This window comes from Pholcus phalangioides, unplaced genomic scaffold (assembly GCF_987345545.1).
Source record: "Pholcus phalangioides strain wild (caught in Gottingen) unplaced genomic scaffold, Ppha-v1.0 ptg000012l_1, whole genome shotgun sequence".
NCBI lineage: Eukaryota > Metazoa > Arthropoda > Arachnida > Araneae > Pholcidae > Pholcus > Pholcus phalangioides.
Window position 1 is genome coordinate 5,098,098 of NW_028301605.1, and position 54,403 is coordinate 5,152,500.

The 54,403-nt window shown below is 38.7% G+C and overlaps 2 protein-coding genes across 2 annotated transcripts; one reads left to right on the forward strand and one right to left on the reverse strand.

Annotated features, from left to right (window-relative positions):
* The first annotated feature begins 2,914 nt into the window (after positions 1–2,914).
* On the forward strand, positions 2,915–3,676 carry LOC149079202 (uncharacterized). The gene has a single exon (XM_089240417.1). The coding sequence runs from the start codon at positions 2,915–2,917 to the stop codon at positions 3,674–3,676; it is 762 nt and encodes a 253-aa protein (XP_089096543.1).
* Positions 3,677–30,918: 27,242 nt separating this feature from the next.
* Positions 30,919–31,548, reverse strand: LOC149079203 (uncharacterized). Its single transcript, XM_089240418.1, has one exon. It carries the CDS (start codon positions 31,546–31,548, stop codon positions 30,919–30,921), a length of 630 nt encoding a protein of 209 aa, XP_089096544.1.
* Positions 31,549–54,403: the final 22,855 nt, after the last annotated feature.

Genomic DNA, 54,403 nt, shown 5'->3' on the forward strand with positions numbered 1-54,403 from the left:
TATCGTGAAAGAATGGAAAGATAATGGTATAGTCACAGAAAAACTAGGTCACCGTATGCTAGTCCAGTATTATTAGTGAAGAAATAGACAGGTGAAAACCGATTGGTTGTGGACTACCGTCGATTGAATAATCAGACAGTGAAAGACAAATTCCTATTGACACGAATCGATGATTTACTGGAAAATTTGGCTGGGTGTTAAATGTTTACGACGTTGGATCTAGCTCATGGATACTTGCAGATACCGCTAACGGAGAAAGCGAAATTGAAAACAGCATTCATCACTCCAGATGAAACAGGACAGTTTGAACGTAAATATCACTCGAGTAAATTGGAATTGATGGCGATTTTTTGGACGTTGGACAGATTGCGACAATTCCTAATTGGAATCAAGTTCACTATTGTCACTGACTGCCAAGCTTTGGTCTACATGAATACAAAGAAATGCATGAATCCCCAGATAACCAGGTGGTTTGATCTGTATTTTAGGAATATGCCTTCGAGGTGAAACACCAATCAGGATAAAAAATGGCACATATAGACGCACTTAGTAGAGCACGTGTAGCAGAGTCAAAAGATACTCTAGACGCATTTATCGATCAGAAATTAGAGATATACTTAACTCTCACTCAGGAAGATCAAATCCTAATGATTCAGCATACAGATGACGAACTGAAGAAAAATATAGAAATATTACAGAAAAACGATACGGACAGAACCAAGGAGGAGGAACAAGTAGTTCTTGGGTACGAGCTGAAGAATAACCGACTTTTCAGTAAGCTGGACGATAAAGGAAAATTGAAACTATTGTATGTAATTCCGAAATGCATGCGAAAAGGTACTGTAATCAAATTCCATGATCTTATGGGGCATTTCGCCACAGACAGAACAGTTGGGAAGATCAAGGAAATGTACTGGTTCCCATATATGAAACGCTATGTAAAACTTAATATAGCAATGCGTCTGGAATGTTTGGTTAACCAGCTGAGGGGCCGCGACGCACATGTGAGTCACAACTCTGGTGTACCAAAAGGGGCAACAACTCACGTATGCGTTCACCAAAAATGGTTTCGAAAGTGCCAAGAAGCACATCTGCGTCGGAGAAAACCAGTTCTTTCCCCCATATCTTTTGTATTGCACCGGACACTAATATTGCCATGCCATACGCCCGTTTCCTTTCTCCATTTTTGATCTTTCAGACTGCCCCTCACTTGAAGATCTCTAAAATAAAAGGACACGGGAAAAGAAGAGTTGAGGGGCACATGTACCTTCCTACGTATTGATAGCACAAATACTCATACATAGAAGAACACAAATGAACAATTGAATGTTGTTTGACATCGGTTTTTTTTGAGGATTACCACGAAGACTACTTTGGGTTGGGGAGGTATTAGGAACTCAGCAGTGAAATAGAAGCATTCTTGGATATCAGATAATTTCCGTCAACAAAGGGAAACAGATTTTCTTGTAAAAGGCCTTGATAGATTGTAGCATATTTCATTCTGTCAATTTATCAATGTCGCTAATTTTTATTAAACGTAGTGTTTATCATAGAAATTTTATGCAACCTTTCAATAATTGTGTGTTGCAATTGAAAATTAAATACCTGTATCAGAGCAATAAAATCATGAGTGGAAACGAGGGGACTGGTCGCCTCTACCGAGTGGCGTATGCAGGAACAACTTTCGGGACAGGCATAAAAGATTTGGGGGGGGGGCACAAAAATGTTCTTCCTGAGAAATTCTGAGTTCCTTTCAAAAAGCATTTATATTAACAGAAATTGGTAAATATAACATATAAAGAGTATTTTCTTTTGATATTTCATTTTTTTTTACATAAATCTAGTGAAACTTTCTTCGGTGCACGGTCCCCAGCCTCCCTGCCCCTTCCGCTCTCAGTTTCCCCAAAAATATATCTGTATTATCATAGGCGGAGAGTGAAGGTGGGAAATCCGCCCCCACCCCCTCGTTCGAAACACCTGAATCCACTTATGTATGAAATACAGTGTGAATCCCCTCTCTTGCGGACACCCTGCTGAAGAAAACAACTTGTCCTTAAAAGAGGAGTGACCCTAAAGAAGGAGTTTTTCGTTTATAGTTAATAGTATATTATTTTTCGTTATTACATAGTCATGAGCAGAGATACGGAAGTTCACGGGGGGGAGGGGGGTCGACATAACTTTTAGGAATTTATTCAGCTTTATTAAAGCTTTGCGTTGAGATAAGTAGACAATTCTTCAAATACAGATAAATACCCCGTATTACATGTACAAAATACATTCCTATTCATTGTACTAGCAAGTTTGAAAGAAATGTCAGTACCAGCAAGTGAAAGAGATAAAGATTTTCTTTTCCCCTCTAAATCCTCTTCCACGGTAAATGAATCGGAAAATGAATCTCAAGCTCAGAAAATGAATCATCTAAATCATCTGTTTCTGAGTCGGATGAGGAAGACATAAATTATGTAATATGGACTGGTGCAAACTTAATGCAAGAAATCCTCGAGAAATATGCGAGAATATTATTAAAAACAACCATCGGCGTATGCGTCCCCCCTGCTATATCTAATGGTTGCGGCAAACAACCAAACATAGAAACGCAGTAACCGGTATTATGGCTGTAGTGCTGTCCACACGATGGCGCTGGCGTATCTTCCCAGCTTGTATAATTATTAGTCTATTTTCTGCTGGTGGCATCACAACAGAAATCGGGAGTCAAAGGCGTCTGGCTCGTTTTTGTTGATGGTTGACGTTGTCTCACTCACCGACGCGCGTGTCTGCGTCTCATCATGCACGGGCCACATTTTCCTCTACCAGCATCCCCGTTTGTATTGTGTAAATATTATCCGTTGTAAATAAAGTGTAAATATATCAACTAAAGATTGGCGACATCGGACGTGAAGCAAAAGAAACCACCATGGCAGAGGTGAGTGCCGTAGTTATACCGCCATTCAACGTGCGTGATGTATCGTTATGGTTCGTGATGTGTGAAAGCACTTTCGAGTTAGCCGCTCCGAAACCGATAACAGAGTCAAAAACAAAATACAACTACATCGTTGCAAATCTTCCTCCAGATAACGCATCTCTAGTACGAGACATTCTCATGAACCCGCCAACTTCGGAGCCATACGAAAAATTAAAGCACGAACTAGTCGCACGTTGCAGTGAATCCTCGTCTACACAGCTTAAGAAACTTCTCGCTTGTGAGCCATTAGGAGATCAGAAACCTGACATTCTCCGTGAATTGAAACGAAGAGCGGAATCTCTCAGCGTTTCGGACGAACTATTGACAGAACTCTTCCTGCAACAACTACCCAAATCTACTCGATCTATACTCGCTGTCGTGAGCCCACTAACCCTTGACAAAACGGCTGAGCTGGCCGACAAGATCCAAGAAGCAAGCCCACCTCATGTAGACGCCGTGAACAAAAGTCAACAGTCGAACACGATCGCAGAACTCCAAGAAGAAATTGCCCAACTACGCCGCGAACTGAAAACAGTTTTGCGTGTGCGTTCCCGTAGTGTTTCGCGCTCGCGTTTCTCCCGTTCAAAGAGATCAACATCACCACCTACGTTGCCGGATAGGCAATTTTGTTGGTACCATAAGACATTTGGCAATCAAGCCAGAAGGTGCACTTCACCATGCAAGTTTACAAAAAACGACGAAGGCGGAGAGTAGTAGCGACATGCTCCCTGCCAACGACATCTCGTCGCTTATTCGTAGCCGATCGAAGCACCAACATTTCATTCCTTGTAGACACTGCATCTGACGTTTCAATACTCCCAGCATGCAGCACTGACAAACGTCAACCACTTCTCCAACTTTTCGCTGCAAATTCGTCTCCAATAAACGTCTATGGTGAGCGAACAGTCGCTTTAGATTTTCAACTCAGCAGAGTCTTCCGGTGGACTTTCCTCTTGGCCGCGGTACCGAAACCGATTCTTGGAGCCGATTTCTTGTATAACTTCAATTTGCTTCCGGACTTACGACGACGATGCCTCCTCGACATGAGGACGAAACTTACTGCAAACAAAAGCAACGCGAAGATTGAGTGGACGGAAACATCAAATCAAGCTTTCGTAGATTGCAAGAAAAAACTCATTTCTGCAACCCTTCTTGCTTTTCCACATCCATCGGACGAACTCTCTATCATGGTAGATGCATCCAATACAGCAATCGGTGCTTGCCTACAACAGCTTGTGAACTCGCACTGGCAACCTCTCGCTTTCTACTCCAGGAAGCTTATCAAAGCTGAGATGAATTATAGCGCTTACGACAGAGAGCTATTAGCAGCATATGCGGCAGTGAAGCAGTTTCAACACATGATCGAAGGGAAACATTTCATCCTCTACACCGACCATAAATCCTTGACATTTGCATTTCGTCAAAAGCCTCACAAGACATCTCCCAGACAAACACGACATCTTGACTTCATCGGACAGCATACCACCGACATACGTCACGTATCAGGCGTACAGAACCTAGTCTCTGATGCTCTTTCTAGAATACAAGCCATTGCATGCCCTCCATCAATAGACTATTCCAAGATCGCAGCAGCTCAAGCGACCGACAGTGAACTTGACTCTCTCAAGCATTCCTCCTCTTGCAAACTGTCAACTAAAGAAGTCAGAAGTGCACTCAATCAAACTTTTCGACGGTGACTCAACTTATCAAAGCCTGCTCAGCAAATCTTCGCTGAACTCCAAACCATGCTGTGAGCATATCATCGAGACAACAGGTAGGCCAATTTTTGCTAAAGCTCGCCGTCTCTCTCCAGAAAAGTTATCTTGCGCCAAAAAGCAATTTCTGGACATGCAAAAACAAGGATTATGTCGGCCATCAAACAGTGCATGGGCCAGTCCAATTCATATGGTCAAGAAACCTAATGGTGCGTGGCGTATCTGCGGTGATTACCGTCAGCTAAATAAGATCACCACACCAGACAGATATCCCATTCCTCATATCCATGACCTAACCCACATGCTTCATGGGACTGCAATATACTCGACCATCGACCTCGTCTCGGCGTATCAACAAATTCCAGTGGCGGAAGCTGACGTGCCCAAGACTGCCGTCATCACGCCTTTCGGGCTTTATGAATTTCCTTTCATGCCCTACGGACTTTGCAATGCCGTCCAGACATTTCAGAGGTACATCGACCAAGTGTTGGCTGGTCTCAGTTTTTCAGCGGGATACATAGATGACATCCTCATCGCATCAGCGAACTCTGAACAGCATAAACAGCACCTGGACATAGTTTTCAAACGACTGGCCGAACATGGTCTAAAGATCAACTCTCTGAAGTGCAAATTCTTCCAAGATGAAGTCACATTTCTCGGACACAGGATATCATCAAAAGGAATTTCTCCTCTTCATGATAAAGTGAAGGCGATAAAAGATTTCCCAAGACCGGCAACCATCCAAGAACTTCGACGTTTTCTAGGAATGTTGAATTTTTATCGGAGATTCCTTCCTGGGTTAGCAGAAACACAAGTTCCACTATGTTTATATCTTCAAGAAAAAGCCAAAAGCAACGCGAAGATTGAGTGGACGGAAACATCAAATCAAGCTTTCGTAGATTGCAAGAAAAAACTCATTTCTGCAACCCTTCTTGCTTTTCCACATCCATCGGACGAACTCTCTATCATGGTAGATGCATCCAATACAGCAATCGGTGCTTGCCTACAACAGCTTGTGAACTCGCACTGGCAACCTCTCGCTTTCTACTCCAGGAAGCTTATCAAAGCTGAGATGAATTATAGCGCTTACGACAGAGAGCTATTAGCAGCATATGCGGCAGTGAAGCAGTTTCAACACATGATCGAAGGGAAACATTTCATCCTCTACACCGACCATAAATCCTTGACATTTGCATTTCGTCAAAAGCCTCACAAGACATCTCCCAGACAAACACGACATCTTGACTTCATCGGACAGCATACCACCGACATACGTCACGTATCAGGCGTACAGAACCTAGTCTCTGATGCTCTTTCTAGAATACAAGCCATTGCATGCCCTCCATCAATAGACTATTCCAAGATCGCAGCAGCTCAAGCGACCGACAGTGAACTTGACTCTCTCAAGCATTCCTCCTCTTTAAAACTCAACATCTGCAATTTAGTTGGTATAGACAAACCACTCTGGTGTGACACATCCTGCAATCGAGTACGCCCATATATACCGAATACTCTTCGAAGACACGTTTTCGATGTTCTTCACAATCTATGCCACCCAGGCATCAAAGCAACAACACGTCTTGTCTGCGATCGCTTTGTATGGCCTTCAATTCGGAAAGACTGCACCACCTGGACTCGATGTTGTGTGCCTTGCCAAAAGTCAAAGGTGCACAAACATACTGTTTCCGCTCCAGGAAAAATAGAAATGCCAGACGCTCGTTTCAAGCACGTTCACATCGATATCATTGGTCCACTTCCGTCATCCCAAGATTACACATATTGCCTCACCTGCATCGATCGATTCAGCCGTTGGATCGAAGTTTTACCGATGAAGGACATGACTGCAGCCACTGTTGCTTCAACATTCTATTCTGGTTGGATCAGTCGTTTCGGAACCCCAGAGAAAATAACAACAGACCAAGGTCGACAGTTCGAAAGCTTCATCTTTCACGAACTCACCAAACTCCTTGGCATTCAGCACATCAGGACGACACCTTACCATCCTCAAGCTAACGGGATGATAGAAAGAGTTCATCGACAACTGAAAGCAGCTCTGATAGCTTGGTCAAACATGAACTGGGTGAACACACTTCCAACAGTCCTGTTAGGGCTACGATCCTGCTACAAAGAAGACCTCAAAGCCACACCAGCACAACTCGTATACGGCACAGAGCTCAGACTGCCTGGCGATCTAATCACCAACAGTAGTAACAGCATACCGTGTCCCACAGAATTTGTCTCCATTCTAAGGGACCAGATGCAGCAGCTACAACCAACTCCTGCAACGGCGCATGGTGAAAAGAGACTGTACATACATTCGGAACTGAAGAACACCACCCACGTCTTCCTGCGGTCAGACACAGTAAAACGAGCTCTCGTCCCCACTTACAACGGACCGTACGAAGTGCTGAAACGTGGTGAGAAGACATTTTGCCTTCTCATAAAAGGAAAACCTTCCATGGTATCGGTCGACAGGTTAAAACCTGCCTTTCTGCTCACCGGCAGTGTGCCTCAGCCAACCAACAAAAACACAGATGTATCCGTGCCAAAAACTTGCTCCGTCGTTCCGAAAAGCATCCTAAAAAAGACAACGACCTGCAAAAATATTTGGAAAAACCGTCTACGTTCATCGAAGCACGTGACTTTTAAACTTTAATTCTTTCTCTTCTGTCCTCGTCCTTCGGACTGCGAGGGGGGTACTGTAGTGCTGTCCACACGATGGCGCTGGCGTATCTTCCCAGCTTGTATAATTATTAGTCTATTTTCTGCTGGTGGCATCACAACAGAAATCGGGAGTCAAAGGCGTCTGGCTCGTTTTTGTTGATGGTTGACGTTGTCTCACTCACCGACGCGCGTGTCTGCGTCTCATCATGCACGGGCCACATTTTCCTCTACCAGCATCCCCGTTTGTATTGTGTAAATATTATCCGTTGTAAATAAAGTGTAAATATATCAACTAAATGGCGCATAAAATTGACGCCGTTGTGCAGCATGAAAATCGAACAATTCATGATATATTCACATAACACCATGCTAAGTTCCTTTTCATGCTACGCACCAGTTTAAAACAAACCCGTTTTACATTTCGATTTGTAACAGAAAGTTTCATTTTTATTCCATAGGTGGTAGCAGGAGCGTATTCTCAGTGGTGTTTTTTCTGGTATATATAATAATAGAATATAAATATATAAAGAAAGGTAGAAAAATTTTTTAACGAATTTTCCTCCTGTTTTCAGATTAAACATGGCCTCCGCCCCCCCCCCCCTCTTCTTACATATTTAAGTCATTTCAACGTTGAAAAATAATTAATTGAAATTTTTATCAAAACTTTTATTTTTTAGTGCGAAAAAATCCCGATCTCTACTGACTACGGAAATTTCAAAAGCAGGAAAAATCCCTTTATAAATGAATCTGGGAGTATATATGATCAACATGAAAGAGAGGGAAGAAGAAAAATTAATCAAAGAAATTGGACGGAGTTTCCCAGAAACTAATCACCATCTCCGTCTTCCATGATGAATATGAAATAAAGTTAATAATTGAGCGGTCAATATCTAAAAAAAAAAGACAAATATATGACGCTTTTTACCAGAAAAAAAAGTCCTAAACAAAATTTTCCCGCACAAAATGGTGAAAAATTCCCTTATTTTATGAGTAAAATTCATCGCAAATACCTTTTCTAAGGGAAAAAAACGCGATTTCTTAAGGAATACGTTCCGTAGAAAATTCTCTTTCTGAAATATAAATGTTCTTTTCTCTCTAAAATGTATTCGTTGGTAACGAAAGATCATTTCCAATGTTCTCTTGGAATGTTAATTAACTGAAAATAACGAGGATATTTTTACTGTAAAGGATATTTTCCACATTCGTAGAAATATATATGTAAATATATTTTCCCCTTATCCGTTTCCAGGGATTATTATTTTGTCGTTGGAAGTAGTAGAAAGATTGTTTCCCTGCTTTTGACATGTTGATTTATCACAAGAGGGAAGCCTTGGAGGGAAAAGTCGAACCAACGTCGTCGTTTTAACGTTTCTGGGGATCGTTGGGGGAATTTCAGACCCAAAAAATCAAATTGATTCCGATCGTTCCTAATTATCTTTAATATTCCATTCACACACTCAATTGAATAAGAATGTAATTTATATTTATTTTTAAAACTATGGATCATTTGTATATTCATTCATCGGTAATTATGTACGAGCGTGATAGATGCTCATTAACTATAAAGTCCGATCGAATGAGTTCCCTTTCCAATGCAGTTATTAAAACACGGATGAATATATTGTTCCGGATAATGCCCCTCACAAGTAGCCTACTCGAAATGGCAAAGCACGAAGCAATTCCAAGGGCAATACGGATTTGTTTCGCAGAACAGCTATTCACGCGTATTTACAAGCAGAGGTTTTGACTAAACACGCTAAAAGGAGAGATCCCGTGACTTAAGTTTCTACGGACTTTTTGCTCACCCTGTATATATATACGTGGATTTTCTTTTCTTTCGTTATCATTTGTACTGACACGCATGTATCAATTGTTGTTTTGCGAGCTCATAAGCTCGCTCAGCTTCTAAATGCTTCAACTGACTAAATAAAATTATCATAATATAAAAAACCGTGAATAAAATAACGAAACAATCTAAAAAAAACGTTTCTCCTGAAATCATGATTACGAATGTTTTTCCATATGAAGCGTATTATGTGACTTTTTCGTTAGTTTATGCTGTTCATTCCCCCCCGTTTTTCTCAGATTTTTAAATTCAAATATCTCAGCAAACTATGAAACATGGATTTTTTTTTTCTGTTCCCCGAAGGAGAGACGAGGTAATAACTTTCGGCAATTACTTGATGAGTGAAGGGAGAGTTCATTTTTTAAGGAGGGAAAACGGGGCAGGGGGAAACTCGCTAAAATAACGGAAAAGACGCCAACGGAAAATACCAACGTGCTCCTTTTTGCCTGCACCCCTTTTGACCGGAAGAAGATCAATGGAATCGCCCATCGTGATGTCTCATGACGTAGCCAGATGCCAACTCAGCGTGGGTGTACAATATATTTTGAGAATTTCTTTAGATTTGAACCATATCTCTACGACTCGTTTGATGAGATTGTGGCGCTGCTTATTTACGAGAACCGATATTATATTTTTGCAGAAATTTATTTTTGGTGGCAACGCTAATTTTTTCGAATTCGTATAAAAACTCTTGCTGTGATTCCACGATTTCTTTTCTTACCCATACCTGCAATATCAGTTATCTAGTCAGTCGTTTTGCTGGCAGCGCTATATCACCACTTACTTGACTCCAACCGATGCATTATTTCCAAATATACATTTTTAAATCCTAAGGTGTTTAAAAAATTGAAGAGGCCTATTCAAAGCTCCTTCAAACTTAGTATTTATTACTCGATTAAAATCATCAACTATTAGAAATTCTATGTATTTAATTAGAAACAAAAATTAACATTACTGAAAATTCTTTCAATTAGAATATATAATTTTTTGTATTCTGTGAATTTTTTTGCTAAAAACAACAATTTGGTTTTATAAAAGGACAAGGTGCTGAAAATGCCCTTTTGGCCTTTTTGAAATTTATTTATAATGGCATTGACAAGAACAAATTTACTGTTGCAACATTTTTAGATATTTCAAAAGCTTTTGACAATGTGAACCATTATATTCTCATGATTTGAAGTGACATAGCGACGCCAGCAGCGCGACCGACTAGATAACAGATAATATGGCAAAAAAAGGAATCGTGGAATCACATCACAAGTAATTGTGTGGTGTTTGGTCAGAACATGATATCAACAAAAAATGGCTTTTTGAACTAAAAGTAAGTCTTGCTAATTATAACTAATCAGAAGTGAGATAAATGCACAAATACGTGCGTACGGCTAAACAACATTCTGATGTATGATATTTTCATTTGCATTTATGTGTATGCTTTATTTTTAAATGACAATGTAAATGCTTATATCTCAAAAATGTGATTTTTGAGTTATCATGTTCTGACCACAGAATTATACACATTCGAAAACTGTACTGTTACCACCAAAAAGAAACTTCTCTAAAAATATAATATTGGTTCGAGGTAAATAAGCAGCGCCACAAGATAAAGGCCGAATTCGGAATTACACAGAACACCTTGTATAATAAATGCTTTCGAGCGGTTTAATGAATAATTTAATTCCATATTACCGTATATACTCGTGTATAAGCCGACACCCCGACTTGAGGACCACCAAAATCGCAATAAATTGAGAACCCGTGTATAAGCCGGCCCGAAAAAATTCTAGAATTTTAAAGAAAAAAAATTCTTATATTTTCATGCAAAATAAATAGCTTACGGAAATTTACAATAGAAAATTATTCAAACTTTTTAATCCATTTCTTCTGAGTCTCCAAGCTCATCGTAATCCATCATAATATCATAGGGGGGTGCAGCATCTTCGTTTTTATCCTTATCTGGGCTGTCATCGCCATTGTCACTTTCACAGAGGATATCATCTTCAGTTCCGTCCATCGCATTGCTGATGCAACACTTTTTGAAGGATCGGATGATAATTTCGGCGGAAATAGAATTCCAGGCCTCATGTAAACCCATTATCACACTAGGCCAATGTCAGGTTTCTTCAAGGCACCACTTTTGTAGTTTCTTTATCATCGGAACTCATCCATTCGATCCACAAATGCCTCAAATGGTCTTCAAATAAAGGCTTGTTGATGCTCACATCTAAAGGCTGTACAATAGACGTTAGCCCACCTGGTATCAACGCCAATGATGTTTTCGATTTCTTTGCCTCGGCTTTGACATTATCGATTCTGTGGGGTTGGAACATATCCCATACCAATAACGCCAGCTACAGTCTCGAACACTGCCACAAAAATGACTACTGATTGAGGGGGTCGATATTTTCTCATCAAAAATTGACCCGAGTATAAGCCGACCCCCCAACTTGAGGAACGAATTTTTCCACAAAAAATTTCGGCTTATTCACGAGTATATATGGTATTTAAAATATTTCTATTGCAAGTCGAACGCAGTTAGGTGCAGAAAATTTCAGAGTTCTTAAAAGATTGGGAAACGTGCTATCTAGCAAATTCGAATTACGTGGCGAAATTATGCCGCAAAAATATTCAACTAGCATTTTTAACTTAAATCACCATAATTACATTCACAGATGACTTCCACGGATGATCCAAAACATTCACATTGAAGAAAACACTGTGGGGAAAAATTTCTTTTCCGAATAACCTAATATCACTCTATTCAATTCAAAAGCCATTTCTCAATATAACCTTATTCACGTGGGGGGAAAAACATTATCTTCATTTCAATACGCATTTAAAGTGGGGGAAAAAAAATGTTATAATCCCTTTAAAAATTTAACACGAACGTGATTCACGCGAAATGAAGGTAATGAAGGTTCGTAACACTTTACGAACACTTAAACCGACAAAAAAAAAAAAAAGGGACTTTCTAGAGAGAAAAAAAAGAACCAAATTTTCATAAAAGCGTTAAAAGACTTTTCATAAAAAATTCAAGTTCATAATTTATTCCGGTAAAAATACGTTTCGCGGTTTAAAAAACCGTGAATAAATAACGAAACAAACGAAAAACAACGTTTTCTCCTGAAATCATAATTACGAACGTTTTTCCCCCTTTTGAAAGTACGTTTCATATTTCATGACGTTTAATGGAGGAAACAAAAGAGAAAAACGATCATTTCCATGAGAGTTATTCACAGATAATAATAACAACCGTGTCCGTGATCATTATTCCCATGTTAAAAATAAAAGCAACAAGAGACTACGGAAGCCCCCCGTTAATTTAGAAATCTATATATAGGGAAAAGGAATGGTGTCCTGCAATTTGGTTTTGTTTTTCTATTTTTCGGCATTGGAAACGGAAACTAATTTACCGGAGAGTGCATATGGCAATTAGGTCTGGCAAATGGAAGTTTCGTTTTTGCTTTGGCATTAATTATTAGTATTTGTAGTTGGAACGTTTTCTCTCGTGCAGGAGTCAATATTCTCATAGTGTTTTTGTAATTGTTAATACGATTGTATTTTTTAGATTTTGTATGAATAGCTGGGGATTCTTTCATCCGGAGTGCACGAACGCATTAACGCGTTTGCGTGTCCCGCTGGAAAAAAACATACGAATATGATCCTCGACGTGTTGAAACGTTGACTTTGGATCGTTGAAGAATAAACAAGGAAAAGTTTACGTGCTACCCTGGAATTGTGATTTCTACATCTTTTGGGAAATTTGTAAATTTTCGCAACATAAATAAATTTGAAAATGTTGGCGTGAAGAAATAATGTCACACTTTATTGTGATGTTGATGATGAATATTTCCATTTTTTTAAATTGAGTGATTGATAAACTAAATTTTGTATATGTCAGGAGCTCAGCCCGCTCCTCCTGACAGTTCGTGAATACAGTCAAATTCGGTTATAACGGAATTAATATCCGAATTTTAAAATGACATATTTCTGCACTCTGTATAAGTAGAACGTCCCGTTAACGGACACTTTTCGGATCCTCGGTCCCGTGCAATAGGGCTTTAATGTATTTTACTCCCCGTTAGCGGACACTCTCGATAGCGGGCAGTAAAATCAGACAAACTTTTTTGTGGGAATTGTTGAATTTGTGAATTTTGGTTCAGAAATCGAGAATTTATCATACTCAACGAACGGTGATTATACGTATAATCCAAAGCTTGTATTGGTAAATATGACAATTCGTGAATTAATTACTTGATTAACTTAAAATAACTATGGTCCGGGATGCTGATTCTGAATGGTAATGCTGGTTTTGTTTGCACATTGCAGATACGTGTGAAGAGAAGAAACGTAATTGATAATGTTATGAACGTTTATTTTTGCTTCACACTTATTTTAATTTAATTTTTATTGCCAAATATGTGTATTGCACTTACCGTGTACGGGTAAAAATAATTAATGGGTTTAATGAAGACAAGAAAGGTTATAATTTTTTTCTATATTTATCAGACTTTATTTGGGAATTATGCATAATCACCGGTAAAAGTGATAATCGAAGTGAAATTTAATCAAACTTTCTTTATCGAGACGATTGATGTTTATGCATAACTACCGGTGTATGACTTACACACAGTAACGTATAGGAACCAATCACTTTCTTTAACTCTAATAAGGACGATAATACTTAGAAAATTCAGCCAACCAATTAAATACAAATATCATTTAGATATAACTTCCTTCCCCTCTCGTAAACATTAATAATGATCTCACGAATCACATTAAAACGTCAAAATAAGATCTTGAAGTCTAATAATAATAAAATAATAACTATTTTAATTATTATCTAAAATCAACGGAATATAAATTGAATAGATCACTCCAAACCAATTAAAATCGAACTCTCATTACGTAATAATTTTGCTAATAATGCAACCGATCTCTCTAGTGTATTCATCCCCCCCCCATGCATTAATTTTAACTTAATTAATTTTCTTACATTATATATCAGAGATATCTATCTCGTTAGTTATATGCAAATTGAAAAAGAATTTCTCGTAATTGGAATTTCTTTCTCAGCAATCTTGGTGATATTCCCCTTAATGAAAGAAAACTGACTTTGTTTTTTTTTATATAATTAGATAATTATAGATAATTAAAGTTAAATAAGCTTAATTAAATCTCATTAATAGTTGCAAATATGGCGGAATATTCTTCTTCTACGGTGAAGACAATTTCACAGCGGAGAGAATTCATTAGAAGGATATTTTGTTTCGTGGAATGGAAATTGGAGATTTGAATGTTATTTGTATTATGTGTTTTTTTAAATTAATTTTTATAATTGATATTTTCATTCATTCATGACGTTGGTGGGAAAAATAATTTAGTCTCTATTTGAGTTTGTTAATTTTTGTAAAGCTTCTTTTTCATTTCGTGAATTGCATCTGCGCTAAAGCCAGGTAGTCTGAATGCGGTGTTTTGTTTTGTTACAGCAAATAATCAAAATTGATAGAAGTTTAGAGAATTTTTTTCATAATCATGTTGTGATTATTGTAATTAGTAGGGCTAGGATTTTGATGACCTAAAACTCGACAGAATATGTCCATATAAAAATGCATCTATACCCCTAAAAAAACTTAAAATATGCCGTAAAAACTCTCTGAAAATATGACTTTATAAATAGATTGATAATACATATTTCTTCGAGGAAATTACGGGCAATCGCCGAATGATGCCGCACTAATGAAAAAGAGCCCAGTTGTTGCTAATATCGCCGAAATATCACCGGTCATTGCCAAAAACGATGCCAAAGGTGAGAAAAATTGGTAATTATTGCTAATAACTTGGAAAAATTTGCCCATTGTGGGAAATGAAGCTAGTGAAGAGTGAGTTGGGGGGGGACGCCTATTAATTGTTCTGCTGAAATATGCAAAATAATGCTCTGTAATATGAAACCATGCCTTAAATTCTGAAAATCATGGAAAATGCCTTAAAATTACTGAAAATTATGGAGAAAATGCTCTGCGTTTTAAAAATAGTGAAATATGCAAAATTATAAAAAAATATGCAATTTCATAGAAATTCGAGCCCTAGTATTTAATCATATCCCCGAAGTTATTGTCACCCACGAAAATATTAAGATAACCAAGTTTTTACTAGTAAATATTCTGTCTTAGCTTGCAGGCGCTACCGACACTTGCGGACAAATATGAGTTATCCTATATAATCCTCCTATCTATCGTAAATGAGAAACACCCTTTTCGTTTTAAAACATATGGTGTTATCGTCACTTGCAAGTAAATAAGTTACTCTGTTCTCTTTAAACCGATGGTGTTATCATCACATGCGGACGACTAGGGGTCATCCTGTTCGTTTTGAACCGTGTTATCGTCACTTGCGGATGAATAAAAGTCGTCCCGTTCTTTTTAAATCCCGTCACCCTGTTCTTTTATATGTTATGTAAGTTATAATACCACTCAAAGTCAAGTTGGATAACATTTGATGCTATAAAAATTATAATACCGCTTGTTATACCACCTATAATATCGCTCGAAGTCGAGTTGTATCCTTTTGGCTGTTATGCGAATGATAATAACGCTCAAGTCATTCCAGAAGATTTATCTGAATTATTCATCTCTATAAACAACGTATTTTGCTATCGTACGATATCAAAATCGCATTCTTTTAACCCCGAATTCAGTTGAATGAAGTATCCGAAGGGATTCCGGAACGCAATCAATAACAATTGTCCCGGAAAAACCTTTTCCTGTCTCCTAACTATTCCCTCGCCAACAAAAAAGAAAAAAGTTATTTTGATTGGATAAAGGTGAACAATTCACATTCGTACGCTCTTTTAACCTTCTCCCCCGATATCTCCACCTATTCCATTAAATGAGATGAGGAGCCAGAAAACAGTACATTAATTTCAATTACACCAAAGACAACGAACAATCGGCGGGATCAATAAAAAAAAAAAAAACGATAGGGAGAAATATATTTTTGGCGACGATAAACGTCTCGATAATTCTCCCCACGTGGTTATCTTGGCTTCGATTCTCTCTAAGCGTTAGTGAGATTGATTGTTGAGGAAAAAGGAAAAACCGGGATGAAGGAACTCCTGTTGCACGGAAATAGGAATTTGATCGAGGAATCATTAACCTGTGCCGCCAGTACCCTTAACTCCTCCGCGTTGCGGGCTTGAGCAATTTTGAAGTGATTACGGCGGAGACTTCAGTTATTTTCAGACCAAACGAGTCTCGTCACCTATAATTAAATATACAAGTATAAATGTTCGTGTTATAGTCATTCAAAATCTCTGAAAATCTTCAAATCTCTGAAAGTCTTCAAAATCTCAAAGTTCCTCTACGGAATGCGTACAACGTGTACAGTGTCGCACCTTCTGAAGGAAGTCTTACTTTGTCTAAATCAGGAATTTTCAACCTTTCAGACGTCTTGGGCCAAAAAGAAACATAAGTCATACGTCATTATACAGTAAAATGTCGATTAACCGTCACCGTCCGGACCAGCGCAGTGACGGAAAACCGAATCAACGGATATAACAGAAATTTCTTATTACATATCTATGTACAGTGACGGGATTTCATCGCGGGCTTGGGACGAAAATGAAAATAAAGTCCTTTAAAAGTGAATAATACATACATATTGTATTTTATTTTAGGCCGGTGTTACACTATAAAAGTTTGATAAAATCCCTTGTATAAAACTCAAAAAATTCAACCAATAAAGTTCATAGGTTACATTCGAGCAAATGAAACTGATAATCTTATTGGTGGCATTTTACAAGTTTTATAAAATTACTTTTATCAAACTTTTATAGTGTAATCCCGGCCTAACACAAAACGATCGATATAAACTTCAATATAAGGTCAGTCTAGGCAGTGGTGACTTGAAAATATTGCCCTTTATGTTGTGTCTCTTCCAAAACTGTTTTGGCAGTCACGCCATCATTAGATCAAGAGCAAGTCTTCACTAAAAGCTTTTCTGTAAACGTCGCTTCATATTTTCAATTATGCCCTGGTCTATAGGCTGGGAGAAAGAGGCTTGTTATTTGCCATCATCTGATGATGGTGATCATCACTTTTGACTTCAGAAGAGGATTGTGTCCGGGCATTGTCCAAGGTTCGAACCCCGTTAACGCCACAGCGGTGGTAGGCTGAAGTTGGTTTTCTCCGGTTTTCCAGCTTCCAGGCGCAAATGTGAGCCGGTCTGCCACTTGATAAAGTCTCTCCGCAGAAAGCAGGCAGACCTACAACACGATACTGACATAACATGAAAAATTCAAGCATTTTCATGTTTAGAGAGATATAGATGTTTCCTTGATTTTCATGTTTACTTCAGAAAATGGAAGACAGATGGCACAATGAACGCGAAACAAGCGCAACTCGACAACGTAAATACGTTAGGGCCGCACATAAACTCAGAACACACATTCCGACATGTACCGATTCGTTAGAAATTCCGTGGAAGAATGTGTACGAGTTGCCTGTACGATTAAGTAGTAGTAGCAGCACTTCCAGCGCCAACTGCTTTTCGGCCATACGAGCGCTAACTTGAAGCACGAAAACTTTGCTGAACCATTCCGAAGAAATTATTTGCACTAAAACAGAAGCAGCAGTCAAAATGACTGCCAGCGGCGCTTCTGTGCATTCCGTCCTGCCCTTCCAGTATTAAAAATCACAAATCTCGCCCCTTAAAATTCATATGGGCCCCCCCACTCCTGTGGAGCGTAGGCCCCCACGTATGGAATCACGGAATCAGATTCACCCCATGGCCACTATAGATCATTCACCGATAATATCCCGTAATCGATTTCATACGATATTAAAATTGTTCTTGATGATTTCCCAGTTGTGTGTAATTTTTTGGTTTTTTTTTTCCTTTTACGCTCCATTACAAAAATTTATGGAGTAACGATATTTTTCTCCGATATAATACCCACCATTAAACTTTTCTCCCTCACTTCCAGCTGAACTGTAATCGGATTACCGTAGGATTTAACGAGGACTTTTACATAGGTGATTTAATCGAACTTCACTGGAAAGTTAAGACTAGGGAAGAAGAAAAAAACGGGTAATCCTTTGATTCCAGTATCGAGGGAACCGGAAAGCAGACATCCATGTTTCCATGGCAAAAAAATAATAATAATAATATCTCTACCGGAAAATATCCGTTACCCGTAGAAAAATATTATCCCAATTCGATCGAACGATTTCCACTTAAAGGTAGAAATAAATCCCGTTTTTTTTCCCCCTCGGAAAAACAGTTGTATTCCTTGATCCCAAAACAAGAATTGAATTAGTGAGAACGTGCCGCTATCATTGCATGTTCCATGTTATAACCACGGGAAATCATATTTTACGTCTTTAATTCGTCCGAAGTGGTTCTGAGCTATAATATTACAAGAACGGACGTGACTCGAACCATTTATCTTGCGTTTCGTCTTGGTTTCGGCTCAAATTATGACGGTTTTTATTGACTCTATTTTCTCAGGGAATGAGGTTATATCATATATGGCTCCGCTTCCATCTCTTGGATTTAGTCTTAGATCGTAGTTTTCGATAGGGATGCGTTCGAACCTGGAAACTATACGAGGAATTACTTGCTGGAATCCAATTTCTAGACGACACGGTTGAGAAGCTAAACCGAGAATTGAGGGCTCAACTGAGAGCTCGCAATACAAAGTCCATTGGTCGGAAACTCCGAAATACCGCAGCAAAAACAAATCGATCGCGGGGGGGGGGGGTGAACTGAACTCAACAAACAGAGCACAACCAGGCTCTGTCGTTAATCAATTTTTGTCGCACCACGGTCATTTTCTGCACACGGGGGCTAATTACACCGGGACCTACAATTTTTTGCCGGTTCCGAACGGCAGGCTTGTTTTTATGCTCATGGAGAGGTTGGTGTGCTATCCCCTCGATCGGGGACTCCCCCCGATTTTTCCTGTGGTCATGTCGCCGTTTTTGTTGTACCCCTGTGTCAGGAAAGTCTTCTGACAAGAACGAGCCGGGTATCGAACTCGCGGCACCTCTAAATATCCTTTGGTACTTTAGGCGTGTATCTTATCCACCTGGGCTACCGCGCCCCTTCTAAATCATTAGTATACAGTCGAATCCCGTTATAACGAACTCCAAGATACCGGAGAAATTTCGTTATAACGAAATTGAAAAAAAGTGTTCGTTAAAACAAGATTTTCGCTATAATGGTATTCGTTAAAACGAGATTTTTACTATAACGGTATTCGTTAAAACGGGATTCGACTGTATATATAATTTCCTCTACTTCTTCACCTAATTATGACAACGTTGATTAATACATTTTTTGGCTGTTTCCGCATAAACCTATTAATAATAATTGCATATAGACCATTGGCCCGTTACAATGGTTGACAACAGATTGACAACACCGTGATTACACAAAAATGAATAATAATTCAAGATATTGTAATAATCATACATATTTGTATAAAATTTCTAATCGATGAGTTAGTATATATTTAATAATTTTAAAAATACATTTTCATTACAATTAATCAATTCACGGTGTGGAAAAAATATATCTATTATGGTAAACATGGAAAAGGGAACAATGAAATAAGATATGTTCGATATTTAGAGATAAACGATGTCACTGTCCGCTGTACATACGAAGTACGAAAGCCTGGATAACCAAGCGGAGATCGAGACGTAGTTCGGAAAGAAAATTCACATTCCTGTGTGGGGAATCGGGCCACTAATCTTTCACTGTCAGGTCGTCCATATGTCACCATCTGTGGGCTAACGTCGTAAGAGCTAGTAGGCCATCCATGCGCAGTCCCGTTCACTATTCATACATATGCTCTAAGGAAGGAAAATGTCTGTCTTCTGTAGTTCAATGATTAGAACACTGACTCGGAAAGTGAGAGGTTGGTGGTTCGATTTCCCCACAGAGAAATGTGACTTTTCTTTCCGATCTACATCTCGATCTCCGCTTGGTTATCCAGGATTTCGTACTTCGTATGAACAGCGGAGAGTGACATCGTTTCTCTATATGTCGTCATCTGGGGGGCTAACGTTGTAAGAGCTATTAACTGAGCTAGGAGGCAGTCCCGCTCAGCATTCATACATATGGAAGGAAAATGTCTGTCCTCGGTAGTTCAATGGTTAGAACACTAATGGTGAGAACGGAGATTGGAGGTTCGATTCCCCACAGAGGAATGTGAATTTCCTTTCCCTCGAACTCTCGATCTCCGCTTGGTTATTCAGGCTTTCATACTTCATATACATACGATATAGCCATTTAGTCCAGAATTACAAAGCGTACAGATCTCTTCGCAATTATGACAATCACTCAGAAAGGACAAACTAGATCTCAATCGGAAAAATGTTCCGCATAAAGCTATTGCAATACAAGTTAATCGACAGCCCCGTTGTGAAATTACATTTTTTTTCTTCCGTTTTCTCATCAAGCTCAAGTTCTTTCACCAATTTCTCTTCAATTCTTATCTAAATTTTTTTTCAATGTGATTCACACCTTAGGCTAAGAAATTCCATTTTCTTTGGCAATTTGGGAACTAAACTGCGTAACTGAGAACAAAACTTTTAATTTGTCGCTAAAACTCAAATCTTTTCGTGATCAGCTTTTTTTTTAATTTCAAAGCATCACATGAAGCCTAGCTATTGTGTAAATTTTTTTTATTTTTTTCAACTTTCACCAAAATAGTTAGCGCTCTCTAGTGGCTCACAAAAAACAAAATTAAAATTAAATAATTCAATGTACTTAAAACAATTCAGACACTTCTAAGACTTCAAGTCTAGATTTTTCATAAATCTCAACTACAAACATATTTTCACATTTCTTTAATATTATATCTGATAAAAATGTTATTTATATAGTGGTTAATTTATATTTACAGATTTTATGTTCATGTTTCTATTCCTTTAAGTATTTTTACGCAATTTACTCTCGTTGTACATCACTAATATCACAATTGACGATCACGTTATCTTCGTGATCCGTTGACAGGTGACAGCAAACTGATCTTGATTTTATAATTCTGTGGTCAGATGGCAAAATGTTTCAAATCACTTTTCCCAAAAAATTTAGTTGCTCGCATTCTGGAGTGTCATTCGTCAAAATTTTGGGAGGCGATAAAATTTCGTTCATCTCTTTTCGGTTTCTGAGGAACCAACGGAGGCACATTGCAATAAGTCAAAAAGCCACTGTATCAGGTTTTGGCAAAGTATTGTTTACAAATTTGCCCTCGTGAAATTTTGAAAAAGTGACTTGTAACATTCTGCCTCTGAGCACAGTCTATAAGACTGCATCTGGCAGAGAAATAGAGAATTGTGAGTCCACTATTCATTGACCATATGGCATACAAAAACCTTCCGGGTTCCACGGCTATATGTGGGTGGTCCATGCCACACACCAAGATTTCCAGGGATCCACAACTAAAAGTACAAGGCCCATGGCAGACAACAATATTTCTGGGGCGTCCATGACTAAAATCGAGGGATCCATTTCTGGGGGGATCCCATTCGAACCCTTATGTTACCCGATTACGGAGGCCGTATTCCAGAAGCTTCGGAGGGGAAAAATAACCAAATAAACAGCAAAGTTTCCCGGAATACTAATCATTCGAAAATCCGCATAGAAATCAACTCCATACATATTAATTACTGTAATTTCATGAATAAATCACGAATTCCTTGAGGGGGAAAAAAAGGGGGGGGGGTATCCCGATTTCCCTGATAATGGCGGGACATCATCCGCCTTGACAGTAATAACGAAATAATAGCCCTTCTCCTTTTGCCAAAGATTGCAGAAGAAACTTTCCGTTTTGACATCTTCAAGGAGAGGAAAAAAAAAAATCAGATTAATGATCTCGCGAAAATCTCTTCTCGAAAACTCTTATGATTGATGCCTCATAGTGTATATATATGTTACGGCCCATGTCCGAAGTCTAGGCACTTCGCGAAGTGGCCGACAAGTTCTCTCTCTCTCTCTCTCTTTGGAATCCAAACGTAGCTTTTCACTGCAAGATAATTACTTTTTTTTTTTTTGTGCGGCTTTTCTTTCTTTCTTTCTTCCAGCGTCTGAACAAATATACAGATGTAATTACAGAACATCCCTTCTTTTCCTAAATACTTTTCCCGGCTAAAAACTCATCTTCCGAGAATGTGTGCGAGTTTGTTGAACTCATTAATCATCAGTTTTAAACTCTGAAACTTTCGATCCTCAAAGCCAATCGTTGGAGATGAAATATCTAGAAATATTGGGGTAAAATCCAAGGGTCTACAGATAGAATTGAAGGATTAGCGAGGCATAAACGTGCCAAGGATTCAATCATAAAGCACTTGATACTGGATACTTCATTTTGTATTCCTATAACATTCTGATTGATCCGGTTAGCGAGAATAAAGCTTTCATGGCGATCGAATGGAGGTTCTAAATTGGAATGTGCCTGAAGAGAAGCCTTTATTGCCTCTGAGATTTTGGCTTGGCTTATCAAATCTTGTCAGGTCGATCAACTTACAACGTCATGAGAGTCCCCGAACTCAGCACCTCCTAGAGATAGAAGGCATCCGCAGTCTGCTTGTGACGTCAGTAAGTAGTCCATTTTCCCCCGGAATATTCAGGGAAAAGAAATTCCCTGCTCGTGCCAGTGTCATCGTTGTGAGGAAAAAAAAATGATCGGGCTCAGATTTGGCGATTCCTATGCCCCACATCCATTCATTATTTGTGAGCCAATTAGGAAAATTCTATGCCAAAATAAGAAGAAACGAAATAGGATGCTGTGTCTGGCATTCAAATGTGGCAAACTTGCTAAGTTGTCTGGATGACGTTTATGGCAAACAGTGCAGAGGTATTCTATCTCTAGGAGGTGCTGCCGAACCACGGGTAACTGCCCGGAGAGAGAGAGAGCGCTAGCTGAAAGTTAGTGACAAACAAAATGTTTTCTATGATGGGATTATATAATTTGACGGGGTTAGAGAATTTGCTTCATTATGTCTCGCGGTTTCTCCAGTTCTCCATTTTGAGACATAAAAATTGGCAACGTAACGTATCATACCTATCGTTTATTTTCATGAAGAAAACCGGTTGAAAAACCAACAATCAATTTCACTTAAAGAGAATTATAGCAGATTGTTTCGTTTTTATTTGAATTATGTGGCAACAGGGGTCTCGGTTCTCCAGACTTTCACACATGTGTGATAATACAGCAGCCTCTTGTTATTATACTACTGCTTTATACCATACACCAGCGGTTCTCAACCTATGCTGCGCAGAGCCCTTGGGGCTCCGTACGCTGTTCCCAGGGTCTCCGCAGCAGCTCGAGGAAAGTAATATAAATCAGTAAATTTGATTAATAAATAAAAAAAAAAAAGAGATCTGAAGGGTTCCACCCGATATAAGTTATATACTAAAAAGGGCCGCCATAGAAATTATACGTTAAAAAGGGCTCCGCGCGTCAGAAAAGATTGAGAACTGCTGCCGTACACCAATCCCGGTCGTATCGCCATACGGCAATTTCGAACCGATGGAATCGGGTCGAAAATGAAAGTGCCATCTGTCGGTGGTTGCCCCAGGCTGAATAGCTAAAGAAATTGTTTTCTATGTTTATTCCCCTGGATCAATCCCGTGGACCTTGACAGTAACCTTCATAGTGGAACACGACAATCTTACCACTAGAGCATCACCACTCGCGCGGTTTATTGTTAAACTTGAACACACTCTTGCTGCCATCTACAAAAAATGCAAAAAGAATTCGACATCGTATATACAGGGTGCATAGGAAACAAGGCGTATAACATTTTATTGGCAAATCGTTGGTCCTAAAAGCATACTTCCAATTAGAAGTCGAGTTCTAGCAACTATTTAATAATATGTTGATATGTATTACCATACCAGAACTCCTGCCGACATGTACAAAAAACGGAGAAAAAACTGCATATCGATTGGGTTGTCTCAGCACCTCCTAGAGATAGAAGACCTCCGCACGCTGCTCGTGACGTCCATCCTCACTCAAAATATTCAGATCAGAGAAAAAAATTCCGCTGCACGCGCTAGTATCATCGATGTGAGGAAAAGAAACGATCGCGCACGGAGTTGGCGATTTCTATGTCCCACATCCAATCACCGTGCGGTATTTGTGAGCCAACCCGGAAGATTCTACGCCAAAATAAGAAGAAACGAAATAGGATGTTGTGGTATAAAATGTGACAAACTTGTTAAATAATCTTACCGGACTACTCTCATGACGTTCAGGTGAACTTGGCAACCCGTGCGGAGGCCTTCTATCTTCTCCTATTTTTAGGAAGTGCTGGTTGTCTGCCGCAGAATATTCTCACGCCTGTCAGCTTTTAATTTTAATTGTATTTTCAAGCTCATATTCGGCGCACTTGGAAGAAATTGCTGAATTTCTGCAGCTAAACACAAAAACCATACCAACCACTATCATTGATATACATATATATACGTATATATATACGCACACACCATATATTATTCATTTCCATGCGTGAACTTGGTTGAAGACCAACACCTTTCTTTCCTTGGAGTATTATAACAAACAGTTTTATTTTTATCTGATAGGCGGTGGCGAAGGGTTTAGCTCAGCCGAAAATTCGATTGCTGAAACTCTGCGGCAAACATAGAAGTAGCTTGTTAGTAACGCACAGAATTTTTGAGTTTAACAAAATCGAAGGCACATCAGAAAGTATCATATTCATTCTAATCTATAAATATTGTGGTGTGCTTAACCAGAGCATTACTTCGTGGTTGAGGGTAAGTATTCGTTCAAACGTTATGGCATAATCGGAATTTTCAGTTTTATTCTTGTGCACTAGCAGTATTCATATATTAGTCGCCGGGATTCCATTCATGATCTCCAAGGACATCATAAATCGAATCATAAATAATCGAAGAGGATTATGTAAAGACTCTAATGATTTCTAATCCGAAGTTGGCGACCGCGACGTCATCAAAAATACACGAAGATGCGGCCGCAAACCCTTTGATTCAAAATTTGGCGCTTTTACGGGGATAATTAATTGCTAAAACATTACGGAGGTATTTTAAATAAGCAAATGACATACTGACTTGAAATATAATGGCATGCATAGATAGAATCTTTATATATACTCTAGTACTTTATTGATTAATGATGGCATAATAATTACACTGTCTTTTCAAGTAAACTCCTCACTCTTTTAAAATTCCTTACTAATTGTCTTACGTGTAGCTCGGAATGACCAAAATGACTCGGAAGTCGTGAAATGCATGTCGATCCGTCCCTCATTGAATGCGATTAGGTGATAATCGCTCTGCATTGACTGATACCGAGTCACGTGTCTCTTCTCCCTCCCCCCCCCCCCCCTCCTTAACGAGTATGATTTCCTGCTGTTTAGCCAGTTCGGAATATAATCAAACCATCTTAATTATAAACGATCGCAATCAGGCTAATTGATTTCGAACGATTGTTCTCATTATTTACGTAAATATTCATTAACCCCAAGGAGTTGGGAAATGTGCATTGTGTTTCGGCATTGACGAAGGTAGACAATTGAAATCAGTCCAAAGTGTCGTTAACTCGGATTACAAAGAGCTGCAGTTGATAGTTTTGCTGTCAATTTGCCCGTTTATTTAACATACGTTTGTGCGAATCCTTCTCCGATTCCAGTGCTCCCTTAGTACAATTTGGCATGTGCGTGATTACTGCTGCTGCTGCTCTTAATTTTACAAATCGACAAATATTTTGAGTTATTTTCTAACTACACAAGAAGTTGCTCCTGTGATTAGGAATAGGACTCTTTATGGAGGGAAAACCTTCGTTCGGATATTGAAAACTAGAATGGACATGTATTGGATATGTGAGACAGTCTAGCCTCTGTACAGGAGCAAATGATATGAATAGGTGATGTAGTTGGTAAAGACAGACATACGCCCTATGTGTGCAGTGAACTTCAATTATCAACGGGGTTGATTCAACCAAAGTGAACGATGTGTGTGTGTGAACAGCTCTTTCAGTAAAATTTATCGTGGATTATAAGTTGAATAATTGGTGTGGAGAGTCTTTGAATTTGAATCACAGCGCCATACGGTTGAATCAACCTGCATTGATCAATCTAGTCGAACCGTATAAGCCAAGTGTGTTCAACCTTTAGGGGAGAGAAGGCCACTTCACACAAATGATTTGAAAGCGTGTCTCGGCTCTGTAAATGTGCCGCGGGTCACTTGAGTGATCTGCGATTGCGCCGTAGGTTACGCCAGTGATCTATAGATCCATCGACGCTGTGGGGTGAGCGGGGTTCGACCTGTAATCCTCGCCAACGAGGAAAGTGGGATTGTGGATGCTCTTTCTCAACAGGGGCTGTAGGTATATGGTGTCACCCGTAGCGTAGAAGCTGGAGGACGAGGGGGGGGGGGTGATGCGGTTACTCGTTGGAGTCGAGGGTGGTAGATGATCCTTCTCAGCAGTGGCGTAGGAATCGATTGACGGGGATATTCGTACTCGGCAGTGGGGTAGGAATCGATGGACGCGGATATTCGTACTCGGCAGTGGCATTAGAATCGGAAAGCTGGAGCTGCACAGCCTTAGCAGTGGTGTCGTAGCTGGTTACCTGTCGATGCTTGTTTTCAGCAGACATGCGCTCGGAGCTGTAGATGCCCTTCCTCACCAAGGGCGTGGAATCACGGGTCTGAGCACCACAAAATTGATTCAAAAATCAAATATTCCACAGAAATCCCAAGTAGAGCATAGATCTAAAATAAACTGACACTACTCAGATGCATGCAGTGCCCATTCCGATGGAGGTACTTCAATATATGGGCCAGGGGAGAAAGATTCAATAAAAATAGTTCGTTTTTTGTCCATCAGGTGAAAAAGTGACACTTTTTTTTTTATCGCTGTTAAATTTTTACCATGGTCCAAATAACTTGTATAAACCAAGTTTTAATGAAATACGTCCACCTCAACGGGCGCTAGATTGGTCGGAGTAGAGTCAGTTCAATTATACACCTGTTCTTGTGGAGATATTTCATTGAAACTTGGTATACACGTTATTCGAACCATGGGAAAAAGATAACTGCGATAAAAGACGCCATTTATTCACCTGGTGGTCAAAAGTCGAACGATTTTTATTGAATCTTCCCCCACCCCGGGCCATATATATCCTATATACCACGTTTGATCAAAATACCTCCATCGGAGTGGGCGCGACATACGTCTGAATAGTGTCAGTTTATTTATGGCCACCCTGCACTTTCCACGTTCCTGTATCTTCAGCTGTCCAAAGGTTTTCCGGAATGCAATGTCGAATGTTTCCAGTTGTCAAATTTTCAGAGCACTACTGAGTAGATGGTTAAAAATCGAATTTAAAACCGAGTCTCTATCTTGTTTTAATCTTCTCAATCTGTATTAAACGAGAAAAATAAACAAACTGTGGTTCACAATACGACAAAATAGATAAAGAGAAATTTATTCACACAGAGGTGTTACAACCTTGTCGAGCGCCGGAAGAAGGAGCAATAATTCTTTTCTTTCTCCACGGACGCGCGCGCTTTCTCGTGACGATCGCAGCGCCACAGTACCCCCCCTCCAGTGCGGATCGCACGAACTAATTATTGACAACAAAAGAAAGAAAAAAATATATATACACATATAAGGACGGGATTATGAATGCACTTATACAATGAGACGATTCGGGGGACGACTTACTCTGCCGTAACGGGTCACAATGGGTTCACTGTTTGTACTGTCACTGTTAGTGGCAATGTGCGCTGGTTTCACTCGTGCAATGTTCACACATACGTTTCTTCCTTTGCATTTGATGGTGATAGTGTTATTGCGCCTTGCGACCACTTCATAGGGGCCATCATATGGGCACTGCAATGGCTTCTTGACAGCGTCATTGCGAAGGAAAACATGAGTGGAATGATCAAGTTCTTTATGGATGAATGTTTTGGATTTATTATGGTGAGACGCTGGGACAGGTCGAATTTTCGAAAAGTGTTGTCGTAATTCAGTGAGCAACTGTTTTTCATTGACGTCTGTGGTGGAAGCTGAGAAGAACTCGCCAGGGAGTTTGATAGGTTCACCATATACCAGTTCAGATGTGGAGCATTCCAGTTCCGGCTTGTATGCCGCTCTTAGTCCTAGAAGGACGATTGGCAATACTGCCACCCAATCTGTTGATGAATGGCACTTGATCGCTGCTTTAAGGACGCGATGCCACCTTTCAACGGCACCATTCGCTTCCGGATGGTATGGAGTGGTACGATTTTGTTTGATCCCCAGTAGTTTGCCGAGAGATCGGAATAGATCACTCTGAAATTGTCGACCTTGATCAGTAACGATCACTTCTGGTACTCCAAACCGTGCAACCCAAGTATGTATGAAAGCCTTAGCAACAGTCTCAGCAGTAATATCTGCTATAGGAATGGCTTCGGGCCATCTTGAAAAGCGATCTACGCAAGTGAGGCAGTAGCGATAACCTTCTGATAATGGAAGCGGGCCCACTATGTCGATGTGCACGTGACTAAATCGTCGAGATGGAGATACGAACTGTCCAATATGAGGGCTGGTATGACGATGAATTTTTGACCTCTGACAGGCGATGCACGCTTGAGCCCAATGTCGGATGTCTTTCTTCATGTTCGGCCATACATATCTGTCGATGATCATTTTAACAGTGGATTTAACACCCGGATGCGCAGGTTGATGAATAATTTTGAACACTTCCCAACGGTATTGTTTAGGAATATAAGGCCGTGGTTTAGATGTCGAGGTATCGAAAAAAGTTGTGTTTTTCCAGATGGGGAAGAGAGCTGTTGAAGAGCGAGTGAAGATGGTATATTTCCGTCAAGCAACTGCTTCAGTTCAAGGTCATTCTTCTGTGCTTCAGCGATGAGGTCGTAATTCATGGAAGAAGGAAAAAGTAGGTCAACTCCTGCTCGCGAGAGAGCATCCGCTACCACATTGCTTTTTCCCTCGATATGACGAATATCAGTTGTAAACTGAGAAATTAGATTTAATTGATTAATTTGTCGAGGAGAAAGCTTGTCGGCTTTCTGATTGAAAACGAACACTAACGGCCTATGATCTGTGAAAACCGTGAAAGGTTTACCTTCCAGTAAATATCGGAAGTGAATGATCGATGCGAAAATTGCCAAAAGTTCGCGGTCATAAGCACTGTATCGCTTTTCAGTATCACTCAGTTTGCGGGAAAAAAACCCGAGCGGCTGCCAGCTATCATTGACTCGTTGTTGTACCACTGAGCCGATAGCTATGTTGCTGGCATCTGTCACGAGTGCAATTGGGGAATAGGGCCTCGGATGTGTCAAAAGAACTGCTTCTCTAACAGCGAGTTTTGTGTCATCGAAAGCTTTAATGAGCTCTGGTGTCCAGGTAATAAGTGTTTTGTCATGACGCGTACAATTTCGAAGTACTAGATGCAGTGGCAATTGTATCGCAGCCGCTTTCGGTAAAAAGCGACGGTAAAAATTAACCATACCGACAAATCGGCGAAGTTCTGCCTTGTTTTTGGGTCTTGGGTAAGAGTCAATGGTATCGACTTTGGCTGGTAGCGGTTTAATGCCCTGAGAGTTGACTAAATGTCCTAGAAACTTGATTGAGCTGCATGCGAACACGCATTTGTCGATATTTATTTTTAATCCGTGTGTACACAGACGTTTCAAGACCTCACGCACATGACCGACGTGCTCTTCAAGGTTTGAAGATGCAATTAACACGTCGTCTAGATAAGGGAAACAGAATGGAAGTCCTCGCAATATTTCGTCTATATAGCGCTGAAACGTTTGCGCAGCGTTTCGCAACCCGAAACTGAGGACGTTAAATTCAAAGAGTCCGAAAGGGGTGACAATAGCAGTTTTTGGTACATCGGAAGCAGACAATTGTATTTGATGATAAGCGCGTTTCAAGTCTATGGTAGAGAAGATGCATTTACCGTGCAGATCCATAGTGAAATCCATAATATTCCGAATGCTATATCTGTCAGGAACCGTCTTCGCGTTGAGAGCTCTATAATCGCCACAGCATCTCCACGAACCGTCGGATTTTTTCACCATGTGGAGGGGACTGGACCACTGACTATTTGAAGGGCGACATATACCCATGGTAATCATTTTATCGAACTCAGCTTTGGCAGCTCGCAGCATCTCCGGGCCTAATCGACGGGCTCTCGCGTAAACCGGTACTCCTGTAGTTTCGATGTGATGCACCGTTTCGTGTGTTGCTTGCACTGGACTTGATGTTTCTTCCATGAGCTCTTTATATTCTTGTAATAGATTGTGGAAAATCTCATGTCCACATGTCACAGTTACTGCAGGGGAAACAGTTGGAGAAACAGTTGTTCCGGTTGTAGACCGTTCACCCCCGTTGTTGACCAAAACTCGGTTTCCCAAATCCACCGTGAGTCGGAATCTTTTCAGAAAATCGGCGCCGATTATTGGTCGGGATACATCAGCAATGGTAAACACCCATGAAAAAGTTTTTGCTAATCCGAGACTTAGTTTTATCATTTTCTTTCCGTATGTTTTTATTGTAGAACCGTTTGCCGCGGTAAGCGTGAGTAGTGACTGTGGTTTGTTTCTATCAGCTGCAGAAGGGGGTATTACGGAAATATCCGCACCAGTGTCGATGAGAAACGAAAGCTTGCTTAGTGGGTCTGCGATGAAAAGGCGACTGCTGAATGAAACCGACTCCCTCGTCGCCATTAGTTGTCGGTTTGGTCGTTTCCCGAATAGAAACTACATGGTTGCACACACTTACGGGCGTTGGGTCCGAATTCACGGTGATACCAGCAGAGATCGTTTCGAAACCTCATGGATTTTGCACCTTCGTGGCGGTTTCGATTGGGAGGACGTTGAGGGTTTCCGCGTTGTTCTCGAGATCGACGTAGCGCGTCAACTTGCAATGTCAATGTCTCTATTTTTTCAGTCAGCTGCTGCACGTCAAGTTGTTGTGGGTGATCGAGATTTGGTGAAATATTCTGTACTTCTGCTTTGCCGCTGACGCTGATGATCTTGTCTGCCATCTCCGATAACTTTTCCAACGTTTCTGAACTTGTGGAGAGGATTGCTTGAACTTGATATGGTAACCGTTGTATCCATAGACTTCGAAGTATTTCATCGCTGAGACGGCCACTGGACAGATCCCGCATTTCTCGGAGTAACGCCGAAGGTCGACGATCGCCCAGCTCGACTTCATACATCAAACGTTGTAAGCGTCGCTCATCTGGTTCAGCAAATTCAGCTTGGAGGCGTCTTTTTAGTGCGTCGTACATGTTTGCCGCCGGTGGATTCATGATGAGGTCACTCACATGTGCCAAAACACTCGTATCCATGGCTGCAACGGCTGTGTGGTATTTAGTGGCATCGGAGGTAATTCCACTCGCCAGGAACTGAGAATCCAATTGCTTGAACCATAGATGAGGTTGTTTGGCCCAAAACGGTGGGGCTTTGACAGCGACTCGGAACATTGCAGGTGGTTGCTCTGATGAATTGGGCATCGTTGGTTGCTCCGATGGATTGGACATCGTTATCGTTCGATGCCGGGTCACCAAACTGTGGTTCACAATACGACAAAATAGATAAAGAGAAATTTATTCACACAGAGGTGTTACAACCTTGTCGAGCGCCGGAAGAAGGAGCAATAATTCTTTTCTTTCTCCACGGACGCGCGCGCTTTCTCGTGACGATCGCAGCGCCACAAAACTACTGGTGCAAATTAAATACAATCGAATCTTGATAAGTCGAATGTGCAGCAGCCAACAGAAAACTTGGAGTTGACGTTAGTTCTCAGCTTACCAGAAATTCCGATTTCAGAGTGGCAAGAACATAACTTATTAAATTTAGAGCGCTAGTAGCGCTATCAGTGAAACGTCACGCTGCTGGAGATGAAGAAACTGGAGGAACAAATGAGTTTTACTCTAACTTAATAATATTTGATTATTGAATGAGAATATATTTAGAAATAAACTAGAGAGACTTTCGTACTGTATTATGGAAACGGACGCATACACGGAACTCGTGCAAATGAAACAAATTATAAATGAATTGTATACAAGATTATTTTCTGTCAAAAAAATTAAATTATTTTTGACTGCCTATCTCTTCCTTCCGTGAGAAAGTCATTTTGAAATTTGCAAGCACACAAATGAATCGCTAAATTTTGTTGCTGAATGCTGAATTCTGTTGGTAAATGTTTAATTTTATTGCTAAATGCTAAGTTCTATTGCTAAAGTCTATTGTTAAATGCCGAGTTATATTGCTAAAGTCTATTGTTAAATGCCGAGTTATATTCCTAAATTCTATTGATAAACTATACCTGCTAAATGCTATTTCTTAAATTTTTCTCATTCCCAAAAACTTTGACTTAAAGGGGGGGGGGGGAATCTTCGACTTAAAGGGGAAAAAAACTTCGAGTTAAGGGAAAATTTTAACACTAAAATACGGGGAAATATTCTGGAGCTGGGTGAAAACTTCGACTTAACACGTTCACGCCTGCATCACCGGTGGGTCACACTTGAATATTCGAACAGACGCTGCGTACCATCAAAAATTTAGTTCATTTAGTAACTAGAAAGAATTGCCATACAGTTAAAAATTTAAATAATTTAAATTTAAACGTATATTAATTGAAAAAAGTAGGATTTATTTTATCTCAACATCATATATAAAAGTAACTTATAAAACAAAAATTCAGTAATAAAGACACAGCAATTAAATATTATAAACTTAACTGTTTATTTGTTTCGATGCAATTTTTTGAAGTATTGTAAACAGAGTGCTGGGTGGCCTTTGTTACAATACGTCGTTACTTATACGCGAGGATCCGGGTTCGAACCCCACAGTGGTGGTCGGCTGAAATTGGTTTTCCGTGGTTCCCAACTTCAAGGCGCAAATGCGAGCCGATCTCCCCGTTAAAAAGTCACGCCACAGAGAGCAACAGTCCTACAACGATAAATAATTCAATCATAACACTTCATTCATAGTTAGAAAAACTGGTGGCAGATGGCAGCACTACACATAACAAGCATTACAGAGAAACAAAAAAAAACTTCACGTCAGGTTTCACTACACGTACACGCACATTACCGCATGTACCGATTCGTTGGGGGTTCCGCCGGGGGGGGGGTGTGGGTGGGGTGCATTTGTGGTGTAGCAGTAGTAGGTAGGGCCTCCAAAATATGGCTCGGGGATCCATGATGTTCTTAAGTCAGCCACCTCGTTGGGAAATTTGCCTGTTGTGGCGTTGTATTTGTATATCGCCATACGGCAATGTCCAACCAGAGGAGTTGGGTGGGAGATGAAGGCTCCGTCCATCGGTGGTCACCCCAGGTTCGGTAGGTAGAGAACTTGCTTCTAACGTTCTAGGTCCGGATTCGAACCCATGGACCTTGGTGGTATCCTTCATAGTGGAAGACGAGCATCGTACCACGGGGTGCCACTCGGACGCGAAAGCATCACTTGCCACACGACGAGGATGGGATTCGAACCCACGCGGTCAGAGCCCAATGGATTAGCAGTCCATCGCCTTGGCCACCTCGTCACGACATACACACACATACCCTTTCTTTTACATAAACATTTGTAACATTTTTTGCATCTTTGTCTACATCGCCGCCAGATGAAGTGAAGCATGAATTCGAGCACCGCCTCACTGCGAAAAACATGAAAATCGGCGACGGCGTTAACGTGTTAAACAGATATTCTCTCTCTCGAGTTATCAGAGTTCGATTTACCGCGAAATGACTATAGTTAACATTACCAATTTGAGCTGATAGCGTAACAGGATATGAAAGATTTCCTTTTTCAACGTGGCTTATATTTATCAATCACCATTGGCTGTGAGAGATACTGACTGTGTATGTTAATTCAACAGCTCAGGAGAACATAAACTGAAAAAAAAAAAACCCCAATATATCACATGGAATTCGGAGCCATTACAAAATACATTGCAACATTACAACGATCATAAAAGAACAGTAATAAACGACCACAAGTAAATTTCATTAAAAACCATTTCCATGTAAATTTTCACCATTAGTTAACTTGAATGTTTCGGAGCGAGTAATAATATCCAGGCGGAACGACCGGGTCATTAATATGCGTTCCGCGATGCGGAAAAATGCACCATCGAGAGTTGAGAATTCAGTTTTCCATCAAGTAATAACCAATTTACAAACGTTATTTCGCGGAAATTTAACATCAGCTGATGTTTTATCTTATGAAGAATACTAATAAGGCGAATCTATATTTTTAAACATCTTGTTTTTTTCCTACCTTGAACAAGAGGTTCTCAAACAATATGAGAAAGATCATCCTTCTCTTAAGAGAGAAAACATCTATTCTTTATGACTTAATTTGCATTGTTGGTTTAATTTTCTTGAGAATTATGTTATCGGATGCGAGAACCTATAGTAAAATTGAACTGAAGGAAATTTAGTGAAATTTTTACGTTCGATCTACAAGCGTATTTTTTATATTATTTTGTTAATTTTAAAGTTCATCTCTTTTTTTTTTTTTTCATTGAATTTTTTTTTCTAATGTTTTGTTACGGTAAATTTGATAAATGCGGTTATTATACATAATGACCGTTATTATGCATAATCGCCGGTCGTTATGGTGAATTTGATAAATCTCCCTATATTTCTCATTTCTACCAGCAATTATGTTTAGCATCCAAGTGTCGCGTTACTAGCAAAGATAAATCGCACTATATGGGGTATATTATACATGGTAAATTGTACTATATAATATGCTATCTTATATATAAGATAGACAAAAAAGTCCGTAGAAAATTTAAAAATTCATAAAAACTGGAAAAATAACTGAAATAAAAAACGGTCTGCAGGGTTAGCATCGCTAGGTCACGGGAATTTTTTTAAGACAGAAAGAAGAAATAACTGAAAAAACAGTCGATAGTCTACGCTGTTACGAGCGACTTTGGTGGAAACGTGCATATGAGACATAAATGAGACAAAATGAAGTTATAAAGAACTTGCGCTCCTAATCCACAACCAGTTCACCGTTGTAAACCGTGTATGTGGACCTGCTGCACTCTGCCGTTCGTGGATTTGTGACTCGCTTACAATGTGTTATCACCTGCGGTAGTGGTCATGTGGAACACATATTGCAGTAATAAACGATTTGGAGGCATTCTGTTAGTTATTTGCATATCGTTTCTTTGACTTGTGTACGTCAGCGCCACCTATCGGCTATTTTTGTATTTTTCACTGTAAAACATATTCCCGTGATCTAGCAATACTAACCCTGCAAACCGTTTTCTATTTCCGTTATTTTCCGGTTTTTATAGATTTTTAAAGTTTGTACGGACCTTTTGCTCATCCTGTATTATTGTGAAAGTATGTATGTATGTATATTTGTTCTTTAAATTGTGTATGTTTGAAAATCTTCAGTTTTAATTTTTTAATCAACTGGTTCAATGCTAGTGCTAAATTCAACTCATAATCCACTAATCTTCACCATGGATATTTTAAGACCCAAAGACATTCCTTATAAATTAGTAACTAACTGGTCTAAATATCGTGAAATTCTCAGCACCGAAGAAGAACTAACCCTCGACCAACATACTCCTGATACTGTCAAACAAGGAATCTCTGATATCACTTTCGAAATTAAAGAAGCACGACAAGGAAAATTCTTGCAACTGACAACAAATTTGGCATTTCCCAAGAACTGCGAAACAGGATCAAACTTAAGAACAATATCAGGAAAATATGGCAACTTCACAGGAGGCGAATGGACAAAGTAGCTCCTCTTAACAGACTGGAGAAAGAAATGCGAAAAGAGACTTCAGCCTATGTCAACGAACGATTTTCCAATTTTATAGAAGATGCCACAGCAGCATATGGATCACTTTGGATGCCCTCGAAGAACTGCAAGGTCAAAGGAGTCAACAAAATCAAAAACCATAGAAGTGAATTTGTCTTCTCCTAAAGTGAAATAGCCGAAGTACTGGCCAACAAATACAAGGAGCAGTTCTCACCGAACTCCAATCAACCATCTCTATCATCGAACTTGAACATCAAAGAAAACTTCAAGATTTCTTGAGCATACCAAGACCGGCTCCATGTGGATTTAGTGTAGCAGAGCTAACTTCCTCGGACAAGGTTAAGACACTTATTAATAAACTCAAAACTAAGAAAGCCCCTGAACATGACGGAATCTCCAATTATGCTATTAAAAATTTCCTCCTCCAATTACTATCTCTACTCTCACAAATCTGTTCAACAGCATGATATGAATCAACTATTTTCCAAGCATCTGGAAGCTTTCTATTATAAAACCAATTCATAAAATGGGTACTGATCCTCTCATTGCAAAACGTTCTAGACCCATCAGCCTTCTCTCTTGCATCTCTAAATTATTTGAGTGTATATATAAAACACGACTTGATAACTATCTCAATCAACATAACATCATGGAGCAACCTGGACTTGAGCAGCATGGCTTCCGCCGAGGGCACTCCTGTGTGACCCAACTGCACAGAGTGACTGAATTCATAATTCTCATTTAACTACAAAGATTACGTCTGTGCAGCATGTCTTGACATAAGTAAGGCGTTCGACAAGACTAAACATGATACACTACTGGTCAAACTTATCGACATGGGCTTCCCGGAGCATTTTATATTATTGTTCTATAGCTATCTTTCAGGAAGAACTTTCAGAGTCAAAATTGGAAAAACATTATCAGACGTGCACCCAGTGAGAGCCTCAGTTCCGCAAGGATCCTGTTTAGGCCCTCAGCTCTTCTTACTTTATATTAACGACATTCCTGCACCTCTGGTACGAATCATAGCACTTTTTGCTGACGATGCCATCATACTCACCAATCATAGGAAATCTAAAAAATGCCGTGAAAATCTTCAAGAAATCGTCGAGGCCATTGAGAATTGGTGTGGCATCAACGCCATTGAGCTCAATCACAGCAAGTGCCAATTTATTTGGTTCACAAGAAAAACGGACCCAGGAAACGCTCCCATCTATATCAGTGAAGCGGGCGCGGAACCAGTGAGAAAAGTAAAATACCTAGCTGTATTCTGGACCGGCCAATGACTTTTGGTCCGCAGATTGACTATGTCGGGAACAAGGCCACGGCATGCTCTCCAAAATGACATTTCCTCAAGCTCGTCTCTAAAGAATAAAGTCATTCTATATAAATCTATACTTCGCCTTTACAATAGTTTGTCACTTCTTTGATGTTGCCAGTGTTCATTCCTTTATAATGGTTTGTCACTTTTTCGATCCTCCCAGCAATTGAAGAAAACCCGGGCAGCGCCGGTTCTTTTTTGCTAGTACATGATAAATCGTACTATGTGATATGATAATTCATAAATTATTATATGATCAGGGTACAATCGTAAAATTTGTTATCATTATTTCGAGGTCTGGTTATATTCATTACACATTCTAAACTCATTTGGATTTTTTTTTCATATTCATCAAATTCACCAATTACACTAGGTTATTATGCATCTCCGGTAAATGTGATGATATTTTCAATATTTATAAAATTTAGCTACGATGCTAGGGTATTATGCTTATTCGCCGGTAAAAGTGTTAAATTTATCAAGACAATTGGTAAGTATGCACGTGATAAGCACTTATGGTGTAAAACAACCGATTTATCACAATAACCATAACATTTCATTTTATTTCATTTTAATTTCTTATGTTTAACATTTTCATTAAATTTTTCGATCTTTTCATCACTTCCACTCTGATTTTATATTATCCATATTTGCTTTTATATTTTAAATTAATTTTTATATTTTTTTTTACTTTTGATTTTGTTTTTATTTTTTGAATAATATTATCTCTTTGAATTTTTTATTTTATTTTAACTTAATTACGATACTTAATAACTTAATTAACAGTTACTTGTTTTCAAATGTTTTTCACATTTTTTTTCTATTTTTATTTTTGAATAATCTATTTCTTTACTTTTCTTTTTATCTTAGTAAATTATTCAGTCAATTTCTAAGAAAAATATATTTTATTTTTTTTAATGAATAACAACAATTTCGTAATTATATTGTCGTTTGTTTTCAATGGAATTTGTTTAAATTTCATTTTATTTGGCTTTTCCTCAAAACATTGCTTCAGTTTGATCTAAATTTTGATTTCAAATGAAAATTTTCTTATTAAAAATTTTGATCAGTAATTTTCTTTTTATTTCTCTGAAATTTATTTTTATTTTTTTAATTTTTCTCAAACTTCTTTTTTTTCAATTTTTTTTTTTAAGTTTGCAGTTTTCTGTCACGTGCTTTTTAATTTTTTTAACATTCCATACGTTTTTAAGCTCTGATTTACTTTTGCTTCAACAACTTTTTGTAAATTTTACGCTCCGAGAAAATTTTTTTTCTGAGATTTGTGAAAAAAAATTATTACAAAGCGTCATTACTTTCACATATTTCTATTATAATTCATCTTTCTTTTTACACAAATATATATTTTAGTTTTTATTCTCAAGGTTTCTTCTTTAATTATATGTATATATTTTTAATTTTTTCTCTAATTTCACAAGTCTCCTGCGAAATTTTTCAGATTATATTTTAACATCTTTTCAATTGTTTTCATGCAATCTTCCAGTTATTAACATTTTTCTTATTATTTTCATAAAAAAATTCCAATTTGATAAAATTTCCAAATGATTTTTGTACATTATTTTTCATTGAATTTTGTATAATTTCTAATTGTGATATTTTTTAATTTTTTAAAAATATTTGTCTTTCCACACTTTTTACTTTTTAATTTGTTTAAAAAATGTGTGATCATTTTTCTTGCGAAAAACCATCTCCCGCTCTTAAATTTACATAATATTTTTCCGATAAAAAATCACAGTATGATCTTTTTTTTTTCAATTTCTTACACAATTTTAATATTTCTCTATTAAATTTTCCTTCTAGAATTCTGACCATAAAAACGAACCATTGAACAAATTTCGCCTTTGCGAAAGGTAATTCCCCCACAAAAAAAAAAAAAATCGGAAATAAAATCTAAATATCGACGCGAATATCCATTACGATAATGATTTCAATATCCAATCTTTGAGTATTAAAAACAAAAGAAAACTGAAATTTATCGTGAAATCCCATAAAAAAATGAAAATAATGAGTATTGATCGATCCTAGGTGTAGGGAGAAACGGAAATTGATTAAAGTCAAAGTATCGTCGGGAAGTTATTACAAGATGGAAATGATAACTCGAAAAGCACTTGAAGATGAAATTAAAGATAATAATAACAGTCGGTTTGTGTGTTTGAGAGGAAAAAAGGAAATAATTTATCGCGCTTTTCCTTCAAAAACTCCATCTGCGTCGTTTCCGATCGATCGACCGATCGATCCCATAAAAGATCGATTCAGCAACAGCGAAGCACATTTTACGACAGGAATTTCTTATCGAATATCGCTTTATTCTTTCAAGATTTTTTTTTTTTTCTAACTGGAATGATAAGAGAAAGAACTCGACCTTTCAGAGGATTTTAAATTGAATTTTACTTGTAAGACATAAATTTTTGTTCTTAGTCAATTTCATCATAATAAAGTTCCGATACAAGTCATTTTGTTCTTGATCTCGGAGATATTTCGATTCGAGTGAGATATCAAATCGATATGGAAAAATTTTAGAGATTTTTCTAATAAATTTATTTGTTTTATTTCATTTTCATCAAAGTCCGAAAATTTATTTATTTAATATTAGTGTAAATTTATTTGGCTATGAATAATCAGAAATTTTATAATGGAATTTTATAGATCAAAAATCAATAGTTGCAAGAGTGCGGGTGATTGCAAGAGTGACCTAGAGAGTGTGAAAGTATGTGAGCAACCAAAGAGTAATTTATAGAGTGTCAGAATGGAAGGGATCAAAAGAGGGACTTATAGAATGTGCAAAGGATTTACAGAGCCTGTAAGCATGGGGGGGGGGGGAATCAAAAGAGGAACCTGGAGAATGTGCAAGTGTATGAGCGACCACAACGGAAACCTAGAGTGTGCAAGCGTGTGAGTGACCAAAGGAGTGGCTTATAGAGTCTGTGAGCATGGGAGGGACAAAAATAGACTTGAACAGGGTGCAAGCATGCGAATGACTAAAAGAGTGACCTGGAGAATTTCCAAGCAGACAAGTGTTTACAAGAGTGATCTAGAGGGTGTACAAGCATAAAGCATTCGTAACCTACAGACTGTGTAAGTATGAGAATGGCCAAAAGATTGACTTAAAAATGCTAAGTATCTACTCAGTGTGTGGGAAGTCCTTCAAGAAGAGAACTAGAGAGCGAGGGATCAAGTCAGTGTACATCCAAAAGAGCGACCTTGAGAGTGGGCAAGAATGGGAGTAACCAGAAGAGTGACTTAGAGCTAGAGGCATATTTACCGAAACAAGGGATTAAGGCTGGGCTAAACACAGGTTTCAGCACAGAGTGAAAAATTTGAGGAATGAGTTGTCAAGGAAACTAGAGACAAGACCCCCAGAACGGGTGAAGAACGGCCAAATTTTAAAATCCCCAGGTGGCGAAACCATAAAATCCGCTGGTTAATGCCACATTTACCATTAACAGTTGCAATTTTTTTGAGAATTTTCTATCAATTAAGTCTGCTCGAAAGCAGTGTCTGGGAATGCTTTTCGTAAAAGGTTCGACCATGGTTCTCACAAGGGTGGAGCTGAAAGGGCTTCAACTTGGGGGCCCGGGACGATTTGTACAATTTTATGTGTTTTTGGAGGGTCGTACGCAGGATCAATCTATGGAGAGGGGGCACGAAAAGTTCTCGAGAAATTTAACTCTTTTTTGTAAATAGAGTTACAACCCTTCAAAAAGCATTTGAATTAAACAGATATTGGTTAAAATACTATAAAAAGGAAATTTTTTTCTATCGGTATTTTAATTTTTCTATAGAAATATTGAAAATTTTTCTATAATCTAGTTTTTGGTCGGCTTAGGGAGGGCACGAGCCTTCTATATGTCTTCTGTATGTGGGTTGCTTTTTTTCTCATTTTGACCTCAGGGAGTTGAACCGTGACTTGAAGGATTGTGTAAGTTTTGAGGTGGAAATATGGTGAATATGAATTTCGGGGCTCTCACCAGAGGGCAGCACTTAAAGATGAACTTTGAGGGGAGTTTTTAGGATGGTTTTCCAGGAGGAAATGCCTCCGGGAAAAGTGTGATTTGTTGCATAAAATCTAACAATAAAATTCTGGAAAAAAATTGCATCATCTTGGAAGAGAAAAAATTTGAACGAGTAAATTATTTCTTCACAAAAAAAATTTGAAAATTTGAAGGAAAAAAATTGAATGAATAGATTTGCTGACATTTATGTTTTTAATGCATTTTTTTGTGTATCGAAAATGCAAAAACATTTTGAAAATTCTAATAAATTAATTCTCGATGTCTGAAAGGGATAAAGGGCTGGTCTAAACGTGCACATCTATCCTGGGGACAGCCCAGGGGGCCCTGCAGCAAAATGTGGGTGCCATGGGTTCGGCAGGATAAAATCTAAATAAATCATTTTATAATTAAGTATCGGTTAGTTACCGTGTGAAACTTTTAATGGGAAAAACACCAGGGGGAATCGATTTCCTATTTTAGAATCCATATGAATCATGTCCGAAAGGTTTCATCGATCTTCTTTCTCGTCAGATCTTCCAGGTTAATTAATCAAGAAGCTGTTAATTGGAGCCTCATCATCACGGGAAGAGGCTTTATCAACTCACACCTTTGAGAATATTATATAGATAGAAAGAAAGAAAAGAAATTAATGGTAAATTTTATATAAAAAAAAATAAAATCTGAAGTGAAATTGTTTTACGATTTAACATGTGGCCTGCATCAATGTAACATATCATGGGATGGAAATTTGTTTTCTGATTGGTTAATTGCAAAATCAATAAAATTTTGAAAGTTAGATGGAAGATCAATCTTATGAAGAACTAATGTTTTCTCACAAGAAGTTGCCAAGAATTTGAATAATTGTAATTTCCCTCCGATAATTCTTGTATTCAAATTTCGCCGCTTTGAAAGTAAAAAAAAAAAGTTTTCTTTCTGAAACAAGTGCCAAGTCTGGAACAATTTGACAGACTACTTGTGCCCTTGGGACGTATTACGGGACATAAACAAGGCCTCTGCACTGTTTGCCATAAACATCATTCAGATCTAGCAAGTTTGCCACATTTCGAAACACAGCATCCTATTTCGTTTCTTCTTCTTATTTTGGCGTAGAATCTTCCTGATTGGCTCACAAATACCATGGTGATTGGTAGTGGGGCATAGAAATCGCCAATTCTGTGCCCGATCATTTCTTTTTCTCACAACGAAGAGCAGGGAATTATTTTCACTACTTACTGACGTCACGAGCATAGTGCGGGGAAACGTGGAATTGTTTTGTTGGCAACAGGAGAGACAGGGCAACAGCTTTATAACTGGAAGTTAGAGGACAAGGGGGACCATATAAAAATTTAGATTTTTTTTTTTTTTGTTACATACTGTATTTTCACTCTCAAAACTGATACAGGGTAATTTTTGAAAGCCTTCTGAGTCTGTTTTTTAAATTTTAATCATACCTCTACGATGGACGGTTGATGAGGTAAATGCCGTGCTAGCACTTACGGGACACCCTGTGTTATCATTATTCATTCATCTCTCATATTTGCCAGATTTAACGTTTTTTCCGCAATTTTCCAGCAATTGTAATTACTATCGGTGATTGTGCTTACTTTCGGCAATTTTTTTTTTTTTTTTGATACAATTTTCGATGTCCCGTGTTTTACGGATTATTACTTAGGATCCAAATTTATCATATATTTCTCTATGAAATATGGTCACCTGGTCATTTGAATATTTTTTTCGTGAAATGATGCACATCCTTGTAAACTGCGATTTGTAGCAGGTCTTCATTTCCACAGCCTTCAGCAATTCCAGCCGTAATTAGTAAATTTGCATTTAAAGAAATAAAATTACAATTTAATTTAATGATGTCCCGTATTTGATATCGCAATTTCCTGTATTCTCCTCGATGATGTGTGGGAACCTAAGTATGAAGGTATAATTTTTGTTCAATCCATATGAATATTACTAAAATATCAGTTATAACGGGTGAATAATTTTATCAACCGTGAATACGAACCATCGTCGCAGACCAACTCTGGTCCGTGGATTATAAGTTGAGAAACTGCTTTATAATATGCAAATTCGGCTTAATTAAGAGATGAAAAACCTCCTACAATCCCGCAGCGGTATTCGAATCCCGTATGTACTGTCTTCGCTCCTGAGATACATGCAAAACCTGGGCTAATATCCTGTGCTGTAGCGATAATACTGACGGCACAATTCGCTCAGATATGGCGGAAAAGTCAGCCTAATGTTTCAAGGAGCCGTAGATTATGAAGCTTCTACGTAGCGGTAATTTTGTCCGTGTTTTAACACTTTAAGCGTCAGTTAGAAATCACTAAATATCTTTTCAAAATGCCATATATTTTTTAATGAAGTAGGCTTTCTTCCAATTTCCAGCCGGTGCATGGAAGCTAAGAGAGGATAAAGAAAAAAATTTCCCATTGCGAAATCAATTCTTAAAAATATCTGTTGTCAGCGCTAAAATAAGTGACTTTCATGACGATATATCTCGTCAATGCCGCTTAAAGGGTCAAATGCGTTCTCAAGGGAATTACGTCAGACCGTACGGAATGTGTGGTCATCAAGGTTAGAATGTCCTTACCCGTATCAATTTAAGGTTTCTTATGCTACTCGAAGACTCCCCAAAGAAATGTCATCGCCGCTGTCAATATTTTAATTCTAATTTCTGCTTTGTTCTATACGCCATCGACCGCACTCCCCTGATAATATTTTTGAAGATCCGGGAGAAAATTCTTGGAAACCACTGTAACAGATAAAATTGAGTTAATCTAAAATTTTTTAAAGTTGTTTTCAGGAATATTATTACAAAAAAAAACCAAACATGGATTGCAATTACGTGTTTGCCCAAGCTATTATTCTTCGCAGAATTCTAATTCATCCGAAGGGGTTAAGGGAAAAGATCGGAGGTCTCTCGAATCAATCTTTCCTCTAGGGATTCTCGCTTCTCTAGAAACAAGATCTTTGAAGATTTATGCGCAACAAATTCAGCACGTGCATGTTTTGCCGAGCGAATTGCATTTTTAAAAGAGGAGCCTTTACATCATCGACCCACGAGGTTGTGGTGGTTGATGCGATCGTTTGTTATAAACACGCTGAACCACAAGAGGATGAAGCAAATAAGAAAACGCTTTGATCCTGGAATTCATCGAAGAGACGGGGGGGAAAAAATGATCTAATATGTTCGAAAATTCGAAAATAGATTTCATGATTATGAAGAAGAGAAATAAATATATGAAGTTATAACCGTAATTTAAGTATCGGAAATGACATTTGTATGATTGGATGTTATTGCTTGGGCATCCAAATAGTGAGCTGGAAAAATTACACCAACTCTAATACAGTAAAAGTCCAACGAGAATCTCGCTTTAACGAGTGATTTGCAAGTGATTGTCAAATATTTAATGCTATGGCCGGGGTTACACTCTAAAAGTTTGATAAAAGTTATTTTATAAAACTTCAAAAATGCAACCAGTAAGTGCATCTATTATATTCGACCCAATGTTACCGATACGCTTATTGGTTGCATTTTTCAAGTTTTAGTAAAGAACATTTTTAAAACTTTTGCGGTGTTATCCCGGCCTAAAGGTACAAAAATTTTACGGTTATAACGAGTTGAAAATTAGGAAACATACGCATTATCGTCAAAAAATTCTGAAGTTTTTCCCTTTATTCAATAATTGAACTGAGGCCGGGATTGCGCTCTGTAAAAGTTTGATAAAAGATCTTTAAAAATTTCGAAAAACAGCCAATAAGCCTGTTGGTTACATTCGCTGGAATGAAAAGCATACGTTTATTAGTTGCATTTTTCCAGTTTTGTAAAAGTACTTTTACAAAACTTGAAAAAAAACAACCAACTATAATATTGGATACATTCACTCAAATGTAACTGATTACCTTATTGGTTGCATTTTTCAAGTTTTATAAATTAATTTTTATGAAACTTGTAATCCCGGTTTCAGAATAAACCTAATCATGGCATATGTTCCTTGTTAAAAAAGTAAAACGAATTTTTTAACCCCGTTCCTATTTTTTGGCTTCCCCTACTATGTATATACATGATACACACAAGTGTTTCCAAAAGTGGGCAATATCTCCCCGGGGGCGATGGAATGGTTCGTAGGGGCGATAGAAGCTATGGGTATAATATAGGATCCTATGTGTTAGCTTGTGTTGGGGGGGGGGGGGCGATGAAAGAAAAGAATTTCTGAAGGGGAAGCGATGGTACAAAAAGTTTGGGAAACTAATATACATGATGTGATGATTTTATTCGACTGGTCTCTTCCCATGGCTGAAGCCGGGATTACACTATATGAAAGTTTTATGAAAGTTATTTTTCAAGTTTTGTAAAAGATCTTCTACCAAACTTTTATAGTGTAATCCCGGGGCCTTAGAAGATTTTAACTGCTGTTTGACCAGAGTTCTGTTCATTTCTTAACAACACAACGATATACGATCTAAAGGACATTTTAATGTAGTTAAAATAGCAATTTTTTATACAATTTTATAACCTAACAAAGCAAAAAGTGGAAATTCCCTTATAATGAGACGTCCGTTATAACGAAAATTTTACGCGTCGTTATAATGGACTTTTATACTGCATTTCATTCGCAAAGCGGTCTTTAAATGACGCCAAATTTTGAGATATTTTGAGTGTCCAATTGCTGGGAGGATTGTGGAGTACAAGTGAGGGGAGCAAGTTGTATATAGTCCAGGGCGGCTGATACGGCGACTTCAAGAAAACTAGACTAGAATATGGCCGAAGGGCGTCAAAATTTGTTTAGCCCACACAATTTGTTCAGCGGTTAGAGCGGTTTTCCCGCATTTTAGTTCTGTTTTTTTCCCGCAAACTTTGCTCTGTTTTTCGAATTCAAATATCTCAGTGAATATTGCACTCAGAAGCGTGGAATTTTATGCAACCCCTTGCAACATGAATAGCATATCTTAAGTACTAGAGGTTGTTTAGATACTTTTTCTAATCAGAAGTATGCCTCCAGGATCAACGGTTTACCAGTAAAATGTTGTACTCCCTGTAACCTACGCACACTGTATACCGACTTACCACACGCTGAATAAAAATGTTTATTTCGGTGGTACCTAGGATTGATCTATCGTCCACTGCACATTTTATAAAGTTATTTTGAATCTGGATGCCATCTTGCAATTCTAAATATTGTGCGGCAGTATATGTTGATCATATCCCCAAAAAAGGTGGGGCTGTCCGTCCCGGTGCCGAGATGATTCTTATCATTTTTTGTTCACACTATAAATTAACTTTCGGGAGGCTCATGAAAATTTTGACCGGAGCCCCTCGTAGCAGAAAGTGGAGGCCTTGAGCTTATTGGCCCATGGGCTGCATGGGAAGTTGGAATGTGGCCTTTAATGTGTCTGAAAGATTGAAGACCCCGAACTAGACACAGTATAGTGTGTTGGTCATTTCTGTTTATTTATATGAACAGGACATGGCCAACAGCTGGCCCGTGAAGTAATTTGGTGCTGCCCGCGACTAGATAGAACTGCTATGTATTAATGTATATTGCATATTCCGTAAAACAGGCATCTTCAACCCGTTGTTCGCAAGCACCACAGTGCTCGTGTCTGATTTCGTGCTCGCGAGCACTTGATCAAGGTAGAGGAATTGCATTCAAGAATTGAAAAATAACCGTCATTTCATGCATTCGTATGTTAAACTTGCTATAAGGGTGCTCATTTGATGATGGGTACAGGCAGTGCTCGCGACTGAAAAAAGGTTGAAGACCTCTGCCGTAAAAGGAAAGGGAAACAAAACTGCCCAGCACTGTGGACGGACGCTTTGCTTCTTCGTTTCCCGTCACAGTGGAAGGCGCTGTATATATTTTTCGTATACATTTTGTATTTAGACCATTCTCAAATCTCTCCCACTTCAACATGCCAACTTCTTGTTCTTTTTACTTCCCCACAACTCTTTCCCCCTCCCCCACTTCTTTGAAATCCCAGGCCCTTATGTGCCACTGGGTGCACGTGCAGTTTTTCTCCCTATTCATTGTGTTCAGCTGTCCATTTCAGTCAAATGTCTTGTACGTTAGATCGAGTTGATGGCTGTCTTCATGGGGAGAACGACGCAAGTGATTCGATACCAGTGAGCCCGGGGCAAGGGGAGTCACCACTATGATTATCTTCGCTAACTTTTCCGACACAACTCTGCCTCTTTCGAGGTAACGGAAATTGAGGTGCTTTGCATCAGTCCGGGGTTGTGAGCGGTTCTGTCTATCTACTGTGTATTAAATTGATTTCCTTATCGTTATTTAATCCACCATTTTTCCACAGCAGACCTGATTAGCATATTCTTTGCATTCATTATTTCTAGTGGCGATAGTAATTAGCTATGTTCTCATTACACTGACTTTTCGTACACCCGTATTGCTCTTAAAGTTTGTTATTTGCATTTTCATCCTATTTCTTTCTGTCGCCTCGTTGGGCAAGTTGCTTTCTTTGTGGCCTCCTCTGTATGTATAGCTAAATGCATATTTAATGTTCTGCTGTAAAGTGACGAAAATTTTCCGATGTGAATGCGAACTCGCGATGACACCTCGAAATTGCAACCGACTAGGCTTTCGCAGGCTCAATTCCAAAGAGCAAAAATGTGTCATATGGGATGGGTCGGGTGCATATTGTGCCGTTGAACAAAAGAGCTCTACACCCAGACAGGATGACTTTTGTGTCGAGAACAGAAAAGCAGTCATCTCTAAATTTCGACAGAGCAGGTTGATGGCATTACGCGTTGAAGCAGACTGACACTTTTCAAACCAAAGTATCGATATTCTGTTCCAAGAAGGTGACTAAATTTAATAGGAATACATGTATCGCAAATCTGCTTCCGCGTAATCTCTTGGACACCAGGTAATGGTGCGTGTGCGCATCATTTCACATCTACTGGTAGTCTGCCTGGTCCGTACGAATTTTATCTTGATACCTATCACGGGTATATCCACGAGTGTCAATAGTCAATACTATTCACACGCATATTTCCACCCCAATAATAAAACTCTTCTCCAAGTCTACCCGTGAGGGTATTTCATTTGACACTTGCGGCCCCACCGGTTCCGAAATCAGGAGTAAGGGCTAAAAATAATTGCAGGAAAATGTAGAAAAAAATGTTTTGTCTGTAAATTCAACCTATTGGATGTAATTGAATGGACAAATTTGCGAAAGAAATGGCAATTTTTGATGCATTGAATCGAAGCTGGGAATGAAAAAAAAAATTGGTATGTATCCGTTTAGGGCCGTATTCACCGACATGTTTTAAACTGCAGTCACAAGTTTTGGATAAAAGATCAACATAGATTGGTTGAACACCTGAATTTAACCAATCCGTCTCGATCTCTTATCAAAAAATTGTGACTAGTTTAAAACATGTCAGTGAATACCGCTCTAATGAAGTTGAACCGAAGAGTAAAATGTTAATGAATAAATTGCCCGTTTTTGACCAAATTACCTTATGGGGTGGGGGGACAACTTATGTCTGCAAGTTTTCTCGGTCATTTTACTAGTGCTGCTTATTCACCGGCGTGTGGTACCCTGTGACCATTATGCTGCCCCCTTGAACAGTGGGGAAGTTTACCATCCCTGATGTATAAGAAATGTAATTGATCGAGATCTTTTGCTACCACCTATGAAATAAAAATACAACTGTTATAAATTTTTTGATTATATTTTTAAACCAGCTAATGAATCGCATAAAAAGCAACACCGCGATTAATTCAATAATTTTTTAGAATGATATTAATTAAAACATTAAGTTTGTCGTGAAATTGTAACAGTTGATATTTTTGTATTTAAAATAATTAGGAATAAAATAATAATTACTTAACAGTTGCATTGTTTTGTTGTCAGTAATAATGTAGTTAGGAGCCATCGGGTTGATTCTGTCTTGGTGGTTCCATAGATCGTGGCACAGTCGCGCTTGTTTCGTACAGGTGCTTCGCGACACCTTCTTGGATAACTCATTTATTAGTCGCTCATGGTAAGCAACCTTCCAAATAGCTATTTGAGGCAACGCCGGACAGAAAATATATTTGCGCATTGTACTTATAATATTTTACCACATAAAAAAATTAACTTGTTAAAATTCCGAAGAAAATTCATTTCAAAATTAATACGTTAATTAATATTTTTGCTTGTAAGGTATTTTGTCAATATCGTATTATTTTGTGTATACGGGGTACATTAGTCAAAGACTGTTCACTCATTCCAATCGAAAAATTATAATAGTTGTATTTTTTCATTTGATAGATGTCAGACGAGCTCCCAGTTCAATGATGTTTCTGTACATGTAATATTGTGTGTGCACTACCCTTTACCGTACATACATCTCGTACACATTCCTCTAGAGCAGCGGTTCTCAACCGGTGCTCCGCGGAGCTCTTGCGGCTCCTTGTGCACTCTCCAGGGGCTCTGCGGCGGCTTGAGAAAAATTTAAAAAAAACATTAAAATTAAAAAAAAATAATTATAAATATTTTTAAATAGTAAAAATAAATCAATACCTTTCATGAATAATTACGAAATGGGCCTACGGGGCTCCAACATACAATTTTTTCTACTAAAAAGGGCTCCGCGAGTCAAAAAAAGTTGAGAACCGCTGCTCTAGAGAATTCCTAACGAACTGGTACATGTCAGCGTGTTGTGAACCCATGGGTGGAGATACGGAGGGGGGGGGAGGACGTGGTGTGGCATGCCCCCCCCTCCTCCCCAGCGTCAAAGATGAGGTCGACTGATCTAATGTATATATGAATTGACATCACTATCCCATCGTGCCCCCCCCCCCCAGACTTCCAAGTCTATCCACCTATGTAAGAACCTAACGTGAAGTTGTGTTTCTGTGTAGTGCTTGTTAGGTGTATTGCTGCCACCAATTTTTCTAACTATGAGTGAAGTGTAGTGATTGAATAGTTCTACCGAGAGATGTAGGCCTGTTACTTTCTGTGGCGAGACTTTTTAACAGGGAGCTACACAGAATTTTTTGCTGAGCAGAAAAAAGTTACCTGTATTGCATAAGGTAGTGTGTTTATGTAGTAAGTAATTGTGTCATTCTTCACAGATACTGAAATTCCGCGCGCTGATGCGCAAAAGGGTCTGTGGCGGTGGAAAAAAAATAGAAAATGTGCCCCCACATCTTTGAAAAAATATTAGAGTACACATCTCATGTAAGAATAAAATTTTTCCTTTCCACGCGAACAGATGGGGGGAGGGGCTAACAAAAATGAGAACCGATTGAAATATTCGAGAATTTGTCAAATAGGGTCTCAGAAAAATCTGGCCTGGCGGACCATAATGCTCTTAAGACAGCCCCGGCCCACTACACCAGTGGTTCTCAAACTTTTGTCACCTGCGACTCCCTTACCAAATTCGTGGCCCATATGCGGCACCCTAGAATAGTTGAGTTGATAATATTTATACAGGGTGTTAACATCGCTAAAATGAAAGAGAAATTCAGGCATACCATAAGAGTTCAAAATGACATAGGAACATAAGTACGCAAAAATTCGATTGGTCATAAGTGCCCATCACTTGATCTCCTAGATCTCCCGATCTGTCCTGCCTGTATTTTTTCCCCCTGGGGACAGCTAAAAAGCGTTTGTCAACGAGGCGCCCATCGAGTCACTAGAGGACTTCGTAGACCGAAGTAGCGTCGCAGCTGCAGACGTCAGTAAAATGCGAAGAATGTCACAACGTGTAAGCGATTCACTGTCCCCGCCTGTATTGAAGCTAATGGTCACTCATTTGAGCATTTGTTATAAAGTTTTCGATAATAAAGATTATTTATCCTTTATTGTTCGTCTTTGCTGTGCTCTCCATTTTTCACCCCGCAGGCGCCCTCTTGTTGCTCGACACTTGCTCTGCGACCCCGTATTGTATGGTGGAAGTTCTGACCACAGTTCTGACCATCAGTTTAGTTACACCCTGCATTTTTCGCTGATTGAGATCTTAAAAACGTCAACCTCGGTTATAAACGATGAAAGCGCGTGTAATCTTCAATGTCCTTATAACCGATTTTAACTGTATAATTTTTTTAGACGAAACTCCTTTTAAATATCCCTAAATAGAATGTAATTGGAAGTCGCAACGTATTCTCGAAGGTATCCGGAAGAAACTGGTCTTCAAAGAACACGGAATTTAATTAAAAGTACGACAATTAATCAAAAAATAAATTGATTAGTTTTCTTTTATATGTCTTTATGCAATAAGTTTTTTTTTTCTTCCCCTCTCTCTTTTGAATAGATGATGTACGAGAACTGAAACAAGTACATAATAAATCACTGGAACATGTTGGATCTATCGATTGAATTCTCTCTCAAAAAGTGAATCAACGTCAAAGCAGAAACGTCGCCCCGTGGAAAAGAAAACAAACAAAACGAAATTTTCTTTTCAAAAAAAAAAAAATAATGTTTTTTTATGCATTATTTTGTCCATCGAATGGAAATTTGTGAAAATAAGATTATGATCCGAGCGCCGAGGAAAACATTTCGATGATCCCATCAGAATACAAATACACATAAATTCCCGGATATGAAAACAAACAAAAAACACATTACATGACGGAAATGTTTTCAAATTTTCTCCTTTAATGAATATTAATGAGCTCGTACGAATAATAAATCTGTCACGTTGGCTGCCATTGCGATGAATATGTCTGAAGCTATGTCCCGGATTCTGTATTTTGATGCAATTTCATCATTAAACTCCACTACCTCTCATCCTAATGATCGGAATGCCACGGAAATTGGGCAGTGGACACTTGAAATGATACAAGATGTGCAGGAAACTGGTTATTTTTGTAGGGATGAGGATTTCTGGAATAAAAGTTCACATTTTTACCTCTACTGGGACAGTGCGCTACCACTACGCTATAGAAGCAATGGGGAGTTTCTTCCCTGGAGCGCATATATATATGCCGAATGGTATCGTGCGATGGACGCTGGCAGCAATCAGCTTATGGCTCGTAAATTGTCAAATTGTAATATTATTGTATAAATGCATATCTTTCCCTTTGCAATCACGAATGAAATATTTCGTGTAAACGCCAGGGAAATAAATTTTCTGTTTCCTTTCCTCTCGCCTCACCATCGCGGTGCTTTATTATTACCACCTATAGAATAAATCTCACATTACCTATGAAAAAAACCGAGGTTTTTTTTTCCTTTCTCGTTTTTTCTGCAGAGAACAGGCAAACCTACACGATACTGCATGACATAAAAATTCAAGCATTTGTCACCTTTAATTTAAAATATGGACAGACACAGATGGCAGCACCAGCAAGAACACGAAACAAGCACGATTCTGACATTACATTAGGGCCACACACACACGTCCAGTACACACATTCCGGAGAGTACCCGTTCGTTATAAATTCGTAGAGGAATGTGTACAAGCTGCATGTGCGGTTGATGAGTAACAGCAACAGTTGGCGAAGCAATCGAGAATCACGTTCAATCGTCATGCAATGGTATGCAAGAAATCAGGAATCAGCGTTGATCGTCCAGCAACTGTTGTCAAAGAAATTGAGAATCAGGGGTAATCGTCCAGCAGTAGTTGGCGAAAAAATAGATAATCACGTCTTATCGTCCAGCAGTAGTTGGCGAAGAAATAGATAATCTGGTATAATGGCCCTACAACGGTGTGCGAAGAAATCAGAAATCGGGTTTTATCGTCCAACAACCATTGGCGAAGAAATGGAAAATCTGTTAAAACCGTTCAATAACCGTTAGCGAGTTAGCGATCAAGAATGTTGTTTACGGCCGTATATATTCGCCAACACGGTTTAAACTGCAGTCGCAGGTGAAAGGATTGAAGATCGAAACGGATTGGTTAAATTGAGGATTTTAACCGATCCGGTGTCGATCGTTAATACTTTAACCTGCGATTGTAGTTTACACTATGTTGGTGAATATATCCGTAAATGTTGTTGTTGTTTTTTTTTACAAGAACTATACAAACGAACGTCTTGTCGGATTCTTGATTTCTTCGCCAACTACTGCTGAAAGACGATTATATCAGATTGTCTCTCAATTGCTTCGCTGCGATCACGGCTAATTCCCGATTTCTTCGCCAACCACTGCTGCCGGACTGCGACTTAATTTTCATTTTCATCGCGAACGGTTACTGGGCGATTTGACTAGATTCTCGATTGCTTCACCTGTTGTTGCAATATCACGCTTAATTCCTGATTGTTTCCCGGACTTCTACTGCTGGATAGTTGTAATCAGATTCTAGATTTCTTCGACTGTTACTGGACAGTTGGTGAATCTAGTTGTACTAGATTCTCAATTGCATCTCCAATTGTTCCTACACGATCACTCCTGATCTCAGATCTCTTCTAGCACTGTGTCACAAAATAATAATTATTTTTTTTTTTGCGACACACATCGTATTTTCACTCTCAAAACTGGTACAAGGAGATTTTTGAACACGATTTGAGCATTTTTGTTAAGTTAGAATCACACCTCCACGATGAACGGTTGATGAAAAAAAGACTGAATTAGGACTGACTGAATAAGACCCCTTATAGAATTGGACCGAAAATTTCGTTATAACCGGGGGTATGCTGTAGCGGAGTTCGACTGTATTTCTAATAAATAAAAATTATTTAGATCTATTTCATTTGTTTTCAATTCGATAAAAACAAACGTATTGGAAGTTTTACCTCCAAAATAAGCCTCCAGGAAATTTTGGGGAGGTTCTGTGTTATTTCAATTGATATCGATCGATGTTTAGTATCAGAACCCCGAGCTGTTGAATGGCAGAATGTTCACCGAGAGTCATCGGGAAATTAGACGAAATAGGAGGAAAAAGGAAAACGTTAATCGGATGAGGAGATAGATGATTAATACTGTCAGCCCAATAGATACGAATGAACACTTCAAATGGAAAGGAATTAATCCTTGCAGAGCGAATGGAGCTGACGTTTATTAGAAGCGTTATCAAGATAGATATTTAAGATCATAAAATACTCCTCTGTAATATCCGTGCATATTTTGCAATTTATTGCTCCGTCAAAACAAAAGTGCTTTTTTTTT

Bases quoted from the DNA above. Each gene is read 5' to 3' on its own strand.
- LOC149079202 (XM_089240417.1), top strand. From the start codon at position 2,915: ATGGCAGAGGTGAGTGCCGTAGTTATACCGCCATTCAACGTGCGTGAT.
- LOC149079203 (XM_089240418.1), bottom strand. From the start codon at position 31,548: ATGGATACGAGTGTTTTGGCACATGTGAGTGACCTCATCATGAATCCA.